Genomic DNA, 72,089 nt, shown 5'->3' with positions numbered 1-72,089 from the left:
TTTAGATAGATATTTGTCTGATTTTCTTACTTTTGACACACATAATTATATATAATGCACGCAGATGAACCGACAATGGATGTATGATGACAGACACACCTCCGAGTACATTAAGGGCGTGCATAATTTTCTCGAAGTGGCTGAGGCAAACAAGCAGAATGGTTTTATGTGTTGTCCATGCACTAAATGTGGGAATACGAAGTCTTACTCTGACCGGAAAATCCTTCACACCCACCTGCTTTACAAGGGTTTCATGCCACACTATAATGTTTGGACGATGCACGGAGAAATAGGGGTTATGATGGAAGACAGCGAAGAAGAAGAGGACGATGACAACTATGTGCCCCCTGAATACGGTGATGCTGCAACGGGGGGAGCTGCTGAAGATCAAGAGGAAGCAGACGATGTGCCTGATGATGCTGCAACGGGGGAAGCTGCTGAAGATCAAGAGGAACCAGACGATGTGCCCGATGATGATCTCCGCCGGGTCATTGTCGATGCAAGGACGCAATGCGAAAGTCAAAAGGAGAAGCTGAAGTTTGATCGCATGTTAGAGGATCACAAAAAAAAGGTTGTACCCCAATTGCGAAGATGGCAACACACACCTGGGTACCGTACTGGAATTGCTGCAGTGAAAGGCAGAGAATGATGTGCCTAACAAAGGATTTGAGAAGCTACTGAAAATATTGAAGAAGAAGCTTCCAAAGGATACTGAATTGCCCGACAGTACGTACGCAGCAAAGAAGGTCGTATGCCCTCTAGGATTGGAGGTGCAGAAGATACATGCATGCCCTAATGACTGCATCCTCTACCGCGGTGCGTACGAGGATTTGAACGCATGCCCGGTATGGGGTGCATTGCGGTATAAGATCAGACGAGATGACCCTGGTGATGTTGACGGCGAGCCCCGCAGGAAGAGAGTTCCTGTGAAGGTGATGTGGTATGCTCCTATAATACCACGGTTGAAACGACTGTTCATAAACAAAGAGCATGCCAAGTTGATGCGATGGCACAGTGAGGACCGTAAGAAAGACGAGAAGTTGAGAGCACCCGCTGACGGGTCACAGTGGAGAAAAATCAAGAGAGAGTACTGGGCTGAGTTTGCACGTGACCCAAGGAACGCATGGTTTGGTTTAAGCACGGATGGCATTAATCCTTTCGGGGAGCAGGGTAGCAATCACAACACCTGGCCCGTGACTCTATGTATGTAATCCTTCCTCCTTGGATGTGCATGAACCGGAAGTTCATTATGATGCCAGTTCTCATCGAAGGACCTAATCAACCCGGCAACGACATTGATGTGTACCTAAGGCCATTAGTTGAAGAACTTTTACAAATGTGAAATGGAAACGGTGTACGTACGTGGGATGAGCACAAACAGGAGGAATTTAACCTGCACACGTTGCTGTTTGTAACCATCAACGATTGGCCCGCTCTTAGTAACCTTTCAGGACAGACAAACAAGGGATACCACGCATGTACGCACTGTTTAGCTGACACCAAAAGTATATATCAGGGAAGCTGCAGGAAGAATGTGTACCTGGGCCATCGTCGATTTCTTCCGACCAACCATCAATTTCGAAAGAAAGCCAAGCATTTCAAAGGCGAGGCATATCACCGGAAGAAGCCCGCCATGCGTACCGGTGATCACGTACTTGCTATGGTCAATGATTTACACGTAATCTTTGGAAAGGGTCCCGACGGACTAGCTGTTCCAAGTGACGCTGAGGGACACACACCCATGTGGAAGAAGAAATCTATATTTTGGGACCTACCCTACTGGAAAGACCTATAGGTCCGCTCTTCGATCGACATGATGCACATGACGAAGAACCTTTGCGTGAACCTGCTAGGCTTCTTGGGCGTGTATGGGAAGACAAAAGATACAACTAAGGCACGGGAGGACCTGCAACGTTTGCACGAAAAAGACGGCATGCCTCCAAAGCAGTATGAAGGTCCTGCCAGCTACGTTCTTACCAAAGAAGAGAAGGAAATCTTGTTTGAATGCCTGCTTAGTATGAAGGTCCCGACTGGCTTCTCGTCAAATATAAAGGGAATAATAAATATGGCAGAGAAAAAGTTTCAGAACCTAAAGTCTCATGACTGCCACGTGATTATGACACAACTGCTTCTGGTTGCATTGAGGGGGCTTCTACTGAAAAACGTCCGATTAGCCATTGTGAAGCTATGTGCATTCCTCAATGCAATCTCTCAGAAGGTGATCGATCCAGAAATCATACCAAGGCTAAGGAGTGATGTGGTGCAATGTCTTGTTAGTTTTGAGCTGGTGTTCCCACCATCCTTATTCAATATCATGACGCACGTCCTAGTTCATCTAGTTGATGAGATTGTCATTCTGGGCCCCATATTTCTACACAATATGTACCCCTTTGAGAGGTTCATGGGAGTCCTAAACAAATATGTCATAACTGTGCTAGGCCAGAAGGAAGCATCTCCATGGACCATCAAACAGAGGATGTCATTGGGTTTTTTGTTGACTTCATTCCTGGCCTTAAGAAGATAGGTCTCCCTAAATCGCGGTATGAGGGGAGACTGACTGGAAAAGGCACGCTTGGAGGGGAGACAATAATATGCAGGGACGGATATTCTCGGTCTCAAGCACACTCCACAGTTTTACAGAACTCTACCTTGGTGACCCCTTATGTCGATGAACACAAGAACAGTCTGCGCTCCACACACCCGGAGCAGTGCGACGACTAGATTACATGTGAACACATCAGGACTCTCAGCAATTGGTTGGAAACACGTCTCAGAGGTGAAAACACTGTTTGTGAGGAGCTGTACTCGTTGTCCAGGGGACCATCTTCGACTGTAATGATTTGGAAAGGATACGAGATCAATGTGAATACATTTTACACGATCGCCCAAGATCAAAAGAGCACCAACCAAAACAGCGGTGTCCGCTTTGATGCATCCACCGAGAGGGGAAAGGACACATATTATGGTTACATAGTGGACATATGGGAACTTGACTACGGAGTAGATTTTAAGGTCCCTTTATTTAAATGCAAATGGGTCAATCTGTCAAGAGGCGGGGTACAGGTAGACCCACAGTACAGAATGACAATACTGGATCTGAACAATGTTGGGTACACTGACGAACCGTTCGTCCTAGCCAATGATGTGGCACAGGTTATCTATGTGAAGGACATCTCTACCAAACCGAGAAAAAGAAAAAATAAGGAAGCGAATACATCATACAATGAGCCAAAGCGTCATATAGTTCTTTCAGGAAAAAGGGACATCGTGTGAGTGGAGGGCAAGACAGACATGTCCGAAGATTATGAAAAGTTTCAGGAAATTCCTCCCTTCAAAGTCAAGGCTGACCCAAGCATCCTGATAAATGATGAAGATTATCCATGGTTACGACGCAATAAGGAAAGGACACAAGCGAAAAAAAGTGAAGACTTTATCCACAACTATTATGATGATACCATGCCAACTTTCAACCTTTTCGTAGTTCATTTGAAATGCCTATTGTAACACACAAGTTTCCGTATGAAATCCTGATACTTCGAAAAAGATTGTCCGTTTTGTACATGAAGTGCATCCAGTTTTGAGTACATATCTGATGGAAACCATATATTCAGTGAAAGCATGGAAACTTGATCCTGCGCCGTTGGATAGGAAGTGTGTGGTGTGAGATGAAAAGATGTAAAAACTGCAAAAACAACCCCGTAATCGTAATGTACCGTGGTACAACATCCTAACGGAAGCTGAGCCATCATGTGCCTTAATCCATGGAGCTATCCCGATTCAATTTTCTTCCAGCAACAACTAGGGTTAGGAGATCTGGAGATGGTGGCCTCGCCCAGCAGGACGCCCTTGTTCCGCGCACAGCCAGCGACCGGCGACCTGCGCGACTAATTCCTCTCCAGCGGCTGCCTTCTCTTCTCTCCGGCGGGTGGCCCACTGCGCCAACCCACCACGACTCCCTCGTTCCTGCAGGGCCGGCGACCGACCGGCGCAGCTAATTTTGCTGCGGCAACTGGCTTCTCTCCTCTCCGGCGGCTGGCGCACCGCGCCAATCCTCCTCTAAGCGCTCCCCATCGAATTGGTACTGGATCCAGGTCCGAAGGTATGAGGATTTCCATCACATTGTTCATCTTCTATGATGTGTCATATTCTCTTCTAGTTGGGCTAGATTTGCCAAGGAAATATAGAGGACAAGGTCGTGGATTACGGTTGTCTCATTCAAGATTAGCCTTCTGAACAGGGTCTCCAAAAGCCAAGTAAATAGCATAAAGCTACTAGTTTACAGGTTAGGGTTCCAAAAAACTACCACTTTTTTAATTTTCTCAGAAAGCTACCAAACGCGCGGTCCGCTGTTTCAAAAAACCCAAACCCGCGGTGACTAGCGATTTAACCATTTTTCTGACGGCCTGGGCCCATCTGTCAGCCCACGTGGCCACGCGCGCTCACGGCGCGGCAGTTCACGGCCGTTAGCCGACCGGCCCGGTCGGAAGTGGGGTAAATATACCCGCTCGGTCGGTCAGGATCACACACTCGCTCACTCTCTCGTTGCTCGCTCACTCCCCTGCTCTCACTCCCCTGCTCCAGTACGAGCTCGCCGGCGCGCGCCGTCTTCGAGGCCGGTGGCCGTCGACCTCCTTGCCGCAATGCCTTCCTGGAACGACGAGGAAACCAGCTCGGAGGAGGAGTGCGAGGCTGTCAGCATGGACATGGGACTTATGGTAAGTTCTTTGCTACCTAGGGTTAGGGTTAGGGTTAGTAGCTTAGGCTACAGCCATGGATTTTGCTTAGTGTAGTGTTGTTGTTGTGTGTGTGATACTGTTCTTGATTAGTGGAGGGTGCGGTTTGATTGTAGGATTTAGGTAACCTAGGGTTCATCTCTGTACAGTGTTAGGGTTCATGCTGATTTGGGGATTTAATGAACAGTGCAAGTTGATTCTGGTATTGAGTGTAGATTGAAACCAGTTTTTGTTGGTTATTATGGTTGCAGGAGGAACCAGACACCACTGTGGAGCCCCTTTTCTGTGGCCAACTTGAGCTTGCTCATCCCAAGTGCATTCTGCACCAACTGAGTCCTATTAAGCGTGTTGCTTTTGAAGGGCCTGTAACAGGGAGGCGTTTCTATGGCTGCCCAGTCCAGGTTAGATGCCAATTAAGTTTTCTGCTATGGATGTTCAGTGATGTTTGATATGATGCAGCAGTTTGTTTGATATGACAGACACATATGTATTTTTGCCACTTTGGAAACTTACTAATGGCATTGTAATAACTTTTCACATTTACAAATGCAGGAAAATGGTGTGAATTGTGGTGTTGCAGAGTGGGTTGATGGGCCTTGGCCAACTGTTCTTCAGAGATGTTTGTGCAAGCTATGGGAGATGTTCCATGAGAAGAACTTTGGAAGGGTACAGGACAAGGAGAAGTTTGAGCAGGAGTTGGCCAGGCTTAAGAGTGAACATGAAAGGGAGTTGGCCAAGCTGAGGACTGAAAATGACAAGCTTTGCATTGAGTACACCAAGCTTGTTGATGATGTATCCAAGATGTTTGATTGGCAGGATGGTAGGGTGACAAGAAACAAGTGGAGGAGGAAGAACTTGAGAAGAAGAAGAAGGAGCTAGAGGAGAAAGCCATGTTGGAGGTGCAGATGGAAAAGCTCAAACTTGCAAAAGAGCAGAGGTGCATTTTGCAGAGCCAAGCTGATATCATCAAGAACACTAGGAAGGCTATGAAGGATGTTGAAGTTGACAGAGATGTTCTTAAGAAGGAGAAGGCAAAGCTTGAGCTTGTTGTTGCTGAGCTGTTGAATGAAGGGTATGGCAGCAAGGAGAAGTTAGAGCAAATCAAGGCCATCCTTGAGTCTTGAACTTGCTGTGATATGTTGGTGAAGTAAGTACATCCAAAGGCCTTTATATAAGGATGTGGCCTGGCATGATTTCAAGTAATTATGGGTGTACATTTTGGGGGAATGTGAAGTTTAACCTAGTGTGTAAGAACCTTATTTCCTATGTTGTTAAGTTGTAATGGATCACCTATGGTATTAAGTGTTGTAATGGATCTCCTATGCTATTAAGTAGTGGAAATGGATCTCCTATGCTATTAAGTAGTGGAAATGGATCTCCTATGCTATTAAGTAGTGGAAATGGATCTCCTATGCTATTAAGTAGTGGAAATGGATCTCCTATGCTATTAAGTGTTCAACTTGATCTTATATCTTTTATATGTTATTTGTTATCCTTCATATATTATTTCTGTGGGTAATTGGGCTTAGTGGCCCACTACTCTCTGACCAAATGCAACCCTAGGCCTACTAACCCCAATCCCCCATCTCTCAATATAAACCCCTCCCCACCCCCACCCTTTCCCAGTGACTCCACCAGCCGCCACCCAAAAGAAACCCTACAGATGGATCCTGACATGGGAGATGTCACAGAGGAAGAGGGGGAGGCTGTGGAGGTACGGAAAACAGCAGCAACATAGAGGAGGAGGAGGAGGTGCAGGCAGAGGGCACTAGAGGCAGCCCAGGATGAGCAGCAAGAGGAGTTCAACCGCCGACTCTCCAACAAGGTACTGGATAAGTGCAATGATGAAGAACTAGAGCTGGTTTTCACTGGTGGCAGGGGAAGGTCATTCATCCAGATCATTAGGTGGGCAAGGATGAGGGCAGTCATGGCTCCTCATCCAGCAACTAGGACCAAGTGGGTCCGTTTCTTTGAGCGCTATGACTGATATGTCAATCTAGCTATCTATCTTTCTATCTATCTTTCTATCTGTAAGTCAATTTGAGAGAGACTTGTAGTAGTATTTGTGAGATTTGGATGTAATCTATGAGACTTGTAGTAGTATTTGTGAGATTTGTAGTAGTATTTGTGAGACTTGTAGAAGTTGCAGATGAATTGAAGTTGCAAACAAGTGCAGAATCCACATACAGTACCATATTACAAACCAAATCAAAGAGTACAGTATCAAGTACTTAGTGAGGCAATGTTATTACAAACCAAATCAAACAGTATCAAGCACTTGGAGTTCAACAACTTCATCTAGTTGCCACTTGCATAAAAGTAATCTTTCAGCCTATTAGATGGCTTCCTGACCCTCTTTGACCCATCATGCACAGCACTTGTAGCCTGTCTAGGAGCAATGAAAGATCCAGTGCCACCTCTATTAGCAGTAGCTGACCTGGTGTTCTTTGCTGGAGAAGACCTTGATGACCTGGTGTTCTTTGCTGGAGAAGACCTTGATCCATTGGTAGGAATAGTTGTGTTCTTCTTCTTGGCAGGTGCTACTACTGTTGCAGAAGATGTGTTGGTCCTGCTCTTCTTGAGAGGTGGTGCTGCTGTTGAAGTAGCTGGTGCTGCCCTCTTCCTTGACCTAGAAGCTGTCTGTGTTGACTCATTTGTTACTGGAGGAGGAGTTGGTGCAGGTGCAGAGGCAGCAGGTACCCTTGGTGGCCTTTGTGCAGTTGCAGCCATTGAAGATCCAGCCTCAGAGTAGTTTGTTCTATTTTCCTACACAACAATATTAGTTAAAAGTATTTTCCTACAAATGAAACGAATGTAACAATGCAATGCAATGTAAGTAACCATGGAATCAATGGACATACCTAATGCTTGTTCAGCCTCATTTGGAACTTAGGTTTCAATGGGACACCATAATTGTTGATCCTATGCCCTTGCATCTTGCAGTTGCTGCATGTGACTGTACCAATCCTAGAAGTGTCTTTTTTAGCTGGCACCTCAAACAGGCCTTTCCTCCTGGCAGTTTGTTTCTTACCTTTCTTTTCTCTAAAAACAGGGGGAGAAATATCATGCCCATTTGTATGAGGCCAATGGTCAGGACCTGGCACAGGGAATATTATGTGCTTATATGTTTCACAATACATGGGTTTCTTGAAGAAAGCAGAAACATAGTCTTCAGGGTGTATCTTCACTTTCTGCATTGCAGTAATGGCATGACTGCATGGGATAGCTGTCATGTCCCACCTCCTATAGTCACAGGTCTCATTGTTCAAATTAACACAATATGTGTTTTCTGAGCTACTTGTGACCTGCCATATCCCTGGTCCTGCCATGTATGCTTCACAATATTTAGCCCACTTCTTACCCTCTTCTAAAATCTCTGAATAAGTAGGTGTGATTTCCCATCTGCATCCCTCTGTCTTCTCTCTGATCTTCTGAAACTTAATCATTAGCTTTGTTCTTATGCCCTCTAACATAGTCCTGATTGGCTTGTTCCTAACATCCAATATCATTCTATTGAAAACCTCACTAAGGTTGTTTACTACCAGGTCAGTTTTGCACACAGTGTTCATTTTATACCTAGCCCAAGTATGGTCTGGTATCTGGGACAACCACTTCCAAGCTTCTAAACTTTCTTTTTTCAAATTCTCCATGCCTAAATCATGTCCATGTTTGGTAAAGGAATAGGCAGCCTGATCTAAATGTTTCTTAAGTTCCTCTCCTCTGAAACCAGCAGACTGGAAATTGGCATAAATATGTCTAAGACAAAACCTTTGTGGAGGGTCAGGGAATACATCATCTATTGCATTCAACAATCCCTGTTCAATATAAGGTAATCTTAAGTGTTACTCATCTACTGAATAACATTTTACTCATTGCAAATGTAAAGGCAAATGTAAAGACTAGGTTGAGAACAATACCTTCTGCCTGTCAGACATAATTGTGTATTCGCCAAACTTATTGCCAGTTCCAATGACTGTTCTCAACTGTGTGAGAAACCATGTCCAACTGTCTGTCTCTTCCTTATCAACAACACCAAAAGCTATTGGGAAGATGTTATTGTTGCCATCCCTCCCTGTAGCTGCCAATATCTGCTGACCAGTGCTTAGCTTGATGAAGCAACCATCCAGACCTATAAATGGCCTGCATCCATTCAGAAAACCCTCCTTGCATGCAAACAAGCAGTAAAACATATAGTGAAACCTTGGGGTAGGAGCTGGGTTAAGTGGGTCCTCATGTGTTGTTACTATGCACCTACTGTCAGGGTTAGTATCTAGCACACACTGCAGGTAGTCCCTTATTCTGTGATACTGGAGTTTGTGATCTCCTTGCACAACCTCAACTGCTTGCTTCCTTGCCCTATATGCCAAGCTTTTAGGCACATGCACACCAAACTTCTTCTTTGTGTACGACATAATTGTGTCAACACCAGCTCCAGGGTTGGATCTGACTGTATCCTCACAAACCTTAGCAACCCAATTGACTGTCACCTTTGTGTTCTCTCCACTTGCTCCACAAGTGTGATCCAGGTTCATCTTCTTGATACTGAAAGTTGCCTCATGAGCTATCTTGGAGGCAACTATGTAAAACTGACATCCATGTTTTCTCTCAGAGCACCAAGCAATAACCCTAGTTGGTTCATTTCTGTGATACTCAAAATTCCTAAGAGTCCTCACATGAAAATTTCTAAGTGCTTCTCTGAACTCAACTACATTTGCAAAGCACAAATGCATTGCAAACTGCTCATGTGCATCAGGCCTTGATGGATCATACCATATCCTCTCCTTCTTCTGCTTCTTCCTACTCTTCCTTCCAGATGGTAGCCTTGGTGCATCATCTTCATCACTTATGCCAAAATCACCTGGAAAACAGTACTCATCAGCTTCAGGGACATAATCTTCAAACTTGATGTGCTCAGGCTGACTGTGAGACTTGCTAGTTGGGCCAGGTTTTCTAACTGGCTTAAGCTTTTTGGCTGCATTTGTAGTTACAGTACCAAGATCACTTATGCCAGGATCCTCTACTTGTTCATCTTCAGAAACAACTGGTTCTTCCTCCCAAAACTCAGAAGGTTCTGAGTTAGCTGCACAGAAGTGCTCTGCAGTATCAGTTCCAGTCTCATCTTCACCCCTACACCAAGCTTTGTAAGAAATTTTCTCCCCTCTATAATCACCCCTAAAGAACTCAAAATCTGAAGATGATTTGTCATCTTCAACTTCATCTTCTTCCTCTGGTACATCTTCTTCTTCTTCATCTGCTGCTTCTTCTACATCTTCTTCTTCCACAACTTTTTTCCCCTTGTTAAAATTGCTGCTTTGCTGTGTGTTTATGTAGGGATCATCAGGGGCAGGGTAGAGAACACCTTCTTGTGAAACTCTGTAAACAACAGGTTCACCAACATGATCAATGGGGATCTGTTCCTCATCTGCTGGGCTTGGATCAGTAGCTTTTCTGACACTAATGTTCAGTACCTTATTATCAACAAATAAGTCAAGCATTTCCTCTAATGCCTCCTCACTATCCAGGGCCTCCACACCCTCCAGCCCCTTTCCATCTTCCTTTACATAAGTTAGAAATGCATCCATTCCATAGCCCTCCAACTCAACCAATGCTAAAATGGTCAGATAACTGATATCTGAGGACACTGAATACTTTTTCTCCATATTATCTATTCCTTGAAAATGTAGCCTCAAGTCCCAAATTGCATCATCTAAGCTGTAGGATTAAATTGACCCATAAATATAGTAGCACTTTCTTCTAATTTGAACTAAAGCACCCAGAAACATTGAGCAGTGCTTACCTCACTCCACCAAAGGACGAAGCCCAATGGTGGCCGCCTGCTGGATCAGCGTGGATGCGCTTCGCCACTGCCCTGGCCGCGCGGACTTCCAGATCTGAGCTTGCCGGATCCACATGAGCCGCGGGCGGTGATGGCTGCTGCGACCGCTGCGCCGGGAAGCTCGAGCTGCCTAGCCATTTGTCCACCTCTGAGGGTCCACCGCCCTCCTTGCCAGTGCCGCCTTGGCTGAATCGCTCGCCGCCGACGAGATTTGGTTGCGTCGCCGCCATCTCCCACTAGGTCACTGCGGGGAAGAGGAGGGGAGAGGAGGGGAGTGAGAGAACAAGAAACCCGACAGCCTACTTTGGTTCCGACCGGACCGGGTTGGCTAACGGCCGTGAACTGCCGCGCCGTGAGCGCGCGTGGCCACGTGGGCTGACAGATGGGCCCAGGCCGTCAGAAAAACGGTTAAATCGCTAGTCACCGCGGGTTTGGGTTTTCTGAAACAGCAGACCGCGCGTTTGGTAGCTTTCTGAGAAAATTAAAAAAGTGGTAGTTTTTTGGAACCCTAACCTGTAAACTAGTAGCTTTATGCTATTTACTCCCAAAAGCCCTTTTCCTCAACAGAAGCAGTTTCACTAGCCTCTCTGTAGATCTGAAAATAAGCATATATTTCCACATGCTAGTCCATGATCAAAGTAGTAATTATACACTGAAAAACTGGTACACAAGATCAGTGTACACCCAAACCAAGATCCAGCAAGCTCAGTTCAGATTTTCGTCTTGAGGAAGTTGGTAAGGTCTAATTCATCTGATATGTAGTTCTTATATTAATGCAGCAATAGGTAGGTCCTACCATGCTAATTTGACAATACTGTACAACATGATGGTGGTTCTAGGCATATTTATTAGTGTATAGTTATTAAATTATGGAAATCATTACTTCTTATAGACTTCTGTGTGGAGTTGAAACTGTTTGAGCATGGAAAATTTGTAGGAATGATGTTAGCTATCAGTTTTAATTTATATTGCAATTGATTGGGGAAGTGAGCTGAGATTAGGTATTCCTAACACTTGAATGTTCTTTCTAACGGTTTATTTTATTCCATGCTATTCCAGAAGACACATATTGACCGACTCCTATGATAGTTTGCTTTCCACTTACAAACTGTATGTCTTCTCTGTGTAGTAGCTATGGAATGCCACAGTGAACTGAGCAAGGCTCCACCTTTGGCTATTTGCGATGTCCACACTAGACCAAGTTCAGAAAATGTATTCAGTACACCACAGAAAATGTACAGTGCACCATTCTGTGTAAGTACTTATCTAACTAATATGTACATGCTTATAATTTCTTGTATTCCAGCATGCTAAATCCATTGGGATTTTCGTCAAAATTTCAGGGCTCATCTTGTACTCCAGAGTGGGATGATGACATCAAGCTAGCCATAGGGATGACCTTTACAGATTTGAACGCAGCCAAGGATTTCTATAAAGCTTATGCACATCATGTTCGTTTTTCAGTACGTGTAGGACAGCATAAGACAGCCAATGGTGTCATTACTCACAAGCGTTTCTATTGTGATCGTGAAGGTTTCCGCAAAGAGCGGAAAGGTAAGGAAACTTGTTACTTGGCACTGGCAGTAAGAGAAAATATGAGAGGAAAATCACTAGATGTGGGTGTGAGGCTAAACTTGCGGTCAAACGTACGGTTGATAATAGGTACATTGTGACTATTTTCGAACAGGAGCACACACCCACACTTGTATCGCCAACTAAAAAACAATTCATCAGATCAAACAGGAAAGTTAGCAAACAAGCGAAAATTACATTATGGAACTGCCATAGAGCTAGCATTGGCAAATCCTTGGCATACAGGTTTCTTCGTGTAGGTTTGGGGGGGGGGGGGGGTGAGCATGTTGGTTGTACGAAGAGGGACTTGCAGAATTACCACCGAAACCTTAGGTGCCTCATCAAGTCATCGGATGCTCAAATGTTCGTTGACCAGCTTGCGAGAAAACATCTTGCAAATTCGGGATTTTAATTTGACTATGTTCTTGATGATAAAGGTAGGCTGGTACATGTGTTCTGGGCTGATGCCACATGTAGGAAAAATTATGCTCTATTTGGAGAGCTTGTGTCCTTTGACTCGACGTACAACACCAATCAATATAACATGATATTCACTCCCTTTTCTCGCAAAAAAAAAATGATATTCACTCCCTTTACTAGAATCAATCACAATAAGGCAAGTGTTTGTTTTGGTGCTGCAATGTTACACGATGAGAAGACAGATTCCTATAAGTGGTTGTTCCGCACATTCTTGAAAGCCATGGGAGGGGTTGCACCTAGGTTTATAATAACTGAGGAATGCAGTAGCATGGACAATGTAATAAGGGAAGTTTTCTCAGCAGCCACACATAGGCGCATGTGGCATATTATGAATAAGATTCCGCAGAAGGTTGGCCCTGATTTGAAGACCGATGAGGATTTCCATGAACGGTTAGGTCGGTGTGTGTGGTCTTCTGAAACTCTTACTGAGTTTGAGGAACGATGGAAGGAAATTATGTCGGAGTATGGGCTGGAAGATGATGATTGGTTCAGTAAAAGGTTCAGCCTTCGAGAATCATGGATACCAGCTTATTTCAAAGAAATCACTTTGTCAGGGCTTATGAGGACCACTTGAAGGTCAGAGAGTGCCAATTCTTTTTTCTCACATATTATCGGTTACAAACATGCTTTGGTTGAGTTTTGGCTTTGATTTGACACAGCTTTGGAAGAACAACGTCATAAGGAGTTGCAAGAGGACCATGTCAGCCTACATACGATGCCTGTGTTGAAGACATCCTGGGCAATTGAAAAGCATGGTAGTTAGGTTTTCACGCATGAGGTATTTGAGGATTTTCAACATGAGTTGCTTGCTGATAGGGATCACTGCCTTGTTGAGATGATGGCACATGAAGGTGAGGTGAAAACAGTAACTATACGTGATGGTTATAAGAAACTAAGGGTGTGTTTGGTTGAGGTCACCAAGTAGAATGTAATGGGTCGATTCCGTTCCAGAGGCCCGTTCCAGTGTTTGGTTCGTCCAAGGGAGAGGAACCCACCGATTCCAGGGAACGGCATATTCCCCCTTTATGCCGAACCGAGTAATTCCTAGAAATCGGGCGGACCACGCGGAATGGCTCGCTTGCTCGCGTGTCTCCATCTCTCGTCTCTCCCTCACATCTGGCAGGCACCGGGAGGCAGCGCCGGAAGGAGGCGAGCAGCGGCAAGCAGGAAAAGGCAGCGGTGGATCGATTCCAAGTCGTGCTCCTAGCCTCACCACCAGCAGGCAGCAACAAGCGCCGGCGTCCCCTCCCCTTCTCGTCGGACCCGTCTAGGTCCAGCGACGGCGGCGGCCATCTATGGTAGCCTGTAGGTCCTCTCTCTCCTGCCGCCGTCGGACCCCGCGCCATGGAGCTGCTGCTTTCTCTTGTGTGCGTCGTGCTCGTGGCCGGCCCTTGCTGCTCGTGGCCTGCACTTGCTGCTGCTACTGTTGTTGTGTGCCGTGCTGCTATACTATTGTTGCTTGCTGTGCTCCCTCTGAATTTGATATTTTGTGTGCAGAATGCAGATGACAGAAAACGTGATGAAGTTTTGAGGCAAAGTGTTACTGATGGCTGATTAGTACTACAAGATCATCCGCTCTACACTGATACTAGCTGCTTGGATCTGGACACTTGTTTTGGGCATATAACCATCATATATAGAATTCAAAGAATTATTCTATTGATTATTTTTGTGCCACTATATATTGTACATAATCACAAGAATACAAGTGGAGAGATGAATAAGTCCGTTCCATTCCATCTATGAAACCAAACACCAAAATGTAACCATTCCATTCCTTTAAATTGCCCCTACCAAACACAAGAATGGAACCGACCCATTCTAGTGGAATGGAACCATGCCATTCCATTCCACTTCGTTCCCAAACCAAACACACCCTAAGGGTGGTAACTTACAACACAACAACCATGGTAGGTTCTTGCACATGTAAGTTGTTTGAGACACATGGTATCCCGTGTCGTCATCTGATCCATGTCCTAAGAAACGCCTAGGTAAATGAACTGCCAAAGCACTTTGTACTCAAAAGGTTTAGAAAAGAGTGCAAAACAGAGCCAGTCTTTGATGAAGATGGCATTCTGTTGGAAGCCAATGAGAGTAGTTCAATTGATCCAGAGATACAAAAACTAGTTTCAGAAACACGAGAGAATATGGAAGAGCTTTTAGTACAAGCGAAGCAATCTCAGGTCGGCATACAACTCTTGAGAGATCACATTTTCGCACTTGGAGAGCAATTATCTACTCTAGTTCCAGCGAAAGAACAAACTCAAACAGAAGAATATGAGGAATTTCTAGGTTGTTCCATTCCAAGTGAGGTTGATATCCATCCTCCAAATGATATTCGTTCAAGGGGTAGAATAAAAAGACTAAAGGGATACAGGGATAAGGGTGGAAAGAAAAGACAGAAAGAGAAGACAAGAAAAAGGAAGTGCAGAAGACATGATTACGGTACATTTCTTTGGACTTAGTTTAGAGAATACTTCTAAAATTTTGATTTCTAATAAATAGAACGAACTGATGTATCTATATTTGTGGATTAATTTTGAAATCTGTTTAAAAAATTTAGGTATAATTTCTTGCTATTTTTCCTAATGCCCTGACCAATTGAACTTTTTTGTTCCAGGTTGCTTGGTGGCACTACTGGCTTCTGCAAGTTATTTGGACTAATATACTATGGCATTGTGTTGTTCTTATCTAGTGTACTGGAGCCATTAGCCATTGGCGCCAGACTTATGCATGTTATTAGCTACTCCCTCCGTTTCAAAATAGATGATCCAAATTTGTACTAAAGTTAGTACAAAGTTGGGTCATCTATTTTGGAACGGAGGGAGTAGTTTACTGGAGCTATGTGCTCTATGACTGATTGATGTATAAAGCTGCAGATTTGCTATCAGTTAATGATGCTCTATTTTGTAACCGTCAACTTCAGTAAAGCATTATCTTAAGTGACTGAATAAGATTGATGCTGCATAATGACACTCTATGTAACTGAACCGATCGCTTTAAGTTTATTATTTAGACAATGATTTCCGAATTGCTGGAACGTCTATGCGAAGTGTAGGTGTGTTCTTGAGCTGGGCAATGGTTTTGATTATGGTTGACGAAAATGATCTGGGCAGTGGCTTTGGTTGTTGTCTGTTCTATTGGATTTACAAGGAACTGGGCAGACTTCAATATTATATTATTATTGTAATCTAACCCCACTTATGATATGCAATTAAGCTAGTTATGCTATGGGGCTCATATATGGAGAAGCACATGCGTACGTGTGGACATGTGCAGCCTTGTTGTAATACTTGAAATCGATAGGGGGTTATGTGTATAATAGAATTGCTGGCAGCAGGTGTACTCCTGCAAAACTGCATGTAGCAGTTATGGCTGAATCTAGTCCATAGATATAAGATCCAACAGCCTCTGCTCAAGTTTCCATGCTTCCATTGAATATGGGGTTTCCACCTGATATTGTCTCCAGTTTTTGCCGTAACCCACTCAACTTTCTTGCACATGCTATATGGATGAAATGATGATACCATGCCAACTTCCAACCTTTTCAAAGTTCATTTGAAATGCTTTTCAATTTCAGAGTCTTATAGCTCAAAATAATCAGTAAATGCATGAAAATTAACCTTCTCAACTTTTTAGCACATGCTATGTGGGTGAAAGAGTTGAAAATTGATGATGTAAGTAGAAACCAAATAAAATAAAATAAACTCAAATAAAATATATAAGTAGAAACATAATAAACTGTTATAAATAAGTAGAAAGAATTATCAAAGTATTTTCTATGAAAAACATTAAAAGCAAAAAGAATTTTCATAAAATAAATACAAACAGCAAAAAATAAAATAAAATAAATAAGTATAAACAAAATAAATGTTTATAAATAAGTAGAAACAAAATAAAATAAATAAGTAGAAACAAAATAAAATAAAATAAACTTTTATAAAATAAATATGTAGAAACAAAATAAAACAAAATAAAATAAACTATAACAAAATAAAAAACATAAAGCAACAAAGAAAACTGGGAAAAAAATTAAAAAAATGCCACCTACTAGGCCACCACGGCCTGAATACGACTAGAAACCCAGCTAGTTGGGCTAGGATTCAGGCCCGCAGAAGGCCCAGCAGGCCCATAGGCAGATACAGTGTGTTTAGGCCCGAAAGCCTGCATTTGAGAGGGGCTCGAGAGGGCAGCGGGAGTGGGGCTTATAAACCACTCTCGAGCTTCCTCAACTAGCGAGGTGAGACTAAACTTTCGTGTCGCGACGCGGGCAGCACAAGGCCTTTGGTCCCGGTTGGTGCCACCAACCGGGACTAAAGGTGTGCATTGGTACTGGTTCGTGGCACCAACCGGTACCAATGCCCACCTTGCCAGGCTGCCCGTCTCCGCCTTGCCATAGCCGTCGTCACCCCGCGCCGCCCCGACGCCGTCACCGCCCTCCGCCCCGCGCCCCGTGCCCCGCGACGCCGCCGGCCCCTGTCCGTCGCCGCACCGCCCCACGCCGCCCCTCACCGTCGACCGTCGCCGCGCCGCCCCTCACGCACCGTCGCCGTCCCCTGCCCGTCGCCCTCACCGCGCCCCTCATGTCGTCGCCATCCTGTGAGGTTGAATTTTGCTAATTTAATTTGATGTGTAGTAATTTAGATGTGTAGTTAATTGAGTTAGATTTTGTTAGATTTTTTGTTAGATTTTTTTGTAGTTCACAGATTTTTTGTTAGATGTGTACGTAGTAATTTAGATGTGTAGTTCATAGATTTTTTTTCATATTGTGTTAGATTTTTTTCTGTTAATAGATTTTTTTGGTGATATTATTGTTGAATATGCATGTTTGTATGTTTATATATATGCAAAGATCGAATATGTCAATTTTTTATGATTTTTTCCTGTTCATAGAATTTTATGATTTTTCTCTGTTGTAATTTTGTTCATAGAATTTTAATGATTTTTTTGTTCATAGAATTTTCTTTGTCAATTTATGTATATGTTCATATTGTGTATGTATAGGAAAATTGTGTATGATCAAAGTCATTTATGAATATGTTCATATTTAGAAGAAAAAGCAGGAGAGGAAAAAGGAAAATAAGAAGAGAAAGTGTTTAATATAATTAGTTAGAAAAATAATAGACCTAGCTAGTTAAACTAGTTTATTTTTAGTATAGTACTACTTTATTTTATTTATAGTAAGTGCTTAATATATAGTTGAACTAGTTGATTTAATAAACTACTTTGTTTTACTATAGAAGTAGTTTATTTTTAGTAAGTACCACTTTATTTATTTATAGTAAGTGCTTAGTAGTTGATTTAATAAAACTACTTTATTTTATTATATACAGAAGTAGTTCCCGCATCGACGTCGACGATGCCTATCCCGCATCCTCGTCGTCGACTCGGCGGTGGAGGCCTGCTTAATCAGGGTCATGTTCGGGACTGGGCTCCGTCGGGCTGGTATTGGGAGGTGCTACCTTCCGGGGGCGTAGGTTCATGAGGAGCCAGCCCTTTGTTGACCCGATCCTTATTTGGTGGCAGTCGCGTGGGCCAGTGACAGTGCCGAGGCTTCCGGACACCGCGGAGGTGGTACGTCACCGTGTCAGCGAGGAGGACGAGCACGTCCGTCGCTACATGGTTGCGTTGGAGGGCAGGTTCGACAATACCTGGCAGGTTCTTCAGGGATCTCACCGGAGCTATGATCCCGTGATGGTTCCTTATCTTTGGGTGTCCACCGCCCGCGACGATACCCGTCGGGCGCTACGGTTCTAACTGTATTAGCAATGCTATATGTATGATAGTATTCGAGGAGTATTAATGATAATATTCAACACAAGAGATGATGTACTTTTGCTTATAATTGAATACATGCTAATTTGAATACTACTTTATTTTACATTTTGGTTTTTCTTATTGAATGCTCATATTGCAAAAGTACTCCTACTTTGAATGCTAAAATTGGAGAGCACTATGCAGAAATCTAGGAGCCCCCTCCATCATCCACGCCGTCGTGGGGGTAGCTTCTCCTTCATTCCCATGTAATAATGCACTCGGGAAAGAAAGGAGGAGCTACCACATCACCGATAGTCAACCCGTAATTAATATTAATGATCTAATTTAGGTTTTTTAGTACAGATATTTAATTGTACAAGTTTAATATTTGAATTATGAACATATGCCAGAAATGTCGTACTCGGACGACGAAAAGCGCCCGGGGGAGTGCGACTGGTGCCACGACGACCGAGGTATGTGCGAGAGGTTCCTTGAGCTGGACGAAGATCGGCGCTTCAGCATTAAGCTCGAGGAGACCTTCGATGTTGAAAACAGTACGCAACGATGATACGTCTCCATCGTATCTATAATTTTGGATTGTTCCATGCCAATATTCTTCAACTTTCATATACTTCTGGCAACTTTTTATACTATTTTTGGGACTAACATATTGATCCAGTGCCCAGTGTCAGTTCCTGTTTGTTGCATGTTTTATGTTTCGCAGAAAACCAATATCAAACGGAGTCCAAACGGGATAAAGACGGACGGAGAATTATTTTGGAATATTTGGGATTTTCCGGAGGAAGAATCAACGCGAAACGGTGTCTGAGGTGGCCACGAGACAGGGGGGCGCACCCACACCCCCTGGGCGCGCCTGGCACTCTTGTAGGCCACCCATAAAGCGGTTGATACCCTTCTTTTGCCGCAAGAAAGCTAATTTTATGAGAAAAATCTGGGCGAAATATTCACCCCAATCGGAGTTACGGATCTCTGGATATTAAAGAAATGGTGAAGGGGTAGAATCTGAGAACGCAGAAACAGAGAGATTGATCCAATCTCGGAGGGGCTCTCGCCCTCCCACGCCATGGGAGCCAAGGACCAGAGGGGAAACCCTTCTCCCATTTAGGGAGGAGGTCAAGGAAGAAGAAGAAGAAGGGGGGGGGCTCTCTCCCCCTTGCTTCCGGTGGCGCCGGAACGCCGCCAGGGGCCATCATCATCACCGCGATCTTCACCAACACCTCCATCATCTTCACCAACATCTCCATCACCTTCCCCCATCTATATCCAGGGGTCCACTCTCCCACAACCCGCTGTACCCTCTACTTGAACATGGTGCTTTATGCTTCATATTATTATCCAATGATGTGTTGCCATCCTAGGATGTGTGAGTAGATTTTCGTTGTCCTATCGGTGATTGATGAATTTCTATGATTGGTTTGAGTTGTATGTTTTATTATTGGTGCTGTCATATGGTGCCCTCCGTGTCGCGCAAGCGTGAGGGTTCCCGCTGTAGGGTTTGCAATATGTTTATGATTTGCTTATGGTGGGTGGCGTGAGTGACAAAAGCACAGACCCGAGTAAGTAGGTTGTTTGCATATGGGATAAAGGGGACTTGATACTTTAATGCTATGGTTGGGTTTTACCTTAATGAATCTTTAGTAGTTGCGGATGCTTGCTAGAGTTCCAATCATAAGTGCATATGATCCAAGTAGAGAAAGTATGTTAGCTTATGCCTCTCCCTCAAATAGAATTGCAATAGTGATTACCGGTCTAGTAATGTAGTCAATTGCTTAGGGACAATTTCACAACTCCTACCACCACTTCTCCACACTCGCTATATTTACTTTATTGCTTCTTTATCTAAACAGCCCCTAGTTTATATTTACGTGTTCTTTATTCTTGCAAACCTATCCTATCACACCTACAAAGTCCTTCTAGTTTCATACTTGTTCTAGGTAAAGCGAACGTCAAGCGTGCGTAGAGTCGTATCAGTGGCAGATAGGACTTGAGAGAGTATTTGTTCTACCTTTAGTTCCTCGTTGGGTTCGACACTCTTACTTATCGAAAGAGGCTACAACTATCCCGTATACTTGTGGGTCATCAAGACCTTTTTCTGCCGCCGTTGCCGGGGAGTCATAGCGTGGGGTGAATATTCTCGTGTGTGCTTGTTTGCTTTATCACTAAGTAATTTTTATTTGCTGTTCTAAGTTGTTCTCTATCTTTAGTTATGGATATGGAACACGAAAGACCAAAAAAATTAGGTGTACTTGCTACTCATGGAGATGGGGTAACTCCTAAAACCCTCGATTCTCACTTTGTGGAAGATATTAAGTACTACTTTGATAATCCTGAGAAAACCCCATTCAACTTTATAATGGGAGACACGTTGGATCAACGTGAATACTTTAGGGATTATCGCTTGACACAAAAAGGGAAACTATTATGGGATCAATTTATTATGTTGCGTTGGTATGCTCGGGATCTATGCTTGAGATATGATATTACTTTGTTGCTCTAGGATGAAGGCTCCACACCTTCCCTTTTCATGCAAATTTAATGATAATGAAACCTTAGCTTCTTATTCTAATGGTATATATGATTACTATGATGTTGAACAAATTGAAGAATTTGTTGCTTTTAAGGCTGCTTATGAAATTGAATCTTTGTTTAAAAAGTATGAAGCTTTAGATGATGATGTTTATAGGCCTGAAAATCTTGCTATACTTAGATATTGCTATGAAAATTATGAATACAATTACTATATTAATGCATTTATTGAGAAAGTCTCCGCTGTCCAAGAAGAGATTAATATTTTGCAGGGAGCTATGGAAGAAGAAAGTGATGAAATTATGAGCTCATTGGATGAAAAAGATGATGAGGAGAGCGAAGAACAAAAGGAGGAAGAGTGGATTGATCACCTGTGCCCACCTTCTAATGAGAGTAACTCTTCAACTCATACATTGTTTAATTCCCCTTCGTGCTTACCGAAGGATGATTGCTATGATCCCTTGAATTTGTTTGAAATATCCCTTTTTGATGATGCTTGCTATGCTTGTGGCCAAGATGCCAATATGAATTATGCTTATGGAGATGAACTTTCTATAGTTCCTTATGTTAAACATGAAATTATTGCTATTGCACCCATGCATGATAGTCCTATTATCTTTTTGAATTCTCTCGACTACACTATATTGGAGAAGTTTGCGCTTAGTAAGGATTATATTGATGGGTTGCCTTTTACCATTGCACATGATGATTTTGATGAATGTATATGCATGTGCTTGCTGCTCCTACTTGCAATTATTATGAGAGAGGAACTACATCTCCGCCTCTTTATGTTTCCCACACGATAGAATTGCAAGAATCTGCTTATACTATGCATTGGCCTTTACTTGGTGTGCATGAATTATTCTTTTATGATATGCCGATGCATAGGAAGAGAGTTAGACTTCGTTGTTGCATGATATATGTTACTTTTTGCTCACTACTAAATTACAAATCATTGTTAATTAAAATTTGCTTTGATATACCTTGGGATCCAGGTGGATCCATTACTTGAGCACTATATGCCTAGCTTAATGGCTTTAAAGAAAGCGCTGCCAGGGAGACAACCAGAAAGTTTTAGAGAGTCATTTATTTCTGTTGAGTGCTTTTATATAGTTTAAAAATAAAAAAATAAAGAGGGGAACCTAAAACTTTTCAAAAAGGAAAGTGAAAGTGAGAGAGACAAGCATTGTTGAAGTGGGAGCTAGCCTTGAACTTTGTTCATGCTCACAGAAACTTTGTGAATCTTGATTACAGAAACTTTTCATCAAAATAATTATCCCCTTGTACAATTACATTGTATTATAAAAATAATGTGCCAAGGTTTGCCTTTAGGATGTTCACAATGCTTGTTGGTTTGTACGGTGCAGGACAGAAACTTTGGCTGTAGTGATCGATTTTACATTTTTAACTCGAACGTCAAATGGTTCTGATTCCTTTTGCACTGTCTTTCTGTATGAATTGTTTATTGTTCCTAATTTTGGTAGAATTTTTGGGGTACCAGAAGTATGGTGAATGTTCAAATTGCTACAGACTGTTCTGTTTTTGACAGATTCTGTTTTTGATGCATAGTTTGCTTGTTTTGATGAATCTATCAATTTATATCAGTGGATTAAGCCATGGAAAAGCTATATTACAGTAGACACAATGCAAAAACAAAATATGAATTGGTTTTCTACAGTACTTAGAGTAGTAATTTGCTTTATTATACTAACGGATCTTACCGAGTTTTTTGTTGAAGTTTTGTGTGGATGAAGTGTCTAATCGAGGAAGTTTCGATATGAGGAAAAGGAAGAGAGGAAAGAGCTCAAGCTTGGGGATGCCCGAGGCACCCCAAGTAAATATTCAAGGAGACTCAAGCGTCTAAGCTTGGGGATGCCCTGGAAGGCATCCCCTCTTTCTTCAACAAGTATCGGTATGTTTTCGGATTCGTTTCGTTCATGCATTATGTGCAAGTCTTGGAGCGTCTTTTGCATTTAGTTTTCACTTTTCTTTTATGCACCATGCTGGTATGAGATAGTCCTTGGTTGATTTATAGAATTCTCATTGCACTTCATTTAAATCTTTTGACTATGGCTTTATGGAATGCTTCATGTGCTTCAAGTATATCGTTTGAAGTTTGGATTGCCTGTTTCTCTTCACATAGAAAAATGCCATTTGTAGAATGCTATTTTGCTTCATTTATATTTGTTAGAGCGCGGGCATATCTTTTTTAGAAAGAATTAAACTCTCTTGCTTCATTTATATCTATTTAGAGAGATGACGGGAATTGGTCATTCACATGGTTAGTCATAAAATTCTACATAAACTTGTAAATCGCCGAATATGATATGTTTGATTCCTTGCAATAGTTTTGCGATATAAAGATGGTGATATTAGAGTCATGTTAGTGGGTGGTTGTGGATTGTAGAGACACTTGTGTTGAGGTTTGCAAGTCCCGTAGCATGCACGTATGGTAACCGTTGTGTGACAAATTTGAAGCATGGGGTGTTTCTTTGATTGTCTTCCTTATGAGTGGCAGTCGGGGATGAGCGACGGTCTTTTCCTACCAATCTATCCCCCTAGGGGCATGCGTAGTAGTACTTTGCTTTGAGGGCTAATAAACTTTACAATAAGTATATGATTTCTTTATGACTAATGTTGAGTCCATGGATTATACGCACTTTTACCTTTCCATCATTGCTAGCCTCTTCGGTACCGTGCATTGCCCTTTCTCACCTCGAGAGTTGGTGCAATATTCGCCGGTGCATCCAAACCCCGTGATATGATACGCTCTATCACACATAAGCCTCCTTATATCTTCCTCAAAACATCCACCATACCTACCTATTATGGCATTTCCATAGCCATTCCGAGATATATTGCCATGCAACTTCCATCATCATCATATACATGACTTGAGCATTCATTGTCATATTGCTTTGCATGATCGTAAGATAGCTAGCATGATGTTTTCATGGCTTGTCCGTTTTTTGATGTCATTGCTACGCTAGATCATTGCACATCCCGGTACACCGCCGGAGGCATTCATATAGAGTCATATCTTTGTTCTAGTATCGAGTTGTAAGTAAATAAAAGTGTGATGATCATCATTATAGAGCATTGCCCCATAAAAAAAAGAAAAATAAAAAAAAGGAAAGGCCAAAGAAGTCTAAATAAAAAAGGGGGCCAAAGAAGCCCACCCAAAAAGAAAACCTTTTTCCACACTTGTGCTTCAAAGTAGCACCAAATTTTTCATATAGATTGTCTCCTATGTTGTCACTTTCATATACTAGTGGGAATTTTCATTATAGAACTTGGCTTGTATATTCCATTGATGGGCTTCCTCAAATGCCCTAGGTCTCCATGAGCAAGCAAGTTGGATGCACACCCACTTAGTTTCTTTTGTTGAGCTTTCATACATTTATAGCTCTTAGTGCATCCATTGCATGGCAATATCTACTCCTCGCATTGACATCAATTGATGGGCATCTCCATAGCCCGTTGATTAGCCGCGTCGATGTGAGACTTTCTCCTTTTTTGTCTTCTCCACATAACCTCCATCATTATATTCTATTCCACCTATAGTGCTATATCCATGGCTTGCGCTCATGTATTGCATGAGGGTTGAAAAAGCTGAAGCGCGTTAAAAAGTATGAACCAATTGCTCGGCTCGTCATCGGGGTTGTGCATGATGGGAGCATTTTGTGTGACGAAAATGAAGCATGGCCAAACTATATGATTTTGTAGGGATAAGCTTGCTTTGGCCTTGTTGTTTTGAAAAAGACATGATTACTTTACTGGTATGCTCGAAGTATAATTGTTTTTTATGTCAAATGATAGACTATTGCTTTGAATCACTCGTGTCTTAATATTCATGTCATGATTACATATTTGATCAAGATTATGCTAGGTAGCATTCCACATCAAAAATTATCTTTTTATCATTTACCTACTCGAGGATGAGCAAGAATTAAGCTTGGGGATGCTGATCGTCTCCGTCGTATCTATTATTTTTGATTGTTCCATGCCAATATTCTTCAATTTTCATATACTTTTGGCAACTTTTTATACTATTTTTGGGACTAACATATTGATCCAGTGCCCAATGCCGGTTCCTGTTTGTTGCATGTTTTATGCTTTGCAGAAACCAATATCAAACGGAGTCCAAATGGGATAAAAACGGACGGAGAATTATTTTGGAATATTTGGGATTTTCCAGAGGAAGAATCAACGCAGAACGGTGTCCGAGGTGGCCACGAGACAGGGGGGCACGCCCACACCACGTGCGCACGCCTGGCACTCTCGTGGGCCACCCGTAAGGCGGTTGATGCCCTTCTTTTGACGCAAGAAAGCTAATTTTATGAGAAAAATCTGGGCAAAAGATTCACCCCAATCGGAGTTACGGATCTCCGGATATTAAAGAAACGGTGAAGGGGTAGAATCTGAGAACGCAAAAACAGAGAGATAGATCCAATCTCGGAGGGGCTCTCACCCCTCCCACGCCATGGGAGCCAAGAACCAGAGGGGAAACCCTTCTCCCATCTAGGGAGGAGGTCAAGGAAGAAGAAGAAGAAGGGGGCTCTCTCCCCCTTGCTTCCGGTGGCGCCGGAACACCGCCGGGGGCCATCATCATCACCGCAATCTTCACCAACACCTCCATCATCTTCACCAACATCTCCATCACCTTCCCCCATCTATATCCAGCGGTCCACTCTCCCGCAACCCGCTGTACCCTCTACTTGAACATGGTGCTTTATGCTTCATATTGTTATCCAATGATGTGTTGCCATCCTAGGATGTCTGAGTAGATTTTCGTTGTCCTATCAGTGATTGATGAATTGCTATGATTGGTTTGAGTTGTATGTTTTATTATTGGTGTTGTCCTATGGTGCCCTCCGTGTCACGCAAGCGTGAGGGATTCCCGCTTAGGGTTTGCAATATGTTTATGATTTGCTTATGGTGGGTGGCGTGAGTGACAGAAGCACAGACCCTAGTAATTAGGTTTTTTGCGTATGGGATAAAGGGGACTTGATACTTTAATGCTATGGTTGGGTTTTACCTTAATGAATCTTTAGTAGTTGCGGATGCTTGCTAGAGTTCCAATCATAAGTGCATATGATCCAAGTAGAGAAAGTATGTTAGCTTATGCCTCTTCCTCAAATAGAATTGCAATAGTGATTACCGGTCTAGTAATGTAGTCAATTGCTTAGGGACAATTTCACAACTCCTACCACCACTTTTCCACACTCGCTATATTTACTTTATTGCTTCTTTATCTAAACAGCCCCTAGTTTATATTTACGTGTTCTTTATTCAAACCTATCCTATCACACCTACAAAGTCCTTCTAGTTTCATACTTGTTCTACGTAAAGCGAACGTCAAGCGTGCGTAGAGTCGTATCAGTGGAAGATAGGACTTGAGAGAGTATTTGTTCTACCTTTAGCTCCTCGTTGGGTTCGACACTCTTACTTATCGAAAGAGGCTACAACTATCCCGTATACTTGCGGGTCATCAAACGACGACAATAGTTTTTTTCGTAATTAAGCACGACTTCAAATATTTTAACGTGTATTTTCATCTTTTCCAATTCGACTAGCTTATACCATGCTATGCAAGACGCTATGTCTTGGAGAGGATGGGTTTTGAAGACCATGAAAGTATGAAAACCAAAAAAATTCACCTAAGGACCCATCATGGTGTGGAATTTGAAGTAAAGCTGTACAATTCTGTGAGTGTAACCCATTTTGGTTGCAAAAATTGGGAAGCACTTTGCAAGATGTGTGGTTTTGATGAGGGTATGCTTGTCACCATGGATCTCGGTGATCCTACAATCAAGCAAGACAATATGGACATTTGGGTCCTTGTTGATACACTTCCAATTCTTCCCCATGTGAGCTTCTCAAACATAGTTATTAAGTAATTTATATTGTTTATTTCAAAATAGTTGACAACTTATTTCCATTGACAACTTATTTTCATTCTTCAAAGAATGTGCGGAAGAATGTGCGGAAGATGGTAGACAAAACCCACTACACCGATGGCTCCGAATTAACTTATAAGGAGAAAAATCATCTGATCGCATTTTGTACTGATCTTGAGAATTACAATATCTACAATCGAACTCCTCAACATTATGGTCAATACATGCCACTAGTGCACGTGTTGAACTACGGTAACTACCATGGAGATACCCTGGTAAGACTTTTTACTATTACGATATCCGTGCATCTTTTTGCATACTTCTAAAACTAGTACATCATTGCTAACTACAAAGTTATTACTATGTTTTTCAACAGATAATCCTGAATGATTGTGTGCCTCATCTGATGTATACACACGGTCGCCTTGATGTTTTGAACATACAACCAGGTCGTCCTACGAATCTCAACTGTCCATACCGGATTTCTAAAAGAAGTGGAGACATGACAATCAAAGAATGGAAAAAAAATGTATGGACAGCCGCAAGGAGCTTCTTGGAAGCAAAAGGAAGCGAAGCGCAAGAATTGCAAACATGATGATCTCCATTCTTCATAATGGAGAGTCAGGGTCTATATTGTTTTATACTATTTTATCTTAACTGTGTTTAGGTCCTACCTGATACTGATGATCATGTGCTAAAAACAATTATGTAGGGTTGGGTTCGATGACTATGAGTATGATGATCGTATGACTTGTTATTAATAACGAGTAGAAGTTGTATGATGACGCATGATTAGTAGGACTTTGTTATTATATATGATGATGTATGATGCGAGCATGAAGAGTTATTATATATCAGCGGGTGAAATGAACATAGCAGTAGCATTGGTAAACCAAGCACGAAGATATAAGAGAGGACACTTCTCTCTATTAGCTAGCTAATAACAACCTAAATTAACCCCCAAAACCCCTAAACCAGCCACTTTAAAAAAAAACCTCAGCTGCAGCCAGCTTCTGACGCGTGGATGCCTTTTGGTCCCGGTTTATGTCACCAACCGGGACCAAAGGCCCCCCTGCCTGGGCTGCCCGGAGCGGCCACGTGGAGGCCCATCTGTCCCGGTTCGTGTAAGAACCGGGACTAAAGGGGGGAGGCGTTAGTAACGACCTATTAGTCCCGGTTCAAGAACCGGGACTAGAGGCCCTTACCAACCGGCACAAATGCCCTGTTTTCTACTAATGTGAAGACATGACCATGCACTGATCCATTGCACTCATGCAAAGGCTTTCTGGGCTGCGGCAAGGGACAGATTTCAGCTATATCTTCAACGCTTGCACCAAGACACGTGGGCTCATGACATATTGCTTGACCCTATGTTTATTGATGAGGAAAGATGCAAGATTATCACTATAATGCACAACATTTGGTCATCACGGAAACTGTTGGACTCATGATCGCGATGGCTACGACCCCGTACAAGCTTTGAAATGGGTTCACGAGACCTTGGCGATCTTGGAAATTCCTTCTTTGCGAAGGAGATCGAGGGTTGGACAGTGTTGGAGGCCACCTGAAGCTGGTTGGGTCACTATAAACACTGACGGTGCACTCAATGTTGACGAGATGAAGGGTGGAGCGGGAGGCGTGGCTAGGTCACACATCGCGTTCCTTGGTGCCTGATGCAAGCCACTGGTTGGCATAACGGACCCCTTCATAGCAGAGTTGCTTGCTCTTCGAGACGGGATGGTCTTTGTGCAACTCCATGGTTTCTCACATGTGATCATGGAGGTCGACTGCTTGGAGCTAGTTGATCTATGGAAATCGCGCAGCAACACTCGATCAGTTGCAGCGCCTATCTTGAACGAATTAGAGGAAATCAGTGCTATTTTTGCTTCAATTTCTGTTACTCATGTCAGTAGGGAAGGTAATATTCCGGCGCATCAGTGTGCTCGTCTAGCTAGCACACTTGATGGCACCAAGAGTTGGCTTGATGCAAGCCCTGAGTTTCTAGTTTCTTGCCTGCGGGCAGATTATAACACTATGATATTACGTTAATAAAGTCCTTGAATTCGACGCAAAAAAAGAGTGAAAAGAATAGAAAACGACAAGCTGGAAAGCAGCTTACAAAGTCTCGAACACTGAACGCATGAAGGATCTACAATGGAACACTAACGAAAAGAAGCCCCCGTAAAAAAAGTGAAAAGAAGGAAAAGGCGATAAACTACCAACAAAAAGCGAAAAGAACTTATTACATATCCAAGGACTATAATAAAAAAAAACAGATACTGCAGGACTATCATCACTTCCTCGTTTCTGCTGGAGAATCCATCCGTGATTCGTCGGTTCAAAGGCATCATCAACCAGCTATCTGTTGAATCATGGGCAGAACCAAGGATTTTCTTGCTCATTAATTTGGTTTAGGATCCTTTTGTTCCTTTTGGCAGCTGAATGTGCTGACGGATGTAAATCGACTCATCAAAGTGTTTCTCTCCAAAGGATTTCTAGCCATGAAATGTTTAGCGTTCTCAAAGATATTGCACACCAGAGCACCAGTGGTCTAGTGGTAGAATAGTACCCTGCCACGGTACAGACCCGGGTTCGATTCCCGGCTGGTGCATATTTTTTTATCCTTTTGTCACAATTTTTTGATTTGGGCACTTTTGTTCATACATATGCTACTTGTTAATACAGTTTACCTACTAAAGTTTATTGCATTTTTTTTATGCAAACTGAAGAAACTGTTTCGAGTTGTTGTGTCTTTGTTTTGCCAATAAACGTCCTCTTTAGTAGCTTTTGATCAGGCTTAAATCTAATATTACACAAGAAACCAGTCAATAGGAGCCTCTTCGATCCACTCATCACATAGTACACAACACTTCCAAAAAAAAAAAACTCGTCACATACAGGGTTCTCTAGGACAGTAATCAAAAGTAATACGACTGGTTTCTTGTGACAAGTGATAGCAATCGTCGAATATTGTTGTACCATCCTCCTCCCTTCAATGTCACTTTTGGGTCACAGTCAATAATGAAGTTTGTAGCTAAAGCCCACACGGTTAAAGCAATTTCCTCTGTGTCCAGAACTAGCTCACAGTCACAGACGATCCTTTCCTCATCCTCCTCTCCGTTGCGACGATATGATCTTTAGATGTTGGCCACCGTCGTCTTCTTGCGTAGCCCGCCAATTTCTGGTTCCATCGTAGATTCAAAGTCTGGCTGGGTTTGCGACATTGGAGTATGGCGCGCCGACGACATATACATGAGGAAGATGCCGTTTACCTCTCTAATAACCTATTTGTAATTTTTATTTTCTTTTGAAGTTGTGTGGTCTGGGTCAGACACTTTTTTTTTCTGGGTCAGACACTTTAAATCCTGGCACTTCGTAAAAAGAAACCCGGGTATACATGGCCTAAATTTGACCTATCTGGTGGCTGGGGTACCGTGAACAATGTGGGTCAGACCAGGGCGGCACGACGGCAAAGCCTACATGGACCAAAAGTGGAGTGGCCCGTTTAGCAAGTCTCATATTTTTCTCTCATAAAAATGTATTAAAAGGTTTAAAAAAGTTATCAACAACACAGAAAAGAAATCCGAGAATATGCTCATGAAAATATTGTTAAAAAAGTTTAAATATATTAAAAAAACATTGTATTACGAAAAATTGAAAAAAAATGATCATCACATATTTGAAAAGTGTTTGTCATACATTTGGAAAACTATTTATTGTTAACAAATCTTGGTGCCTGTGATGTATGATTACTTGTCCTCATATAATTCAGCGTGTTTCACATTTTTCAGCCTTCTGGCTGCGTGGGTCTACCCCTTTTCTCCAGAAGAGCAATGCTATTCGTAAGTAGTGTTAAACAAAATCTAAGTCAGTATAAGCCGTCAAAGCCCGCTACATATGTTACTACACACAACACCCATTCTTTTGCACTGTCCGGTCAGGTTATCAATCAACATCAAGGCGCCAAGTAATCCTCGTACATCATTCCTCCCAACCACGCTCTTGTCTGAAACATCATGATCTGCCATACAAAAGAAACAGTTTAGTTGAGTATTCGAAACGGACATTAGTTGCACAAACTGGCCATTTAAAGGTCCATGGATGACGTACGTGTTGATTGTCTCATATACACTAGGTTATAATGTTACATTATAGAACAACCTGATAACGGCCTTTACAACCGGAGGCTCAAATCATGCCATCTTTTCAAACTTGACAGTTCAAATGCATGTGAGGCTGCGTAGACCAGCGCCGTTTTTCTTATTAAAGTTAACACTATTACTTAGGCAAGAAGAGTCGATGTAGTGTAATGTAGACGTTATCACATCAGCTGAAACCTGAAGGTTTATTTTTCCAACTATTACATGGATCTGTTTTATTTCGAAATCAAGTTGCTGTAAAGAATCGAGCGCCAACGATACCTGGATGAAAAGGTCCACATTATCGTGACCAAGGGATTACTTTTACTGTTTACAAGAAAATTCTACCGCCCACGTAGTTTTATAGAGATATATGTTCAAACACCGAGAGATAATCCATTGTATAACACATTTTGTTGTGGTCGCTGTGTGTCTTCAAAGCTGTGGATTCTAGGCTTTAAACAAATCAACATCCTTTAATTGGTGAGAAAAGTTTCACCCATAATTTATTGCATTATTAAGCAACTATAATCGGCTGAGCTAGTCATGCCATGGATACCGACATACATGAAAGGAGCCATATTTTAATTTGTCTCCCTTCTCTTAACTTACCAATTAAAAGGACACGGTTTCGCTTTTCATGATTGTCTCTTGGACGATTTGGAATGAACATAACGCTAGTGTGTGAGAATATCTCAACCATGCCGTCAAGTATTTTCTCCAACATCAAAAGAGTGGCGATGTTGTGGAATATGGCGAGTGTGAAACCCCTGGGGGTTCTAATACCTGAAGAGTACTCCACCTGTTTTAAGGCTTTGGCCTTTTCCTACACACTCTTGTTTCTTAAATAATCAAATCTAGCAAAACTTTTGCCATTGTTTAAAAAACTTAACTTGCACTAAGTGTAGCTGTTTTCTGTTCTTAATGTTTTGGGCAATAAATGTGATAGTCTTTTTGATGATCCTTAGCAGAGTTATTCTTATGGCAAACATACATGGATGCCTGAAACTAACATGGTACAAATAATATTTGATGAGCAGAATAAACAACACCACATCACATACATCAAATATATCATACCTGTGTAGAGCCATGCGCCTCATCTTTGGCTCATGAATAGTACAAGTCAAATACTCACCGTGGATGATCGATATTTGACTCAATTTCACATTGACCAATCAACGAGGACTTACATTGATGTTCCTCCATTTTCACGAGTGTCTACAAACATGCTTTAACAAAATATCTTCAATTGCAATTATGGGCTAATGTCGTCTTTATTAAAAAGATATTGATTGCAGGCTGATATTAGGTAGAATATAATTACCATATTATATTATAAAATATATTAATTGCATTGCACGTTAACATTGGGAAATATATTGATTGCACATTGATATTAGGGAAGGTAGAATTACATGGTTAGCAGTAAAGTTTATATTAGGTATGATACTAATTACACATGAAACATGTTTAGCGCCAAACACCGGAGCAACATAGACCATTGGATAGATGCGTGAACGGGTGAGATGTGTTAAATCTCCGCAAATCACTTCTTTTTTATATTCACTAGTCATTGTGTACATGCAATGCACATTAATTTGAATGAGCGCTTGCGTCTATATTGTGTTTAAAAAACATGCAATGCACGTTAATTTGAAAGTATATTAAGTGCATGCGGATATTAAGTAGGATATTTTTTGTGTGTTATTATGTGATTAGCACTATATTTGGCATGAAATTAACTGCATGTTAAACATGTCGAGCGCTCGACATTGAAGCAATCTAGATCGTTGGAGTGACATGATTTGATGGCCGAGATTAATTGGATCTGCCCATTTAGGTCTTTTTATATTGCTATAGATTATAGATTATAGATAATAGAGGTATAGATATGGATGTACTAAGTAAACACATATTTTTTTAGTTTAACGCCCTCAACTCCGAGGCCATCATGATCCTTTGGCCTACAAATAAGACCCTAGTTAGCTAGTCAATATTTCTTTTTATGTTCATCACATTGTCAAAATAAGCAGGATCTATAATTTTAATCTAAACTTCTTGTACCCCTTGGGTATTTTGAAAAAGGATAACATAAACATCGGTAGGCTAGTGTGGACAATGTAAATGATGACAAGACAACCTGTGTAAGATAGTAGATTGCACATCCAGCTGCTTAGCTTTTTCTCAAAGAGGACCTCAATACTCTTCCACTCCTTATTCAGCAGCTTAAGATGATGGATGGGGATACCAAGATACTGGAAAGAGACGAGCCAGACCCGCAACCAAAAAGTTGCTTATACTGGTCCTCAACCTCTTTGGCCTTTGCCAAAGCAACAGAGTTTGCTCTTATGAATTAATCTTGAGGTCAGAAAGTTGTTCGAAAAGGTAACTTCATATGAATTGCCTTCTCCATGTGATGTTCGATGAAAATGGTGCTATCACCCACATACTAAAGTATGGACACACCACCATCCACGAAAGTGTGGTATGGACCTATTATTATTATTATTATTTTGGAAAAGAAGGATATGTCTTGTGCATCATGCGATGCACACAGTCATATATTTATTAAAGTTCGAGTATCAAACTCCAGTACTGAAGTACAAAAAGAAAATGGTGTTATGGACTTGCCTGTTAACTAGAGGGAATGGAATGATGTTCATGTAGCTGATGACCATAAGCAACATACACGTCAAGTTCAATCTAGTTTTAAATGCAAATTGTCAAGTGTGAGCAAGCATGTGTTGTGCCTCCTGCGCATCGGCAAGAAGCGACGCTTCCTGTACATTTTTTGTATAAACATGATTAATCGATGGATGTGAATGAAAGCCTAGCTTGGGATGATTGTTAATTAGTCTTGTGCATTCCAGGGTCATATATATACTTATACAAAATATGCTTGGTCAACTTGCTCGGTGCAGCAGGGCCGTTGGTTCTCAATCGATCGTGTCTATATATATATATAGCCCGTTCATTTCCTTGCCGGCCGGGAGAAGACACACGGAGACGACCTGAAACTCTCACCTCAGCTGGTCCGTGCATTGTGCCGGTGTGCCTCCTCCGGGGAGGGGATGGGGAGGTCGTCGTGCTGCGACAGGCGGAGCGTGAAGCGGGGGGCATGGTCGCGGGAGGAGGACGCCATCCTCACCGGCTTCGTCAAGAGGTTCGCCAATGCCGGCAACTGGATGACGCTACCACACAAAGCAGGTCGTTAATTTGCTCTGACCGCTCCTACTATTGATTTGTGCTTGTGTCTGCAGACGGTTTTGAATTTCAGTCTGAGAAATATTTCAGCGATTACGCTAAATCACCGAATTTCACTGAAATTTGGTCATTTAGGTTTTCATTTCAGCCAAAGGACAGAAATTTTCATTTGAATTTAATTAAGCGTATCCTGACATCATGAGAATGTTTGCTCACAGCCTGGATTGGCATGGATGATTTTTTTTTTGTCTGAAAGTGATTTGGATGTATTATAAAAGTTCACATAAGTACAAAGCACTTCAAACATAACAGAAATTACATCATCTTCCCTTTGTGATTAATCATTTGGTTTGTGTATGCCTGCATGGATCATCAGGGCTTAACCGCTGCGGCAAGAGCTGCCGCCTACGGTGGCTCAACTACCTCCGCCCGGCGCTCCGGCACGGCCGCTTCACCGACGAGGAGGACAGCCTCATTCTGTCCCTCTACGGCGACATCGGAAGCAAGTATATATAGCTAGCTAGCTGCATGCGCTGCATGCATCTCTTTGTTACTCGTAAACATTAGTCTGGCTCTGGCAGCTGAACTCATGTCATCAGGTGGTCCGTGATCGCCGCCAAGCTCCCCGGCCGAACGGACAACGACGTCAAGAACCACTGGAACACCAAGCTCAAGAAGAGGCACCTGCTGGCCATGGCGCCGTCACCAACTCCTCCTACCGCGGCCACGGACAGCTCTTCCGCCTCCGACGCCGATGAATCCCCCCTCCTCCCTCCTCCTCTCGACGAGCCCGCCCTCGCCCTCGCCACGGTTGACGACGGCGGAGAGCTCACCCACAGATCGGAGGAGCTGTACGCCGAGCTCATGGGGCTCATCCAGCAGCAGCCCACGACCGGGGACGTGAGGTCGCCATCGTCGTCGTCGTTGTCATCGACACCGACGGCTGGTGCAAGTTCTGCCGGCGTCAGCACCGCTACGTCGCCCGTGGATGACAAAGAATTCTTGCCGGAGTCTCGCGGGAGCAGCATGGTCGTTGAACTTGACGATCCTTGCGCTGCTCACGCATTCGGGGCGACGTCTTTCCAAGACTTGCTGGCCTCGTCTTACGACGAGATCATCGGGAAGGAAGGGTTACTCTACTACTAGGAACGAATTGGGGTTCTAGGTTCTGAAGTAGCGCGTGATAAAAACCTTGCGCCTCACGCTGCCGCCCGCGACCGGCCGGTGAGCCACCTCCCGCCTGACTCGACACGCTCCACAGACACCATGCGAGCCACCTCTCCGCGCTCCAAGCGCGGCTCGGCACTTCGCGACCGACCACCATGCCAGGAAGGGCCGGTAGACGCATTTACTGCATTTTACACCTGGATCATATAAAAACGGTCGGCGAGAAAACTATTTTCCGTTGCATGAATGCTCCTATTATCTGCAACTGAGGGATTATTGGACTCGTAGTTAGAGTCAATAATTTTGAAATGTAAGCTATATGCCACAAAAAATATATGAGAAGAATCCTCTTTCAAATATGAATTCAACTGTATAAATACTTATTTTAGCATATAAATCATATTTAGTTAGTTATATAGATGGTCAGAGTTTAACTTAAAATACAAGGGGCCAGTAAACCTGGATAAGATTAGCCGATTGACGTGAACTGAGCGTAGCTTCAATAGTTAGGTTCCTTGTGGTGGAACCAGTCCACCATGGTTTAAGTTCTAAACTTGGTACAATGGCACCGACGTTCGCATTTTTGTAGAGTTATTTCATCCTTTCTGGCGATGTTTCTTCGGTGAGAGGAGACGTCCCGTCAACCTCGAGATGCCTATGATGACTCCGTCCATCTCAACATGTTGTGCGGGCTCAATATCTCGTATGTGCGCATAGAGGTCGGTTGTATGCCAATTCATAAAGACAAATGTATGTAAACATCTACTATTATACTTTGTTAAAACAAATCAGCCATTTGATTAACCAGCAGCGTACCACTAGAAAAAGGGCGGGAAATCAGCTGCAGCAAAAGGGCCGGCATCGTGCTGCTGAACGTGATCCGGGATTCGTCACTCGATCGGCTTGTGCATGAATGAATATGATGGATGATCTTGTCAGCTTTTTCTTGCCTGGTTTCTTTCAGCTCATCGTCGGAGATGGACCGAACAGGCACGTGAAGTGTTTGATGCGTGGCGTGAGGAACATCTCCGCCAGCCAGCCAAAATATGAGGCGAGGCAGAGCATGCATGCAGCTGGCCGTGCAGATAAGCAGTTGCACTTGCACATGGGGCCGGCGGTCGCGGCACAAGAAGACGGATGACTCAAACGGGCCTCAAACGTCTGGACTGACCGACACCCCTTATGTCCAGCCTAAATCTGGGGCAGATATGAGACGCCCGGGCTCTACGTCGTCTCCGACCCATGTTGGTCCACCCGACCCCACATATATTGTTCCCCATCCACCCGACGGACCAAACCCTAGCCACTTGACTCCACTTCCCTTCACTTTTTTCTGCCACTCAAACTTCCGTCCGGCGATCTCCAGCTTTCTACGGCATGGCGAGCAGCGGATCCGAGACCTACACCTCCAGTTCCGTCGAGTCCGAGCTCATCCCACGCGGCCTCGAGGAGGAGATGGCCGTCCAGCTTGTGCTCTGCCGCTCTGGGGAGGAGGCCCGTGCGAGGCAGCGCTCGGACTCCTTCTGTCGGGAATCCATTGCATCCGTCCAAATGGCGCATGGATCCGACGATAGGTGTGACATCAGTGCGCTCACGGGAGGTGGTGCGGTTTGTATGGCGTCCGAATGCGATGGCGGACACGCAACCCGTCCGTTGGCGCGACGAGCCATGGATGCACCATGGACGCCGTCCGACACAAACATGGCGGCATGCCCGCCGTGCGAGGTAGCGGGCGCGGGAGGCGGCGGCGGCCATCGTGGAGGTGGACATCGGCGAGGCGAAGTCGCATTCTCTGGCACCCCTTATGGTGCACCAGTCTGGGAGCCGCCGCATGGTGGTGGATGTCGCCAGCTTGTCCCAGGACTAATCTATCATAGATCAGACGTCCATTGGCACCGTTTGGGCTTCGGGCTCTAGGCTCCGACGATGAAGAGTAGGACATGGGAGACAAAGACGCCTTGAGTCTCGTGAGCCAGCTCATGTCCCATACCCTACTCCACCTTGCTAGCAACTGGACCAACACTCTGTGGAGCGCATCTGGTCGCCGGACACGGGCACGACGAAGCCGGACGAGCTCCGCTTAAAGATCGGTTTACGTTGCATGTAATAATATGGATTTGAGGTATCTGATTGTAGAATCAAATATTTGAGGCGTAACTGGTCACCGTCCGAGCGTTTGAGGGGTCGGATTTGCCGCCTGTAGATGCTCTTAAATGCCTGCGGACGCACCCGGCGTGTCCGCAGGCACTCCTCAATTTCTGTCGTCCCCATCCATGTATTTCATATTCGGTACCCTATATCTATACTAAAACATGCAACATAGAACTAAACAACATAGATCATCAAACGGACATAGAATCGAACATAGAAATGCACATTCGATCACCAAAAGGTCGTCAAAGTTCACATATCCACATAAACGATGGTCAAGTTTTAAGTAGAATTACCAGAACTTAAAATTAAAGACAGAGATGGTGGAGCTCCACCACTTCCTCCTCGACTCTTTGCCCTTCCGATTGTCAGCCCATCTGTAGGCGTTCGCGATAGGTGGTGGATCATCAGAGTCGAAGTCGTGGTTGTCATCGTCAGAGGAAGAATTGGAGATGGCGATGAAGCCTTTCATACGCCAGATGACCCGGTCCTGTTGCCGCTTGAGCTTGGACACCCTCGTCGTCTCTGTCACTGCCTCTGTGGCCTTGCGTTCAGATTGCTCAATGGCTAGCCGGAGCGCCTTGGCGTTCTTCCTCCGGAGCCGACGAGAGTCCGTCTGTGCCATCATAAGTGACCGGCTGTAGAACAAAGCAAGGAGCCGCTCCTCCTCGTTCGGCGTCCCTGGCAGTGGCAAATGGATTGCTCCACCACCTCCCCCACCCCTTACCCGCCGCCTCTCGCGGCGTGCGGCGCATACCTCCTATTCCGACATGCATGTCCGCGAGGGCAGTGGAGCGGGCACTAGAACCCACCGCTACCCTTGCGGAGCAGCGGCCGGTGGGGCACGTGGACGATGGAGGGGAGACACGGATTGAGCAGCCCTCGTGGAGCTGCATGCGGGCCAAGATGGACCAGCTCCGACGTCCGCGCTGCGCTGGCGGGCGAGCAGCGGCAAAGCAGATCCCGAACTGCCCCCATTTCCACCCGTGACCGATCTAGCGCAATGCGGAGGGCCGGCTCCTCGTCGACATCGATGACATCGTCAAAGCGGCTGCCGGAGCTCGACATGCTTGTTGGCGACTAGATTGGATTGAATCGGAGAAGGGAGGAGAAGAGATGGAGTTTGAGCGGATCGAAGTGAGGGTAGGGTTTCCGGATTACGTTATTTTGTGGGGACGGACTGGGGGCGGTAGTGGGTCGCGCTGACATGGCAGGCGCGCCCGAGCCGTCCCATATCCACCCTACTTTTGGGTTGCCCCATATCCGCCCTATATTTGGGTTGTCCCATATCCACCCTACATTTCGGCTGGATATGATGGGCGCCAGACAGCCCGAGCATTTGAGGCCGATTTTTGGCGTCCGGGTGTGTCATTTTTTTTACTTGTAGATGACCGGTCCACCTGGCCAGACGTTTGAGACTGGTTTGAGGCGTCCGGATGTAGATGTTCTAAATCATTCTGTGTTGTACTCGTATGATTGTCTGCTGAACATATTACTCCCTCCGTTCCTAAATATTTGTCTTTCTAGAGATTTCAATAAATGACTACATACGGAGCAAAATGAGTGAATCTACATTTTAAAATATGTCTATATACATCCGTATATGCTAGTTCATTTGAAATCTCTAAAAAGATAAGTATTTAGGAATGGAGGAAGTATGTTTTACTTTTGCTTTTGACACTTCAAAATCTACTTTAAACAATCACGAGAATAGTAGAACCATTTACAAGCCTGGAGGTAATAGCCTCAGGGGCATCTTCTAACCAAACATTGGAGGATTAAATCTAGCTAAACTAAGCTTGCTCCTGTGCTATCTGATTACATTCTCTATGGCTAGCAGATAACAATATGCTTTACTTCCTCTGTTCACTTTTATAAGACGTTTTAGACAATTTAGGCAGCGCCAAAGTAGTTCAAAGCTAGCTGTTCAAAACGTCTTATAAAAACAAACGGAGAGAGCACTTGGTTGCTAGCAGATCCCAAATGCTTTCTGGACGGAGAATTTTTTTGGGTTTGTAGAATTCCAAATGCTTTCTGGATGGAGAATTTTTTGGGTTTGTAGAATTAATAAGCACTTGCTAGCATATTCCAATCTGTTTTTTTTTGGTTGGTCGAATTAGTAACCACCTCCTTCCACCCTCGCGCTCCGCCTCGCCGCCCCGCCCTTCCCCAACCGCCGACCCAGCCATCCCCCTAAATCCCTCACCTCTTGATTTGCGTTGTCCCTGTCGACTTCACCTCGCTGCTTCGTGCAAAATCGACGAAAGGGATTTGGTACGTACCACAGGTTCAAATGATTTCAAGTGCCCTTGACTTTGTTGAGTTTCACCATGATGAAGCAGTCAACAAATTTCACCTCCCCATGGGACCGTCCACCCAAACCAAGAAGTAACCGTTACCACGAGGGACCCGGCCGGCGGCCGCCCCACGCAAAATCGCCTCTTTTCTCCCCCCAAATTTTCAAAATTCGAACTCCCCCTCAAACTAACGCCGTCAGCCCTCTATAAATCCCGCCCCACCAAACCCTACCACCCCACTAACGCCATCCCCCTCTTGCTCCAATTCCCCAACCCCCCACCCCCCACCGGCGCCGCCGCACCGCACCTCGCCGCCGTCCGTCCTCCGAAGGGAAGGGAAGGGAAGGGAAGGAAAGGGGAGATGAGGGAGATCCTGCACATCCAGGGCGGGCAGTGCGGGAACCAGATCGGGGCCAAGTTCTGGGAGGTGGTGTGCGCGGAGCACGGGATCGACCCCACCGGCCGCTACGCCGGCGACACCGACCTGCAGCTCGAGCGCGTCAACGTCTACTACAACGAGGCCTCCTGCGGCCGCTTCGTGCCGCGCGCCGTGCTCATGGACCTCGAGCCGGGGACCATGGACTCCGTCCGCTCCGGCCCCTACGGCGGCATCTTCCGCCCCGACAACTTCGTCTTCGGCCAGTCCGGCGCCGGCAACAACTGGGCCAAGGGCCACTACACCGAGGGCGCCGAGCTCATCGACTCCGTCCTCGACGTCGTCCGCAAGGAGGCCGAGAACTGCGACTGCCTCCAAGGTCTCTGCTTTCTTTTCTTCTTCCCCTTTCTCCGTTCCTCTGTTCCGTTCGTCCGTCCTCCGCGCCGGCGGCGTAGATCTGGGGCGGTAGAGAAATGAGAAATGGTGGCTGACGGATCTGTGCGGGCATGGCAGGTTTCCAGGTGTGCCACTCGCTGGGCGGCGGCACCGGGTCCGGCATGGGCACGCTGCTCATCTCCAAGATCCGGGAGGAGTACCCGGACCGCATGATGCTCACCTTCTCCGTCTTCCCCTCGCCCAAGGTCTCCGACACCGTCGTCGAGCCCTACAACGCCACCCTCTCCGTGCACCAGCTCGTCGAGAACGCCGACGAGTGCATGGTGCTCGACAACGAGGCGCTCTACGACATCTGCTTCCGCACCCTCAAGCTCACCACCCCGAGCTGTAAGAAGCATTCCTCCATTTCTGTAGCATTTGCGTTCTTGTCGTTTGATGATTGCTGACCTCAAGAATCAAACAATGAATAAACAGTCGGCGACCTGAACCACCTCATCTCGGCCACCATGAGCGGGGTCACCTGCTGCCTGCGCTTCCCGGGGCAGCTCAACTCGGACCTGCGCAAGCTGGCCGTGAACCTCATCCCGTTCCCGCGGCTGCACTTCTTCATGGTGGGCTTCGCGCCGCTCACCTCGCGCGGCAGCCAGCAGTACCGCGCGCTCACCGTGCCGGAGCTCACCCAGCAGATGTGGGACGCCAAGAACATGATGTGCGCGGCCGACCCGCGCCACGGGCGGTACCTGACGGCCTCGGCCATGTTCCGGGGCAAGATGAGCACCAAGGAGGTGGACGAGCAGATGCTGAACGTGCAGAACAAGAACTCGAGCTACTTCGTGGAGTGGATCCCCAACAACGTAAAGTCGACGGTGTGCGACATCCCGCCCACGGGCCTCACGATGGCCTCCACCTTCATCGGCAACTCGACGTCCATCCAGGAGATGTTCCGGCGCGTGAGCGAGCAGTTCACGGCCATGTTCCGGCGCAAGGCGTTCCTGCACTGGTACACGGGCGAGGGCATGGACGAGATGGAGTTCACCGAGGCCGAGAGCAACATGAACGACCTCGTCTCCGAGTACCAGCAGTACCAGGACGCCACCGCCGACGAGGAGGGCGAGTACGAGGACGAGCTCGAGGACGACGACGCCGACCTCCAGGGCTAGAGATCAACCAAGTACTACTGCGTACGATTATCGGTTCTTTTCTCATGTTAATTTGATGATTGCTTTAGGCTTGTGTAGTAGTGCTCTTCTGTCTTTCTTGGTGGGTGCTGTTGTTGAGGAGCAGAAAACTCATGGAAGGGTGGTTGCTGATGAGATAGCTTGGTTGGTACTATAACCTATGGCACAATTGCTGTGGAATGTGCAAGCAGCAACGCCCTGTTGCGTTCTACTAGTGGTGTCCAGTGTCTTCACTATCATGTTCAAATCTAATGTAATCTGAAGTTGCTCGTGTCTGATTTCAGTTCATGATTTGTGGTATGCTCTTCATCTAATTATCGTGTTAAATCTTAATGCAATTCGGGAGTCGCTCGTGTCTGATTTCAGTCCATGATTTGTGGTAGTATGCTCTAGATCTTGTCCTGTCTCATGATGTGAAATGAAATGCGAGCACCACTAGTTTCTTTCTTCTTCTTTCACTAGCCGTTGCTGTCGATCTGCAAATGGTATTATGGTTCCTTGAGCTTGATGATGACAGATTGTTGCACACTACCTTGCTGTTCCAGTGTTTACATATTATTGCTTGCAGTTGCAGTACACATATGCCAGCAGTGTCTGGTTGGAGTTGTCCATCCATGGATCTTGTTCTCTGCACGCTGCACCACAGTAACAGTTGGTGATGGTTGGTTGGGCAGATGGCATCACATGGACGCATGTGTCGCAGCACAGCACGCTTTGCCGGGCAGCAAAGTTGCTCCTTTTCCCCGTTCCGCATTGGTTTACAAACTCCCCTGTGCACGGGATAGATCTATGCATCATTTACTATTTCCTCCGTCCCAAATTACTTGTCTAGATCAGACTTGTATACTAAGTTGTCCTAGGTTTGACTGGTCTTATCTCAAGTTGCTGTGAGATTCTGTCCGTTTGACCGGTCATCACCTTGTTCATCCCGCTGCTGCTCTGTTTCTGAGCTAATTTTATACTCCCTCCGTTTCTTTTTTGTCTGCATATAAGGTTTGGTCAAAGTCAAGCTTTGCATAGTTTGAGTAACTTTTGTTGGAATTAATCTACGGTTGAAACAAACCGTGAGAGAAAAGGGGAGCCTTTTGACCCCAGGTGTGCAATGATCGGAAGCACACCACACATCCACACGTTTGGTTTTGGTCCCATGTACCCAGCACACACACATATATAAGGAAAAGGGGGTTTTCATTATGGATAACAACATATCGATCTAAACCACCTAACTGCCGATCCTGAATATGTGCTGAGGTATGTGAAGGCCATCTCCACCACCGGCCACCGCAGAGCTGTGCCTGCGGCAACCCTGCTGTCATCCTCGCCACCGTGCTGCTTCTTCCCCAACATCTCCTCGCCACTAGAGACACAAAGGTGCAGCCGTGGGCTACACTGGGGCTGCATCCAGATATCGCCAAGTACCTGTAAGTTTGTACGCTTCCGCATAAAGTTGTTGATCTAGTCTGAGATTAGGACCATACGTTGATTAGCCTAAAGGCTAATTTATCTAACATTGGTATCTCGAGCCTATCTAATCTGGCTAGAACACAAATTAGGCCTTCCAAACGTTAATTCCAAGTTAAATGGCCTAATTGATCTAAGATGATGGTTTTCGGTTAATGATGTGGTAGTCCTGATTGATCAAGTGCATCTCTTATTTTTGCCCCTATGTCATGTTAATGCTATGATCAGTAGCTAGCAGTTTTTCTGATAGCACATAAATTTTAATTGTTAATGTTCATGGTTATAAAGCCTTGATCCGAATCAAGTTAATATGAAGTAAAAAGGTATTGGCTCGATTAGCAGTGAGAAGGAGGGGAAATCGCAAGAAATCAAAGAAATCCGAATGGCAATCTTCCCCTAATCCCCAAATCCCAGCCCAGATCAACATTAAAAAAGGAAAGAGGGACTGGGACTTGTGTTGTTGTTGCCGGCCAACGTGCGTACTCACCATGGCAAGAAGGACGTCGTCCTTCGGGACGACGGCCGGAATGATGCGCCTGGCCGATCGCCTCTCTAATGGACGCGCGCAGCCAACGCTCCGTGCGTTTGCTCGCCGCCGTCACCACCAAAGATTGCGCCGGCGCCCGCCGGCGAGATGTGCTCCTCCGGTCCATGCGCGTGCAGCGTGGTCGCCACCGTTCGACGAGGAAGCACACGGCGTTGGTCCGCAGTAAGCTTCTCCGGCGAACGGAGCCGGCACGCCGCCATGCTTCTGCTGCGCGGCGCCGCCGAAGCGGTCGCCGTTTTCTCTCATAGAGGCGAGCGGAGATTTCGGGGAGAAAGTGGGGAATGAGGTAGGGTTTGACCGGCAACCTGCTTTGTTCCGGCTGGGATGATACGGACCGTCCACTGAATCAGACGGCTGAGGTCGGCGCCCAGGCTAGCTGCTGGGCTTTCGAGTGGATAAAGGGCATAATCTGACCGGTGGTTGAGGCCTAAGTTGTCCAGGCCCCGGGAGATTTTTCTTTTTCCCTGAGAATTTTTCTCCTGGGCAAATCAATGAAAGGTTACCGTGGGTATCATGGGCAAAATTTAATGTTCTTTGCATTTTCCTTTTATTCAGTGCTTTTATGTATTATGATCATTCTCAAAATGTGTTGCGCTGCTTTAAAATGAAAATATCTAGAAAATTATGTTGTAAATTATGTTTTAGGTTTTCAGAATAAACCTTTTTTGGGGTACTTTTAACACATGAAATTTGATGATGAGTATCATTTAAATATATTTGATGTAGGATTTTTTTTTAAATTTGATATTTAATCTAAGAATGATGTGGCCAATATCTATAATGAATTATTCATTTTTTTTAAAAGTGCCCTTTATGCAGTTTTTTTTAAGTTATGTCTTATGTACTAATTAAGTTAGAAAATGCCCTGATTTTAAAGGAGAAATATGATATGAGATTATGATGTCATTTACTTTCAGTGGTAATCTCTCTTTAATAGCATGTCAATGTTGAATTATGAGATGATTTTTTTTTTTGCACAGTTATGTTCAACTTAAAAAATTTATGAATAATTTTTTTTTTGATATCAAACATGAATTTTATGTTGATTTTATGATAATGTTATTCCGTAATGATGTGATCATCACTAACGGACTAAAGTCACCTCAACAAAAATGCTAATGCGTGGTGCGGTTTTCCGCGTCGCACTATGCATCTAATAATGTTGGGCATGTGTGCTCCTTGAACAATACTAAGGTTTATGTTGATTCATTTTATATTGAAATTAAGATATGCACTGTTGAAATAAGCATAATTAACCAAAATAGTATTGATAAAGTTATGATTGATTTTCTAACCAAATAAATGTTGTTTAAAGAATTTTATGTGATATGCAATATCCTAGTCATTATATGACATTTTTATGAAATCTATCCAAAGTACATGTTGCCATTCATTTGACCATCATAATTTGTCAAATATTATTATTTCATGAATTATTATGTAACTTTATGTCCAAATTTTATTATTTTAATCTTATGATAACCTGACGATAATGTTAATGTCAATTTTAATGTTGGCAATGGCATTTATATTTATGACATTTTCACTCTGAATGCCCTCTTTAATGATTACTCGGTGGGAGGGACATTCCTATTTATATGTTAATTCAAATGTCATTTTCATTGTATGTCATTGACAATTCTAACGATAATTTTGACACTCAAGTTCAATATTTATATTATCGTTGTGAGATTTAGTGTCAAAAGGCATCATAGTGCCTCATGGCACACACGATTATATTATGATGTTACTTTATGTTAATGATGGCAATTAATTTAGTCGTAGTTCTTGTTGGTCATTACGAGATTTTACATCTCCCTAGTCAAAATGGAACCAACGAGAAGTTTTGATTAGAGATTTAATGAGCAAGCGTTCTAATGGCATATGATGATATTCTTATTGATTATGTTTTTCATGTGTCATTTACGAATGAGTAAGGTTCTTTTTTGTTATCTTCCCAACGGTGATACAAATTAGAATAAAAATTAAGCATGTTTTTATTCATGCCATTGCATGGTTAGTTCATGCATGATTTTTTGTTATGATGATCATAAAGTTGTCTCCTCTTTTCCAGCAATAATAATGATGTCAAACTTCTGTTTGGCATAGAAGAACCTTATGTAAATAACTTTTCCACATCAAGAGTGGAGATCATTGTCTCATGTAAGGAATCTCCCAATGTTTTTCTGCCATTAAGGTTGAAGGATGTTAATCATGATGATAAGACAAACATTGGGAGAGGACGCATGTGCCATCATGCACATCACTAATGCAAAGGAGATTAAAGTCAAAACCATTGGATTTATTCCACTAGTTTTTGGAGATGACTTAATTTTTCATCTTATTGATGATGCTTTGTTCATGCTCCTAGTTATTGGGAAACCTTGATTTGGTCTCTCAAATAGATGCCGTTATCTTATATGTTATTAAGTCAACTCCAATTATGTAATGTTAGTCCCACCTTATGGTGAGACGAATTATGTTTTCACTAATTGAATCTTTTGTAAAGATTAGATGCTATGTTATAATTGAGTATGCAAGAGAAGTGTAATTAATGAGACCTCATCAAAATTGTGGTTTTAGACCACATTTCGAGGGGGAGGCTAGAAGTCTCATTCAATATGATATATCACGTTCACTTCTCCTACTTTGATTATAGCATGTACAACTAAGCAAACTATGTATCTCAATTCTCTAATTAAGATGGAACCAACGAGAAGTCTTGGTTGGAGAATGTATGAAAAGCACATTCTAATGTTGGTTCTCTAATTAAGATCCAACAAATCTTATTTAGAAGAATGAATGAAAAATGACTCCTTTATCATGTTAGCGTGTACTTAGTCCCTTATGAACATTACAAAGCACACATGAATGCTAAAGTGGCAAGCTTGCTAGTCTAATGACCATCATGATGTAACATGTTGATTATATATGACCAACGTCATTTATAATCATATGTGACACTTCACTCAAGTGGCAAGTTTGTTAGTATCATGTGGCTTGTGGTTATATTTTGACTAACGTTGTTTATAATCATTTTTCACTACTCTTTAAGTTCTTTTCCATCTTCAGCCCAACGGTGTTGTGGTTTAGAACTGAAATGATTATTATTAAGATTCTGGATATGTTTTTAAATCCTTTAAATAAAGTGATCATCAGGGAACCTAGAGAGTATGAACATGAATCTTAAGGATAACTCCATTAGATCTTTATTCATATGCATCAGGTAAGTTGAGAAAAAATGCCTATTGCAACACTTGATGTTGAGACTTAACAATTACCCAGTGATTGATAATGTGTGTGAACGATCATCTTAGAGGCTTGTGTGATAACGAGCTCTAATGATGTATGGGACTCAATAGAGTTTACTCAACGAGTTGTTGTGATGCTTGGATTGTTATTATAACATGCTCTTGTGTTGGCGAAGTTAAGAATGGTCTTAGGACTCAACCATAAGTTTTCGTCATGGAGAAGTTTGACATAAGGCATGTTATCTAAAGAAATACAATTATGAAATAATACAAGCATTGGGCCTCTCGTACCATAAAATGAGGGGGAGTAAGATTACTAACTTGTGAAGATGGAATATTTTTGGCGAGCCAATAATTTTTTTATCTTCTATTTATGACATAGGATCTTGGTGATGCCTCATACTTTGCTTGTATTGAATTTTGCCAAGATATAGGTCTGAAAGGAGTACAAATTTTATTATGACGACATACATCGATAGAGTACGAAAGAAAATATTAAGTGGTAGTACTCTATCTTACCTGCTACTAAAGTTAAGGGCAATAAAGGTGGACATTTCGGTGTCCAAGGAACCATTATGAACTGATCAGATAATGTCGATTCCTTTATGCTTCGGTTGTCAGAAGCAGTATGTGTATTCAGGTATGAACGTGCCCTTGTTTGTGATCGGGATAATTGGCAAATATAGAAGTAAGTCCAGAAATGGACCAGTAGAAAAACCGCTACAGCCTTGTAGATATGCAAGGCAATAAAGTTTACATGCTCACTAATGAGAAGTTTGATAACCTTGATATCTTGTGTTATTCAGACATTGTTTATGCGAGATATGTGGATATTAAAGTTTCCACGTTACGTTACATCCTCATTCTTGCATATGGAGTTATATTGTGGAAAAGCTCCTTAATGACACTGATGGCATTAGAAATATGCATTTAATTATGTGGCGTGTTAAGAGGCTACTGGGCAGGTTATATGTCAAGAAATTTTATTCCCGAAATTATGGTGGTAGACAACATATTTTTAACCACCTACTGCAATATGATACGCAGTTTTCTATGCGAGTAGCAACAAGTTGAATGGCATTTGCCAAAGCCATTGACAATATGTTTAGTGTTGTGAAAAATAGAATCCAGGATCAAGCTATTGAAGTTGAGCGTATGAGAACATTTGAATGTTTTACGGATCCGTTTATCGAAGGCTTGCCACCCATACTTATGATTATGTTGCCGGCATGGGGTTACTGGAAAGCCTTTTGATCCTGAAAATGAGGACCGTTCAATAAACCAACTCCCATAAAGTAATATGTTATCCATTTCAAGATAGAATGGTGTACTATAAGTATTGAGGTTTAATGACACCTTTTGGCCATTAGAACACCTTACTTTGATATATTATTTCTATTAAGAATGGGCTTATGATGTTTGTTAACCTTACGATCAAGGGGGAGACTGTTGGAATTAATCTACGGTTGAAACAAACCGTGAGAGAAAAGGGGAGCCTTTTGACCCCAGGTGTGCAATGATCGGAAGCACACCACACATCCACACGTTTGGTTTTGGTCCCATGTACCCAGCACACACACATATATAAGGAAAAGGGGGTTTTCATTATGGATAACAACATACCGATCTAAACCACCTAACTGCCGATCCTGAATATGTGCTGAGGTATGTGAAGGCCATCTCCACCACCGGCCACCGCAGAGCTGTGCCTGCGGCAACCCTGCTGTCATCCTCGCCACCGTGCTGCTTCTTCCCCAACATCTCCTCGCCACTGGAGACACAAAGGTGCAGCCGTGGGCTACACAGGGGCTGCATCGAGATATCGCCAAGTACCTGTAAGTTTGTACGCTTCTGCATAAAGTTGTTGATCTAGTCTGAGATTAGGACCATACGTTGATTAGCCTAAAGGCTAATTTATCTAACAACTTTATGTTAAAAAATATCAACATTCACGATATGAAATCAACATTTTCAGATGCATCATGAAATGTATTTTCATATTATATAGTTTAAGTATTGTAGATGTTCATATTTTTTAATATAAATTTGGTCAAACTTTGTGTAGTTCGACTTTGACCAAAACTTATACGCGGAGTAAAAAGAAACGGAGGGAGTACATCTACCTTCCGATTCTTCTATCTTATCCTCTGTGTCTTTGGGTTGATCTCCAAGCAGGTAACAGCACTAATTTATGCTACTGCCTTCCAGGATCATGCACACGGACACATTACAGAAAGAGTGAGGCCATCAAGCAAGATTCTTGATATGCATGCATGTGGCCATCTATCTACTCTAGATCCACTGACGCGATCTCGATCGATGAGATGACTTGGAGACGCAGCAATGGATGGAGTTACCATCTTGTTCATGGATCTTGTTCTCTGCCTGCCCACACTGGACTCGTTGCTTGGGCAGACCACATCACATGGACGCCATGTGCAGGTGCAGGTGCAGCACAGCAGAGTGTATGGGGCACACGCACATCCCTAATCTATCATTACCAGGAGCACTGGACCAGGCTACAGTTTAGTGCTACTAACTGAGCAGTTATCCCTGCCACTGCAGTGTTGAGCCATGAGATAGAGATTAGGCTGTCCCACGTTTGACCGGTCTGATCTCAACTTGCTGACAGATTACATCTGTTGGACTGGTCATTATCATCTTGTTCTTGTCGCTAATGATAAGGATCTGGCTGCCTCCTAGTACATACTAGTTAATTCTCAAATGTCCATTTCTAAGCCTGGGCTCATTTGCACCCTATGAACAGTAAAATTAAAACAAATACTAAAAAAAATTCAATTATTCCTGCATAAAAGATGTTTCGGTGCGTGAGGTCTGTGCAAAATCTCAGCTCATTTGCACATCAGAGTAGCTCTCAGCCAAAAAAAAAATAACGACCTGAACAATACACTGATTCATGTACCCCAAATTTGTCTTTTTTTTTCCAAGAACTACTCGAATATCAAAATGAATTGAGATTTGGCACGAAACTCACGCACTATTCCAGTTGTCAGAAAGTGATCAATCAAGCTAAATCGCCTGATCAGTGCAATTTGCAAAAAGTTTGCTAGAAACGCGGTGATTTTTGCACAAAATTAGGAACTAGGTGGTTTTCTGCAATCGATGCCCCAAATGTGATGGTCTTTTGCAATTAACTCTCAAGATCCCTCCTATGCATCGCCACCTCTGCATTCACCTACTCTAACTAGATCCAATGGCCTGATCTAAAGAAGAAGAAGAAAAAGTTTGAGATGACTTGGAGATGTAGCAATGGAGTTTCTTCATCTGCACCACACTCCTACTCATGTCTGTGTTGTCAGGCTCATTATATGCATATGATGTTATCAGGCTCTGGTGGACTGCAGTATATGTGTAGCTTGCTACTACGTACTACACTGATGCTCATCACCTCAGATGTTTCTGTAGGCAGGGGAACGATGGGTCTGGATGATCAGTCACTGGCATTTATCCCTGAGACCAACATGATGTCCCGATTCACAGTTGCATCTCCGTCAGGTACATTGGTTGGTGGTCGTCCAAAGCAGCACACAATTGACACGAATGACTCTGTTACATCAGCCACGACGCTAAGGTTCAAGGACATCATTTTGCGCGCGGAGATCGGTCTTCGCTGGATGAGAATGGCACAGCGCCCGCCCCGCAGATCGATCACGGCGCGCGCCGTGTTCGACCGCCGGCAGACCTTGATTGAATCTTCAGGCTGTTCTTGCCTTCCTTCCTATGGCAGCACACTCCCAGGTTCCCACAGACTGCCTTCCAGACTATGCAAGGGCATATGGTTCAGCTCAAGAACGCACTCCCTTACACGCCCAATGCATATCAACAGATTTGATGATCGGAAGACACTGGCGCCGACTGCCACTCTACCTATATGCAGCTGCCAACAGTGTTATCAGCAGAAATGAAGTACGAGTACAATGTTCACTCTATCACAGAAGGAAAAGACACTAAGACTAAACACAGTTTTCTTTAAGACTAAACACAGTTACACGGTGATCAAAGAAGTTTCAGATCAATTCAATTGCTTAGAAGTATTCTGGAACAGGTGGGAGAGCCATCTGAATTTCATCCACTTCATCAGGGTATGTTATATGCTAAAGCAGAGTATATGTGGGGTACTGCTAGGTTGCAGATTAATAGTCCAATTAAGGATAGGATTATGGTCAACTTTCCAAATGAATCATCTGGCTTAGCTTATCTGTTCTATGAGAAAATTGGGAGAATCTGCACTTTCTGTGGAATTATGTTCCACAATGTTCAGGGATGTCCTCTCAGGAATCAGATTATCTTAAACAGGCATAAAAGAGGAATTTCTACTACAGATGTTCCATCAAAGAGATTTGGAGAATGGATCAATACTCTAGAGCTCATTCCTCAGTTTGATACAGCAAATAGAAGTTCTTTCAATCCAGTTTTCAGTTCACATCAGAATCCTCAACTTACTAGATTCCAACGTTTATTTGCCGAGGAGTCAAAAGGAAAAATCTCAACTTCGGTTGCTTGCCCAACAGAATTCAGCAATGAAAAAGATAATGACAAGTTAGCCAGAAACTACCATCAGAAAGGTTCAACTTCTCACACTAAAACTTCAACTATAAAGGAGTCACATAACATTTGCCATGGTGGCAGCCAGATACCAATTGATGTTTACGACAGAGATCAGACTCAATGTGGTCTGGTTGTGGGGGGATCTAATGGAAACCATCCTGACACTATTCAACCAGTGGCTGTTGAAGGGGCTCAAAACATCAATATGGCTGCCAGTCAGTTTGAACAGCAAATAGATTCAGGACAAACTATCAACACTCAACATGCAGAGAACGCTTCAGTACATGAACGACAATCATACCAGCCCTCTCAGACCTTGGATATGGTACCTTACACTCCTAGAGAAGAATCAAATATTCTCCAGAAGTTTGGGTCACACTTACGCCAGCAACATGATAGGTACAAACAGGATACAGGATCCGCAGTTGCCTCTCAGCATGATCATTCTATTCCAGCTTTGTTGCCTGAAAATCTCAGTGTGCAAGGCATAACTGCAACTCAAATCACTCAGGCCTTTGCGATTACTACCTTGCCGATTTCCAACGCTCAACTTTCACCTACTATTTCTGTCCAGAACCATAGCCACCAATCCAATCCAAATCCTTCTGAATTATATGGTTCTCCTCAGTTGTATCCTAGTTCTAAGCGTCCATGCTCCTCCATTCTAGGCCCGCCTCCGCCACCACCAAAGAAACGCTTTCCCCGACAGAATGCTCAAGATAGAAGCTCCCTCTCCTCTGATGTCCTCCCAATGGACCAGGAAGTGCATGCTGCAGAGAGGCCTCCATCTGTTCTTGGTTGCAGGCCAAAATTAAGAGGCAGCCGCTGGGATATCCCTCCTGGAGGTGGATTGTCAAGTTTCCAAGCCAATATACAGGGGAGTCGCCGCGTTTGGATCCGTGGACAGCACTCTACTTCTCCTCGGGCATCATATGACCATTCGAGACTTCGATCTCCTTCGCCATCTCTTAGTGCAGTTGTGTTTGATCACCATATCCAGGTGGGTATGGGTGATGATCGTCCTGGCAATCTTTCCGGAGTCTCAACTCCAGTTCAAGATCAAGATGATCCTACTACTGTTCGAGGTAGTAACAGAATGGATATTGAGGAAGTTCAATTGGGAGAGTCTATGGACTATGACTGGGCAGCGGCGCATGGCCCTAACGCGCCTCGGTCAACATGAGACTAATTGCATGGAATTGCCGAGGTATGGGGCGAGGCCTCGGCAATGAAAGAATGACGTACCTCGCTAAGCTCATTCACTCCACAAAAGCTCAGGTAACATTTGTTTCTGAAATTAAATCTTCCAAAGTTAAAGCTCGAGATCTTAATAATCGTTTTGACATGTGTGATAGCATTGTAGTTCCTTCAAGAGGATCCTCTGGTGGTCTTTGGCTGATGTGGAATGATGAGCTTCAAGTTCATGTGCATACGGCTTCCTTCTACGTTATATTAGCAAACGTTGTACATATTGCTACGGGTAGGGATTTTGGGCTTGTTTGTATCTATGGTGATCCTTATCATAGACAAACTGATGTGATTTGGGATCAAATTTCTAATTTTGTGTATGATAATCCTGGCAAGCCTGTATTATGTCTGGGAGACCTTAACGAGCTTTTGTATGATATGGATAAAAGTAATGTTAATGTGAATCATCGTCGCTTGCATGCCTTTCGTGCTTTGATCAAGAACTGTGGTTTTTTTGATTTGGGATTTTCGGGGCCTGCTTATACTTGGACAAATAGAAGATTTTCTTCCAATCCTACTTATGAAAGGCTTGATAGAGGATTAGTTAATCCTGATTGGTGTGTTGAGTTTCCCCATACTAAAGTTCTGAATCTTCCTATTATTCTTAGCGATCATGCTCCTATCTTTATTACCACTGAAGGTCAATACAAAAAACCTAAGCAAACTTTCAAATTTGATAATTGGTGGCTGAAAGAAAATGATTTTCAATCTTTTGCAAAGAATGCTTGGGCCTCTAGTACAAACAGAAATTTTTCTGCTCGTACTAACAATCTTGCAGGTGCTCTGAAAGTGTGGTGCAAAAAGAAGAAACCTTTACAGCAGGAACTCTCCAGCCTAGAAGAACAAATCAACCGTATTCAAATGCAGCCTCTATCCATGCAGGACCATCAACTGGAATCAACACTCGTTGTCAGGTATGAACAAAATATGTCGAAGCTTACTGATTTCTATAGACAAAGGGCTAAGAAGAATTTTGCAACAAAAGGGGACAGGAACACAAATTTTTTTCATCATGCGGTGCTTAAAAGAAGGAAGAAGAACACTATAGTTTCAATAAAAGATGAGAATGATAACATTCACTTCAATCCTCAGGCTATTGCAAATACTTTTGTTAGCTACTTCAGATATATTTTTGCTTCTCCTAATGTGAATGTGGGCAGACCTTTTCTAGCATCCAGGATCATTTCTAACAGCCATGACTACACGTATAGCATACCAGATAAGGAGGAGATCCTTAATACTCTCAAGGATATGAAGATAAATGCCTCTCCTGGGCCTGATGGATTCAATATAGAATTCTATATTGCCACTTGGAGCTGGATTGGTGATGATGTTACGACTATGGTAAGGAACTTTTACCAAACAGGTATAATGCCTTCGCACATTAGCGATACTCACATTGCTCTTATTCCTAAGAAGTTAGTTCCTCGAATTCCTTCAGATTATCGGCCTATAAGTCTTTGTAATGTCATTTACAAAATCATTTCCAAAACTTTGGCCAATAGACTCAAACCTCATCTCCCTGATTATATTGATCATTCTCAACAAGCTTTCATTGAGGGTAGACGCATATCTAACAATATCATCTTGGCTCAGGAGATAACTCATTCGTTTGCTCTTAAATCTTGGAAACAACAAGCTTTCTTGCTTAAAATTGATTTGGCTAAGGCTTTCGATCGACTTGAATGGAATTTCATCGTTTCGGCTCTTTCGCGAAAGGGGTTGCACGGTCATTTCATAAATTTGGTGTATGCTTGCATCTCTTCCCCAAGGTTCTCAGTCATTATTAATGGCCAGCCTTTTGCAAATTTTCGTAGCAATAGAGGTTTAAGACAAGGTTGTCCCTTATCGCCTTATCTGTTTGTTCTTGCTATTAATGAGCTTTCTTTAAGCCTGCATGATGCTATGATACAAAATCAACTGTCTGGCATTTCTCTTGGTCCAAACTGTCCACCTATTCATTCAATGCTTTTTGCTGATGACTTGTTGGTTTGTGGTAATGCCACAGTTCAGGAAGCTACCCAAATGGCTCATCTCATCAACCACTTCTGTTCCCAATCAGGTCAGACTCCAAATTGGCACAAATCTTCTATTCTTTTTAGTGCTACTGTCTCCCAGTCTCTAGCCCAACATATTAATAATATTTTCCCAGTTACCCTTATTGATAATACATCAACTCACCTTGGCCACCCTCTCATCCTTCCTGCAAAGGACCGTGCTTCGGCTTACAACTTTGTTTATGATAAATTCAAGAATAAGCTTCCCACTTACAAAGCTGATAAATTATCCCATGCTGCTAGACTTGAGCTTATCAATTCGGTGTTCGCTTCCATACCTGTTTACTATATGTCCAATATCCTCTTTCCAAAAAAATTCCTTGCGAAGCTCACGGCAATCATTCGTAATTTTTGGTGGGTTGGTGTTAGAGAGGAAGCTAGTGCAAGAGCTTTATGTCTTAGGGCTTGGAAAGATATTTGTACTCCTAAAAAAGAAGGTGGATTGGGAATCAAAAACATGTTGGCTATGAATCAAGGTCTCCTTCTTGCGGCTGCCTGGAGACTTGCTGAAAATCCAGAAAGCCAAGTCTATCAAGTTCTCCGTGCTAAGTATTTTCCTGATTCTTCCATTTGGGGAGCTACTCCGAATACTCCGAAATCTGCTTTCTGGACTTCTATTCTCAAGGTCTTGCCGATGCTCAAGGAGCATTCTTTTTATCAGATCACCCAAGGCAACATTTCTATTTGGAGCTCACCTTGGTGTACCACTTGGGAGAACATATATGATCACCTTATTGTCCAACATAGTGCTTTTATTTACCCGGCTAAGGTCTCTGATCTTTGGCTTCCAGGCCAAAAACTTTGGAATTCTGAGTTCATTACTAACCTTTTTCAGGAACCGACTGCTTCGGCTATTATTGCAACTCCTATAGTTCTTGATGATAGTAGGGATATCCTTTGTTGGAAGCCCACTCCTTCTGGTAAGTGCAATTCTAAGAGTACATATAAGTTGTGTTTACAACAAATTCATAATTTGCAGGTAAATCAACCAAGACAGGTGAACCAATCAACCAAAGATATTTTGCAGCAGGTCTGGAAGCACAAATTCATGGCTCCAAGGGTTAAAACTTTTGCGTGGCGCTTACTTAGGCATGCTCTCCCAACTGGTCTTAGAGCTGGCAGGTTTTCCTCTCATATTTCTTCTACATGCTCTAGATGTGATTCAGATGAAGATGAAATGCATCTTTTCTTTCTTTGCAACTTTGCTAGAGCCTCTTGGTTCGGACACCCCTGGTATATTAGATCTGATATTCTTGCTCTCAATCATAATTCTGTTATTGATATTATTCAGGTTCTAATTAACATGAACCATCCGCAATCATCTATTCCTAATATATTTACCTTCTTGTGGTGTTTGTGGAAAGCAAGAAACGATGTTCTTTTTTGTAGGAAAGAATCACATCCCCATCAGGTTCACCAAGCTGCTCTAGCCATCGCCTCTGTCCAAGATATACAAGATCCCCAAGAACACCTAAATAGGGAGCTGCCTTCATCGAAGGAGAAGCAATCTACAACCATATTCTCTCAAGGGCAAGAACAAGTACAGCAAGGCTCCACCCTCAAATCTGACTTGGCTATTTCAGGTACCAAAATATATTCAGACGCTTCTTGGCATAAGAAGAATGTGCCTGGATATGGTGGTAATCCGGCTACTGGTATTGGTGTTCACATCCTTTTCCCTGAAGAGGGTTCTGATTCAAGAATAATGATTCAAGCCTCTACTCATGATGTTTGTTCACCTCTTATTGCTGAAGTTTATGCACTTCTATTTGCTGCTAAAATCTCTTGCAGGCTTCAACTTCAGCAAGGTTCTTTTCTCACTGACAATCTTTCATTAGCAAAGATGGCTGCTTCAAGAGATATCAATAACACCAACATCAGCTGGAGGTGCAGACAACCAATTAGCGAGTTCTTTCAAATCTCCCATTCTCTTAATGCTGTTTATCACATCTCTAGGAATACCAATGGAATTGCTCACAATTGTGCTCATCAGGTTCTCAACTCGAGAGTAGAACCTGTCTTTAGTTGTTCACGTTCCTCTCATGCCAATGTACCTTGCCCTTTTCTGCAGTCCCTTCTCAATTTTCAAGTTCAGGGCTATGTAATTCATGCTGTACATTGTATACGAGTTGAATGAAATTGTGGCGCTTGATGGCGCCTTCCTTGTGTTCAAAAAAAAAACAGTTACACGGTGATCAGAAAGCGCAACTATCTAGGAGCAACTCTACCAATCCCCTAGAACAGTTTTTTTTTGGCCGGGCCCTAGAACAGGTTAGAGGAGTAAAAAAATTCGATTTACTTCTCTCACCGGCACCTAACCAAACTCATATGCTCCTTCCGTTTCAGTTTACAAGTCCTGCGCGTATACCTAGGTTGCCAATTTTATCGCTCTAATATAAACTATATAACAAAAAAATTATACCGTTTGAAAATAGAACATCTGAAGTTTATATTGGTACATATTTTTTGTAATATATGGCTTGTATTAGGTTGGTTAAATTGACGACCTAGGGGCACGAGCACGCCCTGTAACCGAGAGAGAGGGAGTAGCACCTAGATGAGAATTAATTATGCTCCGAGCGGCCGCAGACTCCTAAATATACTCGGCCTCCGACCGACCGAGTAAAGTTGTGGCCTCTTTTGCATGCCCGTGTCGTCCCCAACCCGCGGTGCGTCGTCGCCGGTGCTGTTGCCACTGGCTACCCACCGCCTCCGCCGACACCGCACCGCCTCCCTTTGTCCTCGCCGCCCTTATGTCGTGGTCGCCGTCGCCGAAATCGAACTCAGCCGCTGTGGCCACAAAGTCGCTCATGATCAAGTTACAACCTAAGATCTATGACTATATTATGTTAACTGTTCGTATTTTGTTCATTCCATCGGTATGCTCCCAGGTACCTGTAATTGTGATCTGTTTGCCAGAAGTCGCCGCATTGATTCGTTTGCCCTAGCGGGCACCCCACCGCCTCCCTTCGACCTCATAGGCACCTCACCATACTGTGCCAGCCATCTCCATGCCAGGCCAACCACTGGTATAAGCGCATGTCGCCAGCCGGTCGATACACCTTCGTTGTCTTGCAAGTGTTCGACGGTATGCCTTATGAGTTTTTTTGCCTTTTTTGTCTTGTTTCCCTTTTGTCAATGGATTTCTTTGTCGAAAGGAGGATAAACCTCGGTCTCTGCATCGAGCGATGCACACAAACATATATTATTAAGAATGTAAAATTCAGCAGTTGAACAACATCAACCCAAAAAAAGGCGAAAAGAAAACCCGAGGCCGCATGCCTCGCGACAGTAAGTCCACCAAATAGCCACAAACCCTATGATACAAGAAAAATTCAAAACAAAAATACACAACTCATAGGCTACACCCTCAAGAAGGAATCGCCGCACGTGCGTCGATGATGACGATTCCAACACAAGGTTGAACTTTGAATTCTCAACCCCGAAGCCAAGCTTCAGTCCACCACCTTCAGGAAGGACACGACGCATGCATGCATCGTCATAGCCCAAAGATGAAGATGCTACCAGAGATGATATTCTAGGACTCTACATCATCGGAGGAGGAAGAAGAAGATTACGACTTCAAAATGGCCGTTGGCATGATCTTCAACGATGATATTAGGCGACCAAGGAGAGGATCACAGTTCAGCTGCATACACCTCAACCCCGATAGAGTGGAGATCCATGCCTAAATTATGCTAGATTATTTTGACCCTAGTCCAATCTATCTAGAGAAGTATTTTCCCCGTCGATTTCGGATGCACACAAGTCTCTTTCTAACCATTGCAAAAGCCATGTTGAATTATGATGATTGGTTCAAGCTCAAGAGGAATGCATGCGGAAAGATAAGTCTGAGCCCTTCGATGAAGTGTATCATGGCTGTTCGAGTTCTGGCCTATGGGTGTTTGGCCGATCCCATTGATGACTACGCCTGCATCAGAGAAGATACAATATCGGAGGCCATTCAAAGGTACACATGAGCCGTGATTGATATCTTTGGGTCGGAGTACTTGAGGGCCCCCAACGAGGAAGACACCGAGAGGCTGTTGGCATCGAGTGAAGAAAGAGGATGGCATGCGATGCTAGAATCAATTGGCTGCATGCACTGGAGATGGAGAATTGTCCTGCAGGGTGGAAAGGTCAGTGCAAAAGGCCACTACAACAACCCAACAATCATTCTTGAGGCTCTTGCATAGGAGGATTTATGAATTTAACATTCATTCTTTGATTGCATTGCGCTCATAATGACCTGACTGTGCTGTCGAGATCACCACTATTTGCTAGGTTTGTTGGCGGAGAGGCTCCTCCTTGCAACTATAAGGTTAATGGTCGTGACTACACGATAGGTTACAACCTTGCAGATGACATCTATCCTCCATTTGTCAAAACAACCCCACGTCCAAATGGTAACAAAAGATCTCACTTTGCAACACGTCAAGATTTGACTACGAGGGATGTGGAGAGAGCTTTTAGTGTGCTTCAGAAGCGGTTTGCCATTGTTCTTGGCCCTACCGTATATTGGAACATTAAGGTTCTATGGCAAATCTGGACATGTCCCATGATCTTGCATAAGATGATCATTAGTGATGAGAGAGGCATGCTTGAGAACTATTGATACATCACCAAAGGGAATCCTATTGAGCCAAAGCAGGATGCAAAATAGGATACGGGGATTCCTCAAAGCGCATCGCAGGATCGAGAATCCAGAAGTTCATATACCTAGCTCCAAGATTATCTTGTTGAGCATCACTTGCATCTCGATAGAGCTTCATAGTTGTGCTTTATCATGCTATTTACATCATTTGAACCCTTCGGTGGTTTTGAATTTGATTAATTTGGTTTGTAATTAAACTATGAAATTTGTAATATTCATGAACTGTGTGAACCTTAATTATTATGTTGGAATTTAATATGTGTGCAAATACATAGTTGAAATGTACCATGTAAAGTAGAATTAGAAAAAAAAGGCAAAAGCATAATTTTAGTCTGCTAAGTTTAGGGGATTGGCTTGAAACCACCAAAAGTTAGAGGCGTAAAGTTACTGCACTAAACGATACTCGGCCGTTTACTCCTCCAAAGTTTAGGGGGTCGGTTATAGTTGCTCTAACACATGCGCTTTTGTACCACCTTGAGAGGATAAATGCATCATATGATTGAGTTCATGCACTAGAGATGGAGAATTGTCCTGCAGGTTGGAAAGGTCGGTACAAAAGGCCACTACAACAATCCAACAATCATTCTTGAGGTTGTTGCATAGGAGGATCTATGAATTTGACATTCATTCTTTGATTGCATTGCTTAATAATGAACTGAATGCGCTATCGAGAACACCACTATTTGCTAGGCTTATTGTCAGAGAGGCTCCTCCTTGCAACTATAAGGTCAATGGTCATGACTACACGATAGGTTATTACCTCGCGGATGACATTTATCCTTCATGGGTCACATTTGTCAAAAAATCCTCCCGTCCAAAAGGTAATAAAAAGATCTCACTTTGCAACACGTCAAGAGTTGACTACGAAGGATGTGGAGAGATCTTTCAGTGTGCTTCAGAAGCGGTTTGCCATTGTTCTTGACCCTGCGTGTATTGGAACCCCAAGGTTCTATGACAAATCAAGACATGTTTCATCATCTTGCACGCATGATTTTTTAACAAGCTTTTTCAAAAATATATGTATTAGTGGGCCGGCCCGACACTGTAGATCTCCAGTGAGATTGATCGAATCGGAACATAGATCAACATCGTGGAAATGTGAGGGAATGCTTGTGATTTGGTATAGCCCATGAATGTTGCTTATGTATTATTGTTTCATGACGTGCGTGTCATGAGTGCGGCAGCCGGCAGGAGCCATATGGTTGTCCCATTATTTTATTAATGACTTGTGTGTCAACATGAGAAGCCATGTAATGTAATAGCATAGTATCTTATGTAACACTTGACGGTTGACACCATGGCGTGGAGATGGAGATCACCACGAGGACAACCATGCATGAAGATGGAGATCACCACGGGGGCAGGCCGCACACGTGGTGATGGAGATCACCTTGCGCTATCAAAAGGGGCTTTACATGGGCCCGCCCAGGTTTGGTGGAGGGCTCATTCTCGGTTTTATTTTTATTTTTTTACCCTTTTACTTTCTATTTTTGTAGTTTTGCTTATACTTTAAAATACTCTCCCACGCTGGAAGAGCATTTGTCCCACTTACGCTCAGTGTTCAATATATTTTTGAAAATTGTTGAACGAGTATTGAAAAAATGTTGAAGAAGTATTTAAAAAATGCTGAATGAGTATTTGTAAAATGTTGAACACGTATTTGAAAAAAATATATGCTTAAATATTTGAAAAAAATGTTGATCATGTATATAAAACTGTTGAACAAGTATTTGAAAAATGTTGAAGAAGCATTTAAAAATGTTGAACAGGTATTTGAAAAAAATGTTGACAAGTATTTTAAGAAAATCTTGATCATGTATATATAAATGTTGAACAAGTATTTAAAAAGTGTTGACCAAAATAATGCTGAACACGTATTTGAAAATATGTTGTACAAGTATTTGAAAAAATGTTTATCATGTACATAAAAATGTTGAACAAGTATTTTTAACAAATATTTAGGAAAATGTTGAACAAGTATTTGAAAAAATGGTGAACAAGTATTTGACAAAATGTTGAACATGCATTTGAAGGGAAACCGAAAAGAAACAAAATCCAGAGAAGAAGAAAAAAGAAAGCAAAAAAATGGAAAAGAAAACCTGAACAAAAAGTGGAGAAGAAAAAACAAAAAATCAAAGAAAAAACAGAAGAAAATAACGTGAAAACAAAATGGAAAACAAGTTTCACACGCCTCAACTAAGAAAGCACCTCATTCTTATCATGACGTAGAATTCGTCGAAGTGGCTAGGAGAGCTAGCTCAGGCAGAGGAGAGCAGGTTTCGAATCTCGTAGCTCTCGTTTTTTTTTCTTTTTCCGCACGAATCATGGGCCGGCCCGATTACTCGAAGCGCTTCAGCGAGACATCCCGCACCGATCGCTTAATGCAACAAATAGTCGCTGCGCGCAACTATCTTGCTTGACAAAAAAAAACGACCTCTCGCCTCAAGCGGCGGAGAAAATGGGCCGGCCCAGCATGCAGGAGGCCGCAGACTTTAAAGAGCTCCTTTTCTGTTTTTTGAACATTTTTGTTTTCTTTTTCCCCTTTCTTTTTAATTTTATGTATACTTCGAATATATGTTAAACATGCTTGAAAAGTGTTGAAGGTGTATAGAAAAATGTTTCACATGTATAAGAAAAATGTACGATGTGTAAGAAAAAAAAGTAGAAATCAAATCATATATTTGAAAAAAAATGTTAATTAAATATTGGTAATCCTCCAAATGGACCGGCCCATTTCAATGGATACCGAAATCTCTGTTTTACATAGACACAAATTCTTCATCTGGCTTCTTATACGGGACAGGCAGAGTACCAGAGAAATTTCCTGGAGGAAAGAGTTCCACATGGACAGCTATGAATGTGTGCCATGTGATGATGCATGTATTGAGGACTATATGCACTTATTTTTCAACTGTGATTTTAGTCAAAACTTCTCATTATACCTGGGAATGGAGTGGAACACTGACATGAATATCATAGAGATGCTCATCAATGGCAATAACAGGATGAACTCCATCTGTTTCAAAGAAATCTTGATCACTGGACGTGGTGGGCATTTGGAACCACAAAAATGGTATCATATAACAAAGATCTCAATATGAATAAGTGCATATATGCCTACAAAGAGATGTTTCAATTAGTGCTGACCAAGGCTAAACCTAGTCTTAGTAAAGGAATGCAGCAGTGGCTTGATTCTTTGTAATCTATCTATGTATACCCACCATTTGTACATATCCACAATATATAATAGAAATTGAGACACATTAGACGCCTTCCCTACTGTATTATGCTCAAAAACAATATTAAAGCTGCACAAAAAATGTTTAGATGTATAAAAAAATATGTACACTGTGTATGAAAAAAAATACATATCAAAACATATATTAAAAAAATCATGTATACAAAAATGCTTCGGATGTATAAGAAAAAAGTACAACATGTACAAAAAAGTATACATCAAAACATATATTTTAAAAACATGTTAATCATGTACACGATAAATGTTAAACCTGTATAAAATAATTTTTTAGATGTATAACAAAAATGTATAACGTGTGCGAAAACAATAGACATGAAAACATATATTAAAAAAATGTTAATTAAAAAAGTTCTCGACCTATACGAAAATGTACAATAGGTAAGAAAAATGAGAGTTCCGTTGAAAAAAAATAAGAAAATAAAATAAACAAATAAAGAAAACCGAAGAGAGGAAAAATGAAAACAAGAAAGCTAGAGGAAAACAGTGCAAAAAGAAAACAAGAAAACCGGAGAAAACCAAGAAGAAAACAAAAAACCAGACAAAACCGATGAAAAAAAATGGAAGAATAGGAAAAAACAGTGAAAGCCAAGAAAAAAAAGGAACAAACCCGGTAAAAAAACGAAGAAAACGAATAAACCTGAAGGATACCAGAGCAGAGCGAACTTCAGCAAGACAAGTGAGTATAACTAACGGGTCGGCCCATATGCGCGCATGCCTCGGGTGAGACGGATGCTATACTCTCTATAGCGAGATATAGCATTCACGGACAAGGACTGCGATTCGTGAGCTACGCAACACACACGGAAGACGGATCGTAGATGTGATTTGTCTATACATCTTCTATTGGAGATGCTCTAAGCATGTGATTTAGTGCTGGTCTCCATTTCCAAGTTACTAGTTTTGGAAATAACCAAAACTTGCTAGGGCTCCTCAGATATGTATTAAGACGGTTATGAGGATGGGTCTTTTTCTGGGCAAGAAGTATTCACTGGAGAACGCTAAATGTGTCTGGTGCTAAACATGCGTCGGATTGACATGGTTTTTTTTAACACACTACCTAGCTAGATACTCATACATATGCAGATACACTATCTCTATAAACGCTAAATGTACAATGTGTATGATATTGAAATCTTCACTGGAGTAATCAACAACATAACAATGCAGTACGTCGAGGTAGCAGTACGTACGCACATATAAGCAGCTGCTAGCTAGGTTGCGTGCAGTATCATGGTCTCGATAGTCAGCCCGGGCCCACATGCCATCATCACACCCCAGCCAGGTGTTGCCTCTGCCCCTTGCATCTCCCTACGCCGGCGTAGCTCATCGAGCACGAAGATGACGGACACGCCAAACATGTTGCCGTACTCTCTCAGCACCATGCGGCTTGGCGCCAGCTTCTCCGGCTCAAGCTGGAGCGCCTCATCGATCCGGTCCAAGATCGGGACCGACCCGGGGTGCATCGCCCAGAAGAGGTCGTTCCACTTGACCTGGACGCCCAGCGGTTCAAACGAGTCCAGGAGGCACTGCTGGATGTTGTCCCCGATGAGCACCGGCACCTCCTTTCCCGGGGCGAGGTAGCCCCGGAGTCCGTCTTCCGTCAGGCGCAGGTTGATGGCATGATCCGACTCTGGTATCACCGTCTGTGTGGCGGCTACCATATGAAACAACGGGCGCTCGGCGGGGCTAGTCGTGGGGTCGGCGCCGACGATGACGGCGCCCGCACCGTCGCCGAAATGCCCGTGGTCGACGATTGTCTGGTAGCAGTCCTCTTTGGGGCCTCTGAGCAGCATGATGGTGAGCTCAGCGCAGACCACAAGGACGCGGGCGCCACGGTTGTTCTCGGCGAGGTCCTTGGCGAGGCGCAACGCTGCAGAGCCGGCGAAGCAGCCGTTGAGGTAGAGCATGCTGCGACGGACCGACGGCCTCAGGCCGAGGAGCCCCATGAGGCGGAAGTCAACGCCTGGTACATGGGCGCCGGAGTTGGTGGTGACGACGAGGTGGGTGATGTCGGTTGCTGGACGGCCCCACTCGGTGATGGCGTTGACGGAGGCTTTTGCAGCAAGCTCTGGGACGGCATCCCTGACGATCTCCAGTCTGGTATCTAGGGACGGCGACGAGGGATCGATGATTTCGAGGTGGGCACTCAGCACCTCCTCAGTGTGGTGGAAGTAGCGCTTCTGGACGCTAAGTTTCCCATCTGCATGCGATGCACAACAAACAGTACTAGGTAGTTAATTGCTGGGCCTGGTTAATAACCAAAAGGAGAAGGAAAAGAAAGCACCCAAATTAGTTAGCTAGTAGTGTCTTTACAAAGTCTCCTGAAATCATCCTTGAGGCTGGTGAGATGCTCGCTCTGTGTGGCACGGAAGTACAAGTCCAGGAACTCGTCCTGGGACATGCAGTTCACCGGGTTCGCGGTGCCGATGGCGAGCACGGCGGCAGGGCCTTGGGCACGCCGCATCTCGAAAATGGTGGCTAATGAGGTAATACTAGCATTTTCTTGTTTTAATTTGGCTTTGTCTTGTCTTCACACCTTGTATCTCTGTCGATCCTCTGTATGTCCTTCCGTTATATATACATACAGCGAGTCACACACGGAAGGGTTCCGTTCAGATGGAACTGACAAAAGGCATTGATTGCTGTGCTCATTTTGTACTCCATGGCATCTTTCGTTTTTGGTCTAACTAACGGAAGAGCTTAATTGCAACTAGTACTGATGCTCGATCCGGCTGCTAAAAGCAACTGCAACCAGCAGAGTGACATAAGCAGGCTATAAGAACTAAAATATTATATTTATGCTTAGTTGAAGAAGAGGGATAAAAAGGGCTGTAGAGAGTCCACTATTGTACGAAACCCAAAACAATTTATGAGATTGTAAGATGGCTAACTATTAATAAAATAGAACTATCAAAAACTTACAATTATACAAACCGACTATTAGGTTGACTCTAGATCACATGACAACTTCTTAGACTAGTAGTAATGTGTAGTATCATAAGTTAGTATCATGCATATGATACAAGTTTATGAAACTACCACCGTCGTAATGCATAGTATCATACATTATTATGTTAGATGACCGTATTTATGCCATGCGAGACACATATTAGTACAATATTAATTATGGTATGATATCATGATATGATACCCACTATCACAATAAAAGTGTACGCCGACGGCCGGATCTATGCCGACGACCCCCGTCGGCATAGATGGACGTATCCCGACGGCCCAGGTCAAGCCGTCGGCATATATCAATCTATGCCGACGGCAGCCGTCGGCATAGGCCGGCCATCGGCACCGCAAACTATATGCCTACGGCGGCCATCGGCATAGCTCAAGCCGTCGGCAACCATGTGGGTCCGGCTACCCGGGCGGCGACGGACGTTTGATGGCGTGAGGGCTACGCCGACGGGGGCTAACGGGGGCCGTCGGCATAGCCGTGTCGACGTCATCGATCCGCGAGACCTCCACGCCATCAATCTAAGCCCCTCGTCGGTCCATGGGGTGGCAAAGGTACGCCGACGGCCTTGCCGTCAGCATAGGCCTGGCCCTTGGCCTCTGCCACGTCATCGATCCGCGAGGTGTGCCACATCATCGATCCAGGGCGCTCGCGGTCCGTGGCCATAGCTATGCCGACGGCCTTGCCGTCGACATAGATTTCTATTATTTTTCCCATTTTATTTATTTTCTCTTTTTTATTTATTTTTATTTTTTAAAACTAATTTGATTAACTTAAATGTGCATTATGTAAAAAAGCATACCTCGATTATATATCTATTGCCCCCCCCCCTTCACGGGCGTCGCTGGCACCGTGTCACGGTGGGGGGAAACCAAGGTTGTTAGAATCGCGATTCTGTTATACGATTCAACGACTTTACGATCTAAACTAAACTCTATGATTCTACGATATTAGTTCTTAGAATCTACATTTATACGATTCCGATAATAAAGTTTCTATGATTCGCGTTCGTGCCATCGAAGCTCCGATCCGATTCAAAATTACGATTCTTACAACCTTGGGGGAAACGACCACGTCGGGCCGACACGGAGGGAGTCTTGGGTTGGGTTGGCCCGGGACCGTGTTCGGTGGTGTACCTATGGGCTGGGCTATGACAACCAGGTGAAAAGGTCCACCGGTCAAACCCCGTCTGGCGAAAGTCAAAGGGTTAGATCCGGCGATCATCTGTGTTAGGGTTAGACGGGACGGGGTACCGGGGCGGGAGGGGGGGGGGTAACAATGACGCCAAGTGTTGCGGTGAGCCTTCCTACGCTTGTGAAGCGTGGTGGCAAGCACGGGCACCCACCATGCGGCTTGGGGGTGTGCCCCTCTTCACGGAGGGGGGAACACTACTAGAAAAAGGTCTGTTAGTGGCGCACCTATTTTGGCTATTAATGATGCACTATAGGTGCGCCACTATTACCACGCCACTAGTAACAAATACTAATAATGCATATAACCCAACACTACAGTTGACCCAACAATTAGAGAAGCTTTGAATTTGTCTCGGCATAGCAAAGAAATCTCTCTCAATCTTTCCTTTTTGACAAAGATTACAAGGTGCCCCCAAATTGGCACTGACAGTAGCACAAACAAGTAACATATCTTCTTTTCCACAATATTCTTTTTGACCATCTCCTAGAATCAGCAAGCAGGCAACAACAAGAATCACACATAGCATGACTCAACAGCATGCCTCACACAACAACATCTCCCATAATATCATGACTAACACAAAAGGACAATTTGGCATAATCATGAAAACAAACAGCCCGATGTTTGAGATTCTTCAAGATTTGTTTTTAGTCTAACCAACCCAAGAGCTTTATAGTCTATTAATACTCCCCTAGCTGACCTTCGCCATTTAATTCCACCTATTATTACTACTCCGGCTACTAAGGTACCTCGTTTAATTGGATCTAGAGCCCAACGACTGCATGGCGAAAGAATAATGCATGATTTTGATCTCCATGTTAACCGAGTTTAAATTACCATATTGTGGTGGCAGGCGGGAGCATGATTATATAAATTCCCGCGCTAACCCTTAATTGCACAGACCCGAGAGATGGAGTGGAGCATGTGCATGCCTCCTAGCAACATTGGACGAGGCTTTGCGTTTTTAATCAGGGACAGAGGAATGCACATCCTTAATTATACTAGGTAATTGACCATTTGCTGGAACCAGCAAATACATTTTTAGCACGTAATCACCATGATCTACAAAAACCTAAAATTGTACTCCCTCTGTCAGAGATGATAGCGCAAAAATTATGCATCTCCTTATTTCTTAGATCTGGTACTTGATTTGGTTGCTGGTCCCGCTAGATGATTATCAAGGCATGCTGGCAGGGGGCACAAAAGGATGTAACTTTTCGAGTAGATGATTTTTTATATAAAAAACTTTTTAATCCGAGTTCGTATGCAAAAGTTATGCCCATTTTACTAAATTCCAGAGAGATTTTGCAAATAAATTCGAAATTCATATTTGTAAATTTTCGCAACAACTAGACCACATATCACATGGGAAACTTATTTTCTTTTATTTTTTTGACATTTCCATCATTTTCTTTTATTTTTTTAAAATTGAAAAGGCGGTCCGGGGGGGGGGGTGCATTTGGTGAAATTTTTGGTCAAAGTTAGTAATGGCGCACCGTGGGTGTGGTGCGCCATTACTAGTTAAAACTAGTAATGGTGCACCACACCCACGGTGCGCCCTTACTAACTTAAAAAAATATTAGTAGTGGCGCACCGAGGATGTGCTGCGCCATTACTAGTTAAAGCTAGTAATGGCGCACTATCCCCTGGTGTGCCATTACTAGTTTTGAAAAAAAAATTGTTAGTAGTGGCGCACCGTGGAAGTGGTGCGCCATTAGTATTTAGAGTTTAATGGCGTACCTATATATGGTGCGCCACTTCTATATAGCAGTGGCGCACCACATATGTGATGCGCCATTAATATCCATATTAGCTATAGCCGTTTTCCTAGTAGTGAAAAGGCCACGTCGGGCCAACACAGAGGGAATCTTGGGGTGAGTTGGGCCGGGACCGTGTTTGGGGGTGTAGCTATGGGTTGCGCTATGACAACCAGGTAAAAAGGTCCACCGGTCATGGCCCGTCTGGTGATAGTCAAAGGGCTAGATCTACTAGTCAACTTGGATTCGGGGTGGCCTTCGGGGTGTAGCTAGCTATGGCACCGAAACATCGCACGGGTCCCGATGCATGTGTGAAAGTGTTCTGACATGCGTAGACGTCCGTCTTAGGCTCTGTGGTGTGCCCCCCCCTCCACTGAAGGTAGTGACTACGTCACTTGGAGGGGGGGATGGTGCGGGTGTGGTGGAACCAGGGGGAATCTAGTGTTGGGTTGGGTCCAGACCGTGTTCGCGGATGTTGCTATGGGCTGACCTATCGCAACCAGGTGGAAGAGTCCACCGGTCATAGCCCGTCCCGTGAAAGTCAAAGGGCTAGTTCTACTGGTCAACTGGGATTCGGGGTGGCCTTCGGGGTGTAGCTACACTAGTAAAAAAATACCTAATAGTCCCGATTCATGAGGGCCTTTAGTCCCGGTTCATGAACCGGGACTAATGGGCCGGTACTAATACCTTCACCCATTAGTCCCGGTTCAAACTAGAACCGGGACCACTGTGCCTCCACGTGGCCCTGTGCGCCGAGCCCAGTCAGGGGGCCTTTGGTCCCGGTTGGTGGCTCCAACCGGGACCAAAAGGCATCCACGCGTCAGCATTCCAGTGGCTGGGGTTTTTGTTTTTTTTAAAGGAGGGGAGGTTGGGGGTTTTGGGGGGTTAATTTAGGTGTTTCATATATTGTGTTAGCTAGCTAATTAATAGAGAGAAGTGCCCTCTCTTATGTCCGTGCTTGGTCGACGCTACATACTATATATACATAAGTGAACCATTCAGTACAGAAATTCGTCATGCATACCGAGAGAAGTGGTCGATCGACCTCTTCTTCTCCGAGAGATTGGTCAAACAATAAGTTTTCGTATCATGTATCCGACGCTACTGGCCACATACATGTACAATATGCATAAGATCTCTTAATTACAAACCCCTAGCATTTGAAATCAATTTCCACGTGGTATTCTCCGGCTTTATTGATGACGTGGTCAAGAAAGAATCCCGCCAATTTCTCTTGAATTGCTTTCATGCGATCTGGTTCTAGGAGTTCATTCTGCATCTGCCACGTCTAATTTGAAGAAGGGGGTTAATTAATACATATATATGAATGAAACTCAACTAAATGATGGTGTAATAAAATAAAATTATGAATATTATTGCTTACGCACTTCATATTATCTTTGAGAGTAGCCCCGCTTGTTTTTCAAAGTCGCGGTGTGGATGAACTCGCACACGTAGTATCCACAGAAATCATTCCCTTCCTCCTACCACAAGCACTTTACGAGAAATAGAGGTCAATCAAACTGATAATGAAGCATTATAAATGGCATTGATGAAAGTATAGCTATAGAATCAACGGGAGATGTGCGCAACTAGCTAGCCAGTAGTACTTACTTTCGGCCATTTATATGTCAGTTCCTTCGGCAGTCCCGGAGCTTCTGCGGTGAACTGTTTCCAAACCCTGCAAGACAAAGAAAATAATTATTATTACTTGAGATATCAGGAAATGAACAAAAAGTTACCGATATGGTGCGATAATGATCGATTGAACTTACTTGCTGAGCATTTCAGTGATGTCCGCATAGGATTTGGGATCTTTCTGTCTCGAGTCTAAGACGGTTACTAGTCCACGCTCAAGCTTAATCTCCAGAAGAATATAGTGGTACCTGCGCACGCATGCATAACTCATCAATTACATTACTATAAGCTCGCTTGAGTAATAAGGGAAACCGAATATGCACACGACAGTAACACTCACGGGCTGTTGTAAGGAAAGAGTATGGTATCTTTGTTTTGATTTTTGATCAATGATTGTAGCAAGTTGTCCTCGGCCTCTTTGACGTTCTTTTCAACCAGAAATACATCTATGATATTTGTGTTAATGAACCCAATATCATAATTTTTTTGTTTTTTGCACTCGACGATCTTCAATCTGCATAATATATTGAGGATAATTAATTATAAATACATGCAATGAAAGAGCCGAGGTATATATAGAGACTTAATGACAGAAATAGTACTTACAGGCAGTAGCAAAAGACCATTAATTTATCGAGGGCCTTTTGATTGAAGAACTCGAAGAACTCCTCAAATGGAACAGTCAACAGATCATTTGCAACGAGATCGTGCTCCTCTTTAATATGCAGATACAAAGCATTCTTACCCTCAGACTCTCTGCAGGTTTCCATGTACCAATTATGGAATCTTCGCATCATTGTTGTCAGAGATTTTTCATCTTTGACGAGAGGCTTCCCGTACTCGTATATGTGTTCGTCCACCTCCAAGAAATCAGGAAGTGCATCGTCAGGCAGGTAATCGTCAAGATTGTCATAACCGGCCACCGTTCCCGGAGCATTAGACACATTGAGCGGGGGGCACGATTGCTGTGCTTGTTCGCTGAGCTGGGCAATTTTTTCCCCTTTGCTCGTTCTTTTGACCTTTTAGCACTGACAGTAGTTCCCGACCGCTGGGCTTGGAGATATGTCTGTTCAGTAATGCGCTCATAGTTGGTTCTCGGCAGAGACTTTAGTGGTTTCCTCAGGGCATCGATAGTGCGCTTTGCTTTCACCGGATCTACCTTCTCCTCCGGAGGTGGATGTCTCTTTGCTTTCACCCCTTTAAAGAACTCCTTCACGTGGGTCCGCACAATCGTATCGTTTTCCTCCTCGGACCTCTCGTACGGTAACTTCTCTAGAGGCTTGAGAGATGATGGACCGTATTTGTATTGCCTCCCGCCTCTGGTTGTGCTGCTAGACGCCGGAGCAGACGGAGCGGCTGCGGCGTCTGTCTTCTTTCGTGCTTGCTTACGAGGCGGAGGAGAAGGAGTACGACGCGCCGGAGCAGCCGGGGCGGCGGCGGGTCTCTTCCGCCCTTGCTGGCGAGGCGGAGAAGGTGGATGCTGCTGGCTGCTCGGGAGCGCCGGCGCAGGCGGAGAAGGAGGCGGAGTGCCGCCATGCGCCGGAGAAGGAGGCGGAGTGCCGCCACGTGTGCCCTAATCGTCACTCGCCGGAGGAGGAGGCAGTGGAGGAGGCGGAGTGCCCTGACTCGCCGGAACAGGAGGAGGAGGCGGAGGCGTCCAGTTCAAAAGGTTGATGAGCTCTTCTTCCATAGGCATGGAGTCTTCAGAGCAGAACCCAGCCTAGTCTCCCCTTCACCGGTAGGGTGGTCAAGC

At 43.6% G+C, this 72,089-nt stretch overlaps 3 protein-coding genes, 1 long non-coding RNA gene and 1 other non-coding gene across 5 annotated transcripts; 3 read left to right on the top strand and 2 right to left on the bottom strand.

Annotated features, from left to right (window-relative positions):
• Positions 1-29,365: 29,365 nt before the first annotated feature.
• On the top strand, positions 29,366-29,436 carry TRNAG-GCC (transfer RNA glycine (anticodon GCC)). Its single transcript has one exon. It is a non-coding gene; the product is annotated as a tRNA-Gly (tRNA).
• Positions 29,437-34,038: 4,602 nt separating this feature from the next.
• LOC123093906 (transcription factor RAX2-like) lies at positions 34,039-35,317 on the top strand. Its single transcript, XM_044515968.1, has 3 exons — positions 34,039-34,174; positions 34,548-34,677; positions 34,771-35,317. Exons 1-3 carry the CDS (start codon positions 34,039-34,041, stop codon positions 35,315-35,317), a joined length of 813 nt encoding a protein of 270 aa, XP_044371903.1.
• A 4,718-nt stretch (positions 35,318-40,035) lies between these two features.
• On the top strand, positions 40,036-42,024 carry LOC123093905 (tubulin beta-2 chain). The gene is made up of 3 exons (XM_044515967.1): positions 40,036-40,541; positions 40,676-40,945; positions 41,033-42,024. Exons 1-3 carry the CDS (start codon positions 40,148-40,150, stop codon positions 41,716-41,718), a joined length of 1,350 nt encoding a protein of 449 aa, XP_044371902.1. The 5' UTR covers positions 40,036-40,147; the 3' UTR covers positions 41,719-42,024.
• An 881-nt stretch (positions 42,025-42,905) lies between these two features.
• On the bottom strand, positions 42,906-44,006 carry LOC123093907 (uncharacterized). Its single transcript, XR_006445674.1, has 2 exons — positions 43,685-44,006; positions 42,906-43,155 (listed from the first exon to the last, which is right to left on the bottom strand). It is a non-coding gene; the product is annotated as an uncharacterized lncRNA (long non-coding RNA).
• Positions 44,007-63,890: 19,884 nt separating this feature from the next.
• Positions 63,891-65,246, bottom strand: LOC123090365 (bisdemethoxycurcumin synthase-like). The gene is made up of 2 exons (XM_044511700.1): positions 65,096-65,246; positions 63,891-64,982 (listed from the first exon to the last, which is right to left on the bottom strand). Exons 1-2 carry the CDS (start codon positions 65,244-65,246, stop codon positions 63,994-63,996), a joined length of 1,140 nt encoding a protein of 379 aa, XP_044367635.1. The 3' UTR covers positions 63,891-63,993.
• Positions 65,247-72,089: the final 6,843 nt, after the last annotated feature.

The sequence above is a fragment of the Triticum aestivum genome, chromosome 4B, assembly GCF_018294505.1.
Source record: "Triticum aestivum cultivar Chinese Spring chromosome 4B, IWGSC CS RefSeq v2.1, whole genome shotgun sequence".
Lineage (NCBI taxonomy): Eukaryota > Viridiplantae > Streptophyta > Magnoliopsida > Poales > Poaceae > Triticum > Triticum aestivum.
The sequence above is the reverse complement of the archived record's forward strand: the minus strand, read 5'-3'. Positions and strand labels throughout refer to the sequence as shown.

Excerpts from the sequence above, each read along its gene's own strand:
- LOC123093905 (XM_044515967.1), top strand. The coding sequence starts at position 40,148 with ATGAGGGAGATCCTGCACATCCAGGGCGGGCAGTGCGGGAACCAGATC. Across the intron at positions 40,542-40,675 it reads GAACTGCGACTGCCTCCAAG|GTTTCCAGGTGTGCCACTCG; the intron begins GTCTCTGCTTTC and ends CGGGCATGGCAG. Across the intron at positions 40,946-41,032 it reads CAAGCTCACCACCCCGAGCT|TCGGCGACCTGAACCACCTC; the intron begins GTAAGAAGCATT and ends ATGAATAAACAG.
- LOC123093906 (XM_044515968.1), top strand. The coding sequence starts at position 34,039 with ATGGGGAGGTCGTCGTGCTGCGACAGGCGGAGCGTGAAGCGGGGGGCA. Across the intron at positions 34,175-34,547 it reads GACGCTACCACACAAAGCAG|GGCTTAACCGCTGCGGCAAG; the intron begins GTCGTTAATTTG and ends ATGGATCATCAG. Across the intron at positions 34,678-34,770 it reads TACGGCGACATCGGAAGCAA|GTGGTCCGTGATCGCCGCCA; the intron begins GTATATATAGCT and ends TCATGTCATCAG.
- LOC123090365 (XM_044511700.1), bottom strand. The coding sequence starts at position 65,246 with ATGCGGCGTGCCCAAGGCCCTGCCGCCGTGCTCGCCATCGGCACCGCG. Across the intron at positions 64,983-65,095 it reads GGATGATTTCAGGAGACTTT|ATGGGAAACTTAGCGTCCAG; the intron begins GTAAAGACACTA and ends CATCGCATGCAG.